The sequence below is a fragment of the Sciurus vulgaris genome, assembly GCF_902686455.1.
Source record: "Sciurus vulgaris genome assembly, chromosome: 2".
NCBI lineage: Eukaryota > Metazoa > Chordata > Mammalia > Rodentia > Sciuridae > Sciurus > Sciurus vulgaris.
The window spans coordinates 181505104-181567063 of record NC_136462.1 but is presented as its reverse complement, the minus strand read 5'-3'; the positions used below and the strand labels follow the sequence as shown (position 1 = coordinate 181567063).

The following is a 61960-nucleotide window of genomic DNA, read 5'->3' as shown; positions in this document are numbered from 1 at the left end:
AGCTCCCCATGCGAGTTTCTGTTCTCACAGAGCAGATAAAGCAAGTGCAGTCAGTACTGCACAGGGTGGAGCCCTAGCTTTAGGTCTTCTGCTTTCCTGCCATCCTCATCAGAACTCATCCCTGTGTGGAAAGTGCCCCTCGTGTGCCTGCCTGCCCCCCACCATCTGCAGCTATCAAAGTCTGATCCCTCTCCAGATTAAAGTCTCTAACCCATCCTTCTAAGGTCAAACTGTACATGCCCTGGGACTCTGGGCCTTGCTGGGGCAAAGATGCCTACCGTATTTTCCTCCCAACCCTTCTGCATGTTCACCACCCTCTGAAACAATCTTTTACACTGTAACCATTTAATGCACAACACCAAGCCAGGCATTATGGCCCATTCCTGTAACCCCAGCCATTTGGGAGCCACTTGGGAGGCAAGAATATAACAGCAACTTAGTGAGACCCTGTCTTCAAATAATAAAAGGGCTAAGGATGCAGCTCAATGGTAGAGCACTTGCTTAGCCTGTGTCAGGCCCTGGGTTCAATTTCCAGTACTGCAAAACAAACCAACAAACAAAAAAATGAATTCATCCCAGAGGAGGAGTGGAAGACTGGAGCCTGACTCCCTACCAGACCAAGAGCATCGCTGGAATTGAGGGTGCTGGAAATGTGGCCATCTGGAACATGTCTTGGGGTAGACAGACCCTGGTGCACCAGAGCACTTGTTATGGTAACCTGTAGACCTTCTTAGGATTTCAGGTCTTCTGGCTCAGAATCTCAGGGTAGGTGGAACCTGGGGGACATGATTTGAACATTTCCTGCCATTCTTGGAGGACAGGGTGAGGGCTCCTACTCCAGATCCTTGAATGGAGGGACTCAGAGCCAAGGATGAGGGTGGGGCAGGGAGCTGTGAGCACCACGATTATGGGAGGGCAATTATGCGAGCAAAGAGAGGCCTAAATGGGGGACAATGAGTGTCGATGTCCTTGCAGTTCACTGTGACACTCTGTTCAGCCCTTATCTGGGGTCTGTGTGCATGTGGGCCAAGGCATGCACTATCCATGGTGGTGTACTTGGGATTATGGGCCAGTGTTTAAATTAGTGTCTGGAAAAAAATAAAACAAATAAATTACTGTTTGGGCCAGATAACATGAATGGGTTTGATCAAGATGTGTGGCTGTATGTCAGCCTGTAGTCTATGTAGTTGCTCAGTTGTCAGTGTATCTGCTTATGTGTTCAGGTCTTTATCTGGGTGTCTTTGAGTCATACATCCACCAGGGAGTGTGTGTGTGTGTGTGTGTGTGTGTGTCCTTGAGCAAGCCCAGCCTCTCTGGACTGTAACCCAACCTCCCTATGTCCTTGGAAGGTCAGGACTGGAGACTTGCTAGGAGCCTGGTGGGATGGAGTGGCATTGCCAGGGAGAGGAGGGAGGCAGCAGCATGCATTAAGGGCCTGGCCCTGCTGCTTCCTTGGGCAGGCGAGTCCCAACAGCGGGCAGACAGGTGGGGCTGACCTGACAGGTTCCAGAGGCCAGGGGCAACGGGGCGGAGCGTGGCTCTGACTTAGTATGGAAACAGGCTGGGGGGCCCCCACCACATACAGGGCGGGCAGGCAAGAGGCGGTTCTGCCAGTATCTTCTTCCTGCTGCAGCCAACCTAGGTGCAGGCCATGGAGCCTGGTGGTGGGTGAGGCAGCCAGGTGGGCAGGCATGTTGGGAGGCCTAGGACCTGGAGGGACCCAGGGCATGGCGGGATCCCTGCGGGGCCGGGTGGAGGAGCTGAAGCGGCCGTGGTGGCGGGAGAGCTCACCCCTGGTACTGCAGCACAGTGAAGCAGCCCGGCTGGCAGCTGACGCCCTCTTGGAGCGGGGTGAGGCTGCCTACCTACGGGTCATCTCTGAAGAGCGGGAACTGCCCTTCCTGAGTGCCCTGGACATGGACTATATGACCAACCATGTGCGTGGGGGTCCTGAGTTCAGCGAGACTCAGGGGCCGGAGGCCTCAGGACCCGACCGCCTCAGCATGCTCTCTGAAGTCACCTCTGGCACCTACTTCCCCATGGCCTCTGACATAGACCCCCCAGACCTGGACCTGGGCTGGCCCGAGGTTCCACAGGCCACGGGCTTCAGCCCCACCCAGGCTGTGGTCCACTTCCAGAGAGACAAGGCCAAGAACATCAAGGACTTGCTTCGGTTCCTCTTCAGCCAGGCCCGCACGGTAAGGGCCACATCTCTTCATTCATTTCACGAATCTGGAAGCTAAGGACCAAAGAGGGAAGGGACCAGGAAGACCCCACATAGCAATTTAGGGGCAGGATTGGGACTAGATCTTTTGACTATTAGATCCCAAACTACCAGAAGGTAGGCACGTGTTTTATTTCTTTTGGTAGCCCTTTGGCACTCAAGAACTTTATGGATAAGCACAAAACAGGGCATGGTCCTCTGGGATACCCATCCACCCTGAAAATGCATCAGGTTGTGTGTATTGCAGGGAGGGGTTCTTATGGCATTTTTCTTGGGAAGGGAGGCTAGGGCCTTCACCAGATTCTCAGAAAGTTTCATGATCCCCCAACTAAAAGCCCAATCTCAAAGAACATCTGAGACACCCACTTGACTTACAAAGGAAATAGATTAAGGCCAGGGAAGGGCTGGGACTTGCCCAGGGAGGTTGTCAGGCTAAGGGAAAGAGAAGGGGTCTCTGACTCAGGCCCTTGTCTCCAGCTGCACCTCACCATCCTGTGCTGTTTCCAGCTGGGCCTGAAGCAGGGGATGGGGCACTGGGTGTGGACCTCAGCATGCACCTGGGGGCTGAGCAGTCAGCTCAGCACCAAGGTGGAGCAAGAAGTGGAGGCTGCTGGGCTCAGAGGAAAGAGAATAGGAGAGCAGGTGGGGGTGGTCATGCTTGGTAGGTCTCTGGCCACCCAGCAGCACAGCTTTACTCCTGCATCCCTGGCCTGTTCTCAGGAGATAGAGAATGGACACAACAATGCCTGGCAGGATTTGAGGTAGGGTTAGACTCCCGCTGCAGAGGTCAGAAGTCAAGATGCCAGGCTCTACCGGTACCTCCACAGCCTTACTGGCAAGCCTGTCAGTGCCCCAGGCATGGGAGGGCCAGCCTGATTGGCATCAGGAATGGGGTTATTAGTGAGGCTGTTGTCATCAACATACCCCTTTGATCTTTCCTGCCTGTCCTTGTTCCCTACTCTTGGTCAGGCCTGTGATGTGTGTGGACTAGGGCAACCCCAGTGCTTTGCCTGCTCACCCCCGTTTAAACCCTTCCATTCTGGGCTAGAAGCCAGGCCTGTCACTGTCTTCCAGAGTGACCTTGGGAAGTACTTCCTTTACCCAAGGACCAATGTCCTCATTTGTTAAGAAGGCAGCAGTAAAGGCACATTTATTGAGCTTCTGTTGTGTGTCCATCATTTTCACATTTAATTCCCCATAATTCAGAGATGCAGCTATCATTATCTCCCTTTAGCAGACAAGGAAGCTGAGGCTTTTGGAGGTGAAGTGATTCACCCAAAGCTCTATCTCTAGAAAGTGACAAAGTTCAGGTTTTTATACATTATGTCAGCTCTAGACTCACAGTACTGGGCTCTTTACTTCCTGCTTCTTGCCCAGTCCTATACCTCCTGTCTCTTAGCCCTGCCCAGGAGAGGAAAGTCTCACAGTAAATACATGCAAAGGGAAGAAGGCATTGGAGGACTTGGGAGTGCCAGAGAGGTTTCAGGGGCATCTCTGAGGCAGCCCTATATACACGAGAGGGGCAAAAGCCCCACCCTCAGCTAGGCAGAAAACCATTCCACTTGGCACGAGTAGAAATAGGAGAAGCTGTGAGTATAAGGTGTTACATAAGACCTTTGCAGCTTCACAGAGAAACTGAGGCGGGTTTGGCAAAGGGCACTGGGGGGACCAGCAACTGGCTTGCAAGTCTTAGACTGCCGCAGGGCCGGAGCTAGTCGGAAGTGTGTGGGGAACTAGGCTGGGAAACAGGGATTGGGTTCTGCTTCTGACTCCTGCCCTCTCTGGGTTAGGGGTAGAGTGGAACTTTGTACTAATATAGTTGATCCACAAACACCTTTGAGTATCTGATGACAGATAAACACTCCGTCCACAGAAAAAAAAGCACACAAAGACCTTCAAACAACCAAGGTTCAAGATAGTCACCAAATCTCCTTGTTCCCAAGTTAAGAACCCCACATTGGGGATTGCTGAAAGCCCTTTCTAATCAGATATTCTCATAGGCTCTGGTGGCCTCTGGGTTTCCATATCATTCTTCCTTCCTGGGAACAGGGCTAGCCTGGATGTAGGATGTAGGCAGTGCCCTGGGCAGGGATGAACTTCTCTTTCTTCTCCTAGGTGATAGCTGTGGTGATGGACATATTCACTGATATGGAACTTCTGTGTGACCTCATGGAGGTCTCTAGCCGGCGTGGTGTCCCTGTTTACTTGCTCCTGGCCCAGGAGCACCTGAGGCACTTCCTGGAGATGTGCTACAAGATGGACCTCAATGGGGGGCACCTGCCGGTCAGTGTGAGCCAAGGACAGCAGTCAGGGGAGGGGGTGGGGAGTCAGGAGGGTAGAAGAGCCAGTTGGTGGTCAGTGAGCACTAGGGGAATCAGTGGAAGTGGAGAACTGGGTTACCTTAGCTGTTTGAGGTCAGACACCTTGGGGCATAGATATGGCTTGAGTTCTACTCTCTTAAGGTCACCTTCTACCCTTGACCCAGAAAATGCGTGTGCGGAGTACCTGTGGGGACACATACTGCAGCAAGGCAGGCCGTCGCTTCACGGGGCAGGCCCTGGAGAAGTTTGTCATCATCGACTGTGAGCAGGTGGTGGTGGGCAGCTACAGGTGAGCAAGTGAAGAGGGGAGGGGCCCAAGGCTGTGCCATGGGCTGGAGAGGATACCTCAGATGACTGCTCTGAACTTTTCTCCTTCCATGCATGCACCCATCCATCCCTTTAGACTCATACTGAGCACCCACTGTGTGCTAGGCACCCTGTAAGATGCAGGCCTGTGTGGGAGACAGCTGTTGAGGAGTCTATCCTAAGGGAAGGATTACTTTAATGCCCTTGTAATAGAAAACAACCACTGCAAGTGGGGGGGACTTCAGGGAAACTTGCCCCTGGTCCGTCCATTTTATAGATGGGGAAGTTGAGGCCCTGAGGTGGGCAGCCATGTGCCTAAGTCTTTCAGACTGGGTTAGGATGCACACAAATCTGGAGTCACAGCTCTGCCCCCTCACTGTGAGTCCTCATGGGGATGGAGTATTGGTCCATTTCCAGGCACACTCCTCTGATTATGACTGCTGCCAAGTCCTGGGTCCTGTACTTTGACAACTGACCCTGACCCTCTGCTCCCAGCTTCACCTGGCTCTGCAGTCAGGCCCACACCAGCATGGTGCTACAACTGAGGGGCCGCATCGTGGAAGACTTTGATCGGGAGTTCCGCTGCCTGTATGCTGAGTCACGGCCTGTGGAGGGCTTCTGCGGTGGTGAGGATCCACTGTCTCCCCGGGCACCCCATCCTCCCCCAGTGGCCCTGGCCTTTGGGCCTGGCATCCCAAGCCCCACCTGCTCCTCACCCACCAGCACCAGTCTCAGCAGCATCAAGCGCTCACCTCTCATGGGCCGTTCCTCCTACCTTGCTCTACCAGGAGGTGGTGGCTGTAGTGACACGGGCATGGGATCCTCATCCCCAAGTCTTGCCCGCCGTGAAGCCAACGGTCAACCCTCTCTGCATCGCCAGCTGTCAGACCCTAACCATGGCTGCCTTCCGGGGTCCTACAGGGTCAACCTGGGCAAGATGGGGGCAGCCCCATGGTCCCAATCTTCCCCTGCCCTCAACCACAGTAGCACTGGCCCCTTGACCCCGACAGTGGGGTCACAACTGCTCCCCTGTCCCCGCCCTCTCCTGCACTTCCCTCGAGGGGTCCGAGCCCTGTCCCGGCTCCCAGAAAATGGGCTCTCAGGATGCCTAGAACCCAACCCTCCACGAGGTCGCTGGGTGCCTGGCACAGCCCTGGAGACAGTGGAGGAGAAGAAGCCATCATTGAGTCAGAGCCATGACCAGCTGGACCTCCTTGTCCCCTTCCCTAAAGCCCGAGAAGCAGAAGGCCCTGACTCTAGGGTTACACCCAACTCAGCCTCCCTTCGGCCAGGAGAACAGGCCCCAGAGGACAGGAGGTTGTCCCTCAGCAAGAGCTATAGCCAGTTGGATCTTCTGGCCCAGACCCAGAGTGCTGAGGGGGCCTCTGAGTCGGGCTCCCTCAGACCTGGTGATGTAGCCTCAGAGGACAGGAAGCTATCCCTAAACCACAGCAGTGGCCAACTGGACCTTCTGGTACAGTACCCTAAGGCCCAAGGCTCCAGAGTACCCCCTGAAATCAACACCTCGGCCAGGCCTGGCAAGCAGGGTCTAGATGAGCGACAGCAGACCCTGGGTCACAGTCAGCTGGACCTTATCACCAAGTTTGGTCCATTCCGAAATGAGGGGCCTGGGCCCAACGTCCTCCCAGGACCAAGCTCTTCTTGCATGGTTGGAGTGGGCTCTGGGGATGAGAAGCGGCTGACTCTGGGCCACAGCAATCTGGACCTTATCACCAAATATCATCAACTGCAGGGTGCCAGGCAGGGACCTGAACCTGGCCTCCCTGGGGGCCCCATAGGTGGCCATCACAATAGTAGTAGTAATGACCTGTTTGGGGAAGAGAAACGGCTGACCCTGGGCCACAGCAAACTAGACCTCATCACTAAGTATAACAAGTCCAAGTTCAAGCTGCTCCGCAGTCGCTTTGAATCCTAGCTCTGCACCCAGCAGGGATAGATCCTTCTTCTATCCACTGAGTCTGGACTTGCTCAATCTCAAACCCTGGGCCAGAAAGCAAAGCCAGAGCTGATGGGGAGGGTAGGGCCAGGTCAGAAACTCTCTGGGCTCAAGATTCTAGCATGTACTTGTGCGTGTAAGCACACGCGCACACACGCGCGCACACACACACACACACACACACACACACACACACACACACACAAATGGAACCCAGGGTTGCTTACTGTTTGCCAGAGTGCTGGGCGCTTCATACCAATTATTCTTCTCGTCCTTCATCCTCACAACATCCTACAAGATGGACCCCTTGTTGTTATACAGTTATAGAATAATAGGTATTATTCCACCTTTTTATAAATGTGGGAGCTGAGGGCCAAATTTTGTAAGATTTATTTGGGGACAGGTCCAAGTAAATGGCAGAATAGGGTCCTTTACCAGATCTGATTCTCTGGGTCTAAAGATTCTATTTTCTTCTCATACGTGACATACAATTCACATGTCTCCATGCACACAAAACGCAAACACTACAGAGTTGCCTCAAATGCCCATACGATATACACAGCACACAGGGTACACACCCACAAACTGTACACCCATAGATGCATAAAGTAAGTACACATAGTCCATGTGATAAACCCACTCAGAACTTTAGTTGGGGGTACTCAATAAATGTCACCTGACTAAATGAATGGCTACACAAAAATATATGCATTCAGTGCACACTGTAGAACTCCTCAGGATCCCCAAACTATAAATATGCACACAACCCAAAACACAGATGCACACACACACACACACACACACACACACCCCAATTAGTATCTGCTTGCACCTAAGCTATATCCCCAGTCCTGTGTTGGACATGCCATAGGGCTGATGGATAAATCAGACTCGGATCCTGGGGGATAAGGATTAAATGCAGAAACCACTGGAGAACAAGACAGGGCTGAACTGAACAAAAGCATAATTAGCAATAGAGTGAAAGGACATGGAGTTTCTCAGAGCAGGTAGCCTTTGAGCCAGGCCTTGAAGGATGGGGAGGTTTGGGACAGAGAGGAATTCTTGGTAGAGTGAGCCAGGTGAAGAGAGGCCCAAGAGAGGACTGAGTTAGTGGGTCTGAGGTGAACTGGAAAGGACAAGTAGAGCATGTGGATACACAGACACATACACACACCATCTTGCTGAGTGTCTCTTGAAGTACAGGTTGTGACAGGTTGTAAGCATTTTTCCTGAGCTCACCACCTGCCTGGGACAGTGTATGTGATACAAATCAATAAAGACAGATATGGCTAGACCCAGCAGCAGCCTGGTGTATCCTGAGGAATGTCAAGCTATAGAACTGCAGGTTGGGGATGGGAAAGGGCACACCATTCAGGAGGCTTATGGGGGTGGCCCTGGAGGAAACCAGATGGACCCATGAAGTCTTGAGAGGGGTTCTAAGCCAAGCCTTCAAGGTAACTTTCTAAAAAATTCTGAAGCTTTTCTGGATTCTGCAAAATGCGAGCCAAGTTCATTCTGTCTATGAGAATAGGGCCCTTATCTGACCAGGAACAGGTGGCTGCTGAGTGACAGAGGACATGTGAGAGGCACTTTGCAGAAGCCAGTCAGCCCCCACATGGGTTGCCCACCCTGGACCTCTTCCCCTCTAACCTCTGCCTAAGATCCAGCTTCATCTATCCTCCCTTCTCTCCAATACCTCCTTCAGCCCGTTTTCTCTGCTTCTCTGGCCACGACTCCTTCTCTAGACTCTTTATCTTGGTCTCACTTCTCCCTACTGGATACCCTCTCCTGGGGGACTTCATCTACTCTAGGCTTAAGCCCCAAATCTCATTCATCAGTCTCTCACTCTCGCCTAAGCTCCGAATCCGGATTTCTGCCCGCATGGCCGAGCTAGATTCATCACCTTTCCCAAACCTGCCCTTCCTCCTCTGGCTTCATTTCAGCAAATACCCCCATCATCAGTCTATTGTCTGGGGTTGAGGAATTACCTCAGTGATACAGCGCTTGCCCAGCATGTGCGAGGCGCTGGGTTCAATTCTCAGTAATGCATACGAACGAAAAATGCCCAGACATCTCTGGCTCCTCCTCTCCTTCATGCCTCACACGCGAGCGGCCGCAGGTTTTGGTCGACAGTATTGCCTATAAAGCTCCAGAACGAACCAACGAATGAACGTGCTGGGGGCGGAGCCGCGGCCAGGTCAGCTTATTTGCAACCAGGGAGCCCGCCCAGAGGGTGGAGCTAGAGTGGCCGCATGCGTGGCGCGGGGCGCGGGGCTCGCCCGGAAATCTTCCTGAGCCGAGGCGGAAACGGAGAAGAGTTGTCGCGTGAAGGAGCTGCTTGTGGAGGTTGCTGTCGCTTGGTGAGCTGGTGTGAAGGGCGACCGCAAGGGTCAGCGCCGGACCCCGAGTCGGGAGAAGTAGGGGCTGGAGACCCTGGAGTGGTCCCCTGGGCGGGACCCGAGGTTTTGAGGGGGCCGAGAGGGGGCGGGGTCGCGGCTGGGAGTGCCCGAGGCCGGAAGATCCGCCGGCCCTGAACTCTCCGGTTACGCAGCCCCCAGGCCTCCCTCATGGCGGTCCGAGCGTCCTTCGAGAACAACTGTGAGATCGGTTGCTTTGCCAAACTTACCAACACGTACTGCCTGGTGGCCATCGGAGGATCAGAGAACTTCTACAGGTGTGGCGGGAGCCCCGGGGCCAACGGCGGCGGCAGGGAGGGATACCGGGAGTTCCAGGCCCCCAGCCCGTGACAACCAAGTCCATGTCCCTACAGTGTGTTCGAGGGCGAGCTCGCCGATACCATCCCCGTGGTGCACGCGTCCATCGCCGGCTGCCGCATCATCGGGCGCATGTGTGTGGGTAAGGCAGGTGGAGGACGCCCAGGGAAAGAGTAGAGCCTCCAGACACCATTAGTCATTAATCATACCCCTCGAGAGGACCTGGAATGACCTAGGAATTTTCAGGCTTCGTTCATCATCTCCATATACTATGTAACCTCTCAGGCTGAGTGGGACCTGGTCTGAGTGTCAGCAGATCAAGGACAATAACCTGTGGCAAAGCCTTATCAAGAATAGTCATAACAAATAGCAGTAAGTGCTTTCACTCGTGTTCGAATTCCATCTTCACAACCACACTGGGAAGTAGGAAATATTGTCCTATTTGATGATGAAACTGAGGCTCAGAGAACCTGTTTGACACTAAGTTCCACACCTAGGGGTGGAGGAAGATTTGGATGTCATCTTTTCCCCACCACTGACGATGGGAACGTTGTTTTCTCTTTCTGAGCATCCATTTCTGCCTCTGTAAAATGACTAGTTAAGATTCTGGGTCATCTTATTCAGCTAAATCTTCAATTTTTTCACCACATCACTGAATGACATCCCTATTCCCGAATCTCTCAACACTGTGACTGTTGACTCTGGTTATCAGTTCTTTTTTTAAGCTGGCTCTGTATTCCATTTCTACCACTTCTTATGTCTCAGTTCTGCATATGTGGGTCATACAGTAGTCTGTTCCTTCTATTTCTTTACTTGTATTTTTATTTTTTAAAAATCTAAGTACTTTCTGATTCAGTTAAAACACCCTGATCTCAAAATAATAACAAGACACTGATTTTTAATCATGACAGTAGAACTTGAAGCAAATTTTGACATAACAAGAGAGAATTTAGCCCAGCCATTGATATTTTAATGATAGTAACTCAGAATTCTGAAATTTAAAGTTGTTGCCTTGCAGGGATAGGCAGAGGTTTAGCCATAGTTGTCAAAATGTAATCATTTTTGTTCATTCTTCTTGTCTTTTGGTACATTAGGATGTATTCCTCCATTCTAATAACAGTGACCATTTGGGCAGTTTTGGGCTTGGTCTGTTAGGAATAGACCAAGTGCTGCTATGTAAATCCGAACATATGTACATAATTCTATTGGATATTTAATACCTAAGAGAAGAATGGCAGAGTTACAGGTTACAATTATTCAGCTTAGTAGGTGATACCAGATAATTTTCTGAAGTGGTTGACCAATATATACTCCTGTCAGAGAATATGAGAATTTGAGTAAATTCCATACATCTTTGATAACACTTGGTGTTGATGGTCTTTTAAATGTTTTAGCCATTCTGGCAGGTGTGTAGTGTTAGCTGAAATTTTCTCCCCCTTGTGCTGCAGATCAAACCCAGGGGTACACTCATGCTAGGGGAGAGCTTCACCACTAAGTTACATCCCTAGTCCAGCAAAATGAACAACTCCTGCCAAGGACCTTTCCTACTAGTCCTGCTTCCTCCCATAGATGATGAAGTGGGCAGGGTTTGTTGGGATAGATACCTGGGCCATCTTGGGACTGCCCAAGGGTGATGTATAGATTATTGAGTTGGAGGGCTGGAGTCAGACTAAAATCATCAGGCTGAGCCCAGTTGTATCCTGAACCTTCAGGGCACAAGAAACATCTCTTGTATTCATGGTTCCTCTTTGCCCTACCCTTCATTTTGGGTCTTCCAGGGAACAGGCATGGGCTCCTGGTGCCGAACAACACTACAGATCAGGAGCTGCAACACATTCGCAACTGCCTCCCAGACTCAGTGCAGATCCGTCGGGTAGAGGAGCGGCTCTCAGCTCTTGGCAATGTTACTACCTGCAATGACTATGTGGCCTTGGTCCACCCAGACCTGGACAGGGTAAGTCAGCTTGGCTCAAGAATCATAAGACCAGCCTAGTCTCTGGATAGCCACTGTTCTTGCCCCACTGGCAGGAATTAGGGGTATCACTTATGTTATCTCCTTATATCTGGGCTCTCAAATTTCAGGCACTCATAGGAATAGTGACAGTTCATCCATGGTGTGCTCAATTTCAGAAGCTTTGGCAGGCATTAATCCTTCAGGATCACAAGATTGGCCCATCCAGTACAGTGACCTGAGTCAGGATAAATGATTGACAGTTGAACTTGACTGTGGTTTAGAGGAAAAGGGTCACATGGAGACTGACTTCAGCAGTTCAGGGCATTCATAGGTATAAAGTGCTCCTAAGCTAGACTCTGCTTTAAGTTTAAGCAGAGTTTAAGTCCTCTTTTCTCTGAGTGAGGCTTCCATACACAGCTATGTAGCAGAGAAATGAGGGAGTCAGAGAACTGAGTTCAGAGTAGTTTTGTCTTGGAGAGCCCCTGGTTCTTGAGCCTGAAGTTCTGGGCCCTAACCACAGTACCTTTGGACAATAGGAAACAGAAGAAATCTTGGCTGATGTGCTCAAGGTGGAAGTCTTCAGACAGACAGTAGCTGACCAGGTGCTAGTAGGAAGCTACTGTGTCTTCAGCAATCAAGGAGGGCTGGTGCATCCTAAGACTTCAATTGAAGACCAGGATGAACTGTCTTCTCTTCTTCAGGTCCCCCTTGTGGTAAGCATTCCTGCTCTCTGACCTCTGTCTCCTGCTGAGGCAGACCCCTCCCAGTATTTGGGAATCTGAGTCATTACCTGCCCTAGTTTGGGATTGGGGCTGTGGCCTAGGGGAGTGTGGTCTTTGGGGAACATCCTCATTAGGGAAGGGAGAAACTTTGGCTGTTGGTACCATGACCCAAACCAAGCCCATCCCATGGCAGGCAGGCACTGTGAACCGAGGCAGTGAGGTGATAGCTGCCGGGATGGTGGTGAACGACTGGTGTGCCTTCTGTGGCCTGGACACAACCAGTACGGAGCTGTCGGTAGTGGAGAGTGTCTTCAAACTGAATGAAGCCCAGCCTAGCACCATTGCCACCAGCATGCGGGATTCCCTCATTGACAGGTATTTGGGGCCAGGGCAGGATCTTACTTTACCTTTTGAGGGAAGGAGAAAAAGATGCCATTTAGAGTTGGAGCCTTATTGTGATTGTACTAGTAGGTTCTCCTCAAGTGAGTATATCTGCACACTGCTGAGTAGTCACAGAATATGGGATACAACTAGTAAACATTTCTTGAACACTCAGCTTTTGAAGAGTCCTCATTTTTGAAGACTTAATTCTGTAGGCAGACCTGTGGTCCATCTTATTTGATTACTGACCATGTTTGTTTGTTTTTTTTAATTGACATGGAGATCAAACTAAGGGGTACTTAACCACTGGACCATATCCCCATCCCTTTTTTGTATTCTGTTTAGATACAGAGTCTCACTGAGTTGCTTAGTGCCTCACTAAATTGCTGAGGCTGGCTTTGAACTTGCAATCTTCCTGTCTCAGCCTCCCGAGCTGTGGGATTACAGGTGTGCACCACCGTGTACAGCTCATGTTTTTAAATTTTTTTTCCCCCAGTTCGTATTTGCCTGTGTGTCAGTATCTTCAGCCAGTAGCCCAAACCTGAGACAGAAAAGAGCTGTTGGCTAGGGGGAAGGTGGGAAGGCTATTCTAAATTTCTGAAGAGACTCCAGATTCCTGAGGGGTGGTGATTAGGGCTGAATAGTGCATCAAAATTCCAATATGGAGTTTTGTGAGTTTAAAAAAAAAAAAAAAAAAATTGGGAGCCCTAACTCTATAGAGATAGAAAACTTAATCCCTTTGGGATCTCTATAGAAACCCCAAAGTAGAGTATGTGCCAAGTAACTGACCCACTACTTTCCATGGGTAAAATTTCCCTTCATTCTCCTTCTTTAATTGGTTTGCAGATGTTCATTGATCCCTAAGGAAAAGGCTTCCTTGGGGATAGCTAGGCAGTTTAGTTCTACATTCTGCCTCTGAGGGGCTCACAGTGTAACGGGAAAAAAAGATATTGTGACCACAGGTAACTTTTAGCTATCTTCACAGGGGAAATAAAAAGTGCTGTAATTGTCCTCAGAAGTTGACTTGGGTATCTCTGATGAAAAACTTTTGGGGATCATGATGGTTTCATAAAGGACAGATTATTTATCCTGGTTTCAAGGAGTGAGTTGGTATTTGAATGTGCAGGGATGAGTGGGGAACCTCAGAATTTCGACACAGATGGGAAATTACAGAGAATGTGAAGGAAAGAGGTAGTATTCTCAGAGTGCTGAGGACTTTGAACACCCATGTCACCATCAGGAAATTTTGACTGCCAGTCTGCAGTTTTGAGCTTTTGTGTGCTGGAGTAGGGCATAGTTCTGGGTTTTTTGTTTGTTGTTTGGTTTTTTGTTTGTTTTTTAAAATAAGCTACCCTGGTTGATTTTGATGGGGGTACTTTGGGAACCATACTAACTTGGCTGTAAGGATAGGTGAGCAACTGAAAGGTTTTTTGTTGTTGTTGTTGTTTGTTTTTTTTTTTTTCTCTGGTGCTGGGGATCAAACCCAAGACCCTCTTGTGTGTTAAGCAAGCATTCTGCCACTGAGCTGTATCCCCGGTCTGAAAAGTTCTTATGCAACAACTTTTTATATGCAGACAATAGTGATGTGACAATGAGTAAAATATATCTCCTGTCCTTTTGGAACATAGAATCTTGTAAGGAAGATGTGCTTATACAATTAATCATTTATTTAAAGAACAAAAGTCCTTTTAGCAACCTAAGAACAGAAAAGGAATTTCTATAACATTATAATTGATACCTACCAAAAAAAAACACTACAGCCAATGTTGCATTTAACAGTAAAACTTTAGAAGCTTCCATTAAAGTCATGCAAAATTGCTACATTGGTCAGTGTTCTGGTAATCCTTGCCTGTGCAGTTAGATAATATAAAGAAATGGGTATTAGAAAGATAATATAAAGAATGGGTATTAGAAAGGAAGAGAGATCACTTAGATCACTAAAGTTTTGGGACACATTTTGTTTGAGGTGCCCATGATATCTTATGGAGATACCAGGTAGGCAATTAGAAATACATACTTCAGTTTTAAAATCATATAATGATTATCATCTTCAGTAAGAATGTTTGACTCCCAAACCTTACAGAGCAGAACTGTTTTCCAGCCTAGTATTGGTGACTTTTTGTATTTACTTAGTGCTGATAAGGCAGAGTTCTAGAAAAGGAGGCCAAAGTTCTGGTCCTAACCCTACCACTGGGGAACCTGTGATCTGGGCACATCCTTTCCTCTAAACTGAGCCCCCTTGCTTCCTTCTCTAATATTCTGAAACTCTGGTTTATCATCAACAGCTGAATAAATTGTTGAGAAACTTGGCCCACTTGAGTGGGGAACGGATTACTTTTATTCTTTAATAAACTAGATTAAGACATGGAATGCAGTTGAACTGGGTGGACCAGGTGGTTCTCTGAGAGTGACTCTTCAAGGCTGAGCTAGAACAAAAATCCAGGAGTCGGGGTGAGGTGTGCCCTGTGAAAAGGCTATTGACAGTGTTCCTCCTTCTCTCCACAGCCTTACCTGAGTCATCTTTCCATGCTGTTCCATGGGCTTCTGCCTCTGGACTTTGGCTCCCTCTCACACCTCAACTAGTCTGTACTGGATGCTGGCAGGGTGTGGCAGGGAGCTCACTGGGACTGAGTGGATGAGCACCCAGCTCCTTCATCTGTGCCATCTCCTGAATCTATTGTTACTCCAAAAACCTGCCATGTCATTGCTGGTTGTCAATCCTGGTGGCTTCTCGATGAGGGTTCTGCTGTCCTGTGCCACCCCATTAAAGGAAGTTGCCTCTGGTCTGTCTTGTGTTTGTGTGTGTGTGTGTGTGTGTGTGTGTGTGTGTGTTGGAGTTGGAACCCAGTACCTGGTGCATGCTAGGGAAGCACTATTCACTGAGTCCCTAGCTCTCTGACCATTCTGAATGTGCTATCTGGGGTGACCTCAGTCTCTGTGCCTCTTTCCCAATTGTTCCAGGATCCTGGGAAGGGTGGATGGGATGGACACCCCCACACAGCCCTCACCATCATCAGGATGGGAGGCTTTATTCAGAGCAAGAGAAATCTCCCCTCCAGTTCATGTATTTTTCACCCAACTTATGCCTCTGTCTAATCTGGTGAGAAGCTGTTCCACCTTTCTCAGGCCAATGTGAGGACCCTCTGAAGGTTCTCGGGCATCCAGCCACAGGGCATTATTGCTCTCTGATTTAAAATTCTTGGAGGTGACCCCTCAGGTACTTGGAGCTCAAGTGGGGTGGGCAGCACTGTCAGTTCCCAGAGCATGTGGGGCGGGGCCTCGGTGCTGGAGCGGGATTGGCTGGGTGCGTTCGTTGGGTTCCGCCCCTGGGTGCAAATCTCATTTCCGCTCTGTTGACCGGCGGGAGGGTGAGGTTGGTGCGCAGTGACGTCAGTCGTGGCTCCTCCCGAGGCCAGCGTTGGGATCCGGCTCCCTGAGGTGAGGGTGGGGCGGGAGGGATTGTGGGAGTGGGGCTGCTGACCCAGGACCTGAAGGGTTTCTTGTCCTGTAGATGATGGGCACTCAACTGAGCGGCGGCCAGGGTGGCCCGGAGCCGGCGCAGTCCCAGCCCGCGGTGCCAGAAGGCCCGGAACGGCCGCAGCCGCAGCCCGAGCCCCAGCCCCAGCCGGAGCCCGAGCCCGGCCCGTGGGGCCCGTTGGAAGACGTGCGCTTCCTCATAGCCTGCACCTCATGGTACTGAGGGCAACCTCCATCCTAGCCCTGCTCAATCTGGCCCTCCCTGCCGCCCCACCCCGTGTCTCAATACTCCTGCCCAGGCAGACGGGCAGGGAATCCAGAGGTTCCGGGACTAGAGGAAGTCTCTGCATCTACAGCATCGCCTCGAGGGCACCCGCTCGCCCTAACCCCGAACAACTCCTCCAGCCTACACCCAATCCCAGCTCAGACCTTCGTGCTCATTCCTGTCTCCTCCAGCATCCTGAGGCAGCCTTCCCTGAACAAGAACCAGAACTGGGCCAGGCCTCCTAGTAAGACCCTGAGGATTCTGACCTTCCAGCATGTCTGTCCCGTATTACTAGAACTGAGCTTGTGCCTGTGCCTGGGTCATGGCATCATTTGCTTCACTTCAGAGAAGTCCTTGCCATAGTGACCCTTCCCATACTTCCCAGCCTCTGAGACAGAGGACAACTGATAGTGATCTGGCAGATGATGTATGGGGTAGCTACACTGCATTTCGAAGAACTCTCTTCTCTCCGAAGCTTCTTAAGGCCATTCAAACCCTGATGTTTGTTCCCACACCCCAGGGAAATGACACACTCTGTATTTCTGTTTTATTTATAAATGATTTAAAAAACATTATACAAAGGCTGATCAGTTTAAAATGTGACCGACACTGAAATGCTGTGATATTCCCCCAGGCTGAGGAGAAGCTGGGTTCTGGGGCCACCAGCACTTTGCCCCTCTGTCTGACTGCCCTGTCCTGGGGTGATGGACACACAGATGACCACAGGCAGGAGAATCTGAGATTGGAAGCCTCTAGGCTGAGCCCTCTCTGGGCCTGGCCTCACTTCTGCAGCCTGGGCTGCATCCCCTGCTCTTTTACAGCTGGCCTCATAGTACCAGGAGCCAGCAAGGAGCCTGGGGGGGTGGGGAGCATGGCTAGAGCTTTCAAGAAGTGAGAGCACCAACCTGAGGAGTGGAGAGGGACTGGGTGGGGGATGGGTAGGAAGAGATGGATAGAGGAGACACATATCTCAGACCCTAGAGGGGTCCACAGATGGGGGACACAAGACCCAGCCAGCTCATTGGATGGCCTGGTCAAGTAACAACCTCTCTGTGCTTCTTCTGAGGGCATGATGAGAGTTACCCTTGGCCTCCCAGGGCCTATGACTGTTTCATGTGAGTGGACAGGTGTGAGCTAATAAAGTGCTTTGCAAAGTATAAAACACTGTACAAACCTATGAATCACTAATATCTCTGCAGTTGTTCCCCGCCTGCCCCAGGGAGCCTGCCCTTGGCCAAAATGAGAAAAAACAGGATGATGATGACTGGGGACACAGTGGACCCACATAGGTTCCTCTGGGACAAGAGATTTTACTCAAGACACTTCCCAGGGCAGCAGGAGTCCCTGTCAGTGCTACAGGGTAGGCCAACCCAAAGCCCAGAGGGTGCAGGGTGGGGGGCAAGGCCCATGCAGGCTCAGAGGGCATTAGTGGCATTTTAGACCCTGCTGGTACCCTGAAGACTGCCTAACACCTCTTTTGGGCTTTGGCAGAGAGCCACTGAACCCATTGGTCTTGCCTAGGGTTCCTCAGTGACAAGCAGGGCTGCCTCTGCCGGATTGTAGCAAGGCTAGCTGAGCCTGGAAACTCCTGCCAGATAAGAAGGGTGGGTCTAAGAAGGTCAGAAAGAGAGGCCCCTAGGCTTGGGGCTGCTACCATTTGGGGGTGCCCTTTCCCTAAGAGCAATGCAAAAAATGAGCCCATTGAGCTGGGTTTCCAGGGCCAAGTTCAAGGCCTAAACACTGCTTCTGGACTGTAAGTCTGAGTTGCCTTAATATAGCTGGGGGTATGGGCGCTGAGTGCTTCAGAAGGCTGCCTGGGGCCCCTTCCTCCAAGGCCATGACAGCAGTGACCCTGAAACCATCTCTGTTTCACCTGACTTGTCAGGCTGAGCCTCCCGGCCACAAGCAACAGGCTGGAGCAGGGCTGGGGACAAGGTTAATGGAAGGGGGAGTGGAGGATATAACAAACTCAAGTCTGCCTCCAGAAATGGGATCAGCTCCTGCCCCAGCTCTTGAGCCTCATGAGCAGGATCACAGCTAGTGTTGGGATGCTAGAGTGGCCTTAACAGCACCTTGGTCCTTATCACCTGGGGGAGGGCCACCAAGCTGGCTTCATCACCAAGACAGTCACTTCTAATTCACCTAAAGCCTCAAGCAGCCTTTGCAAAATGGGACTTTAAACAATAGTGACAGGACATTTAAATATTCACGACGTGACAGCTGGGTCCTTGTCAGACCCAGCTGGGCCACAGCCCTGCCTGCAGCATGTGACCCTAAACCTAGGTCTCAGAGGAGACCTGACAAATACAGCAGGTTTCCTGAGGGATCTGCTGTTTGCCAGCAGGGGAAACCCAGGCTTGTTGCCCACTGTGTTGGCAGCAGGGGTCCTATAGCCTTCGAGGACAGTGGGCTGGGTATCGGGGGACATCTGACCAGCAGGTGTTGGCAGAAGAGGACTGGGATTAGTGGCAGCTCCCAGACAGGGGATGAGAGCTAGTGCTGGCTTCCCATGGAGGGTACTGGGTCCCAGACAGGACAGCTGTGGTGCCTCAGGGACACCACAGGATGCAGTGACCACAGGGGTTCTTCTGGCATGGTCCCTGCCTCCTGATGGAGCCTGGTCTGTTCCCTTGAGTAACAACTAGTTTACCCAGGACAGAAGGCTGACAGCGGGGCACCAGATACCCATCCTGGGACATAACCCCCATCACTCCCCTCCCCCATGCTCAGCCTAGGCCAATGCACTCACCACTTCAGCTGTATGACCCTGGCCTAGGACCTGCTGGCCCCCTGGGCAGTGTTCAGAACCGCCCCTTAGACCCTGGTGAGTAAGGGCCTGGCTGGCCAGACTGAGTGGATAGAGAGGGCTCTGGGCTGCTTCACACCCACTCCTGGACTGGCCGCTTATAGTAGGTGACAGGCTGAGGGCCTGCTTTGTTCTTGAACTGGAAGATGGTATAGACCAGCACCAGGATGCAGAGGGACAGGATGCAGGGGATGACCACAGCCACAGCATTCACAGAGCCTGGCATATCATTGATGGTCACCATGATGTCCACATCATCCTGAGGCAGCCGCCGCTCCTTACGCCGCTCCACCTCCTTCTGGTTACAGCCCATCCAGTCACGCAGAATGTTGCGCGGGTAGCCTGGCTCCACGCTGAGTTTCTGGTTGTCAAACTTCCAGTAGTCCCGGCCCTTGTAGAAGTAGGTGTAATCTGTAGAAATAGGGCCCAACATCACTACTCCCAGACACTTCCCAGTACCTGCTCTGGGTCAGAGTGAGGACACAGGGTACTATGGCAGTGTGCATGAGGGGAGCTCTGAGGGAGGGGTGGCATGTTAGGTGGAGGGAGCAGCCTGGCAGAATCTTGGAGGTGATGGGGTGCAGTGGTTGGCTGGATTGTAGAATAAACAATGCATCTGCAGAAAGGGGCACCCAGGAGTTGGAGCAACCCTCCTGTGAGCTCAATGGTATTGAGAAACAACAGAAGGACTTCAAGTAGAACTGGGACGTGGCTCAGTAGCCCAGAGAGGAGCATTCTCAGCTTAGGAACACAGCTCTTTCACACTCCTGACAAGGGTCAGATCAAGTCCTCAACTTAAGGCTCCCACCGTACTGTCTCCATAGCTCTACGGCCTCAGGCCAGCTTCTGCCTGAGCCATGGGAGATGGAGCAAGATTTCTTTTGCTGACAGTAGGCAATACCTTCCACAATTAAGGGGCTTTTTAATTTTTAACTTAGTACTCATTACTTTTCAACAGATGCACAGTCTTTGGGACCCTTCTAGGGGAAAGGCTGAAAGGAAAGGAGGTGGGCAGCCTGGGCAGCTCTGCTAATCGCTCCCCAGGCAGCCATCTAGAGGCTCTAGCAACCGCCTTGCTAGCCCAGCAACTCCACAGACAGCAAAGCAACTGGCACAGACTCTCCTCATTGGCTGGCTCCCCATCTTGGCTGAGGCTTCATTGGTCAAGATCCTTGATGTCACCTGTCTCTGAGGCTCCCCCAAAAGGAGATCATGTGTGTAAAGCATCCAGTACACAAGACAGCCAGCAAATAGCAACTCTGCCCCTGTGGTCAATGGCTTTCTAAGCTGTGAAGCATCCTCAGACAGCCCTTCTTGACAATGGTCCCTAATGTGCTGTCCTATGCCTAGTTACTCTCTCACAGCATTTATTTCTCTCTAGCTTTTGTTTCCACCTTAATTGTTTTCTGCCACTGGATGAGGAGCTATGAAAGTCTTGTTCACTGCTATATCCCCAACCACACAAGCTGGCTTTCTATTGTGGAGTGAATGAATAAATTCTGTCATTCTGAACAAACTAAAACACACCAAGATGATGATGATGATAGCAGTTAAATTTATATAGTACACACAATGTGGTAGGTATTCTGCTAAATTCTCTGTGTAATGTATTTAATCCTCACAAAGCCATTACCGAAGAGTAAGTGCCATTATTATCCCTATTTTGCAGATGAGATAGAGAAAAATTATTTGCCGACACATAGAAGGTAAAGGGGGTGGTGTATGAATCTAACCAACCTGGCTCAAGTCTCAACCCCCCCTTGTACTAGGGACTGAACCCAGGGCCACTTTAGCACTGAGCTGCATTCCCAGTACGGTCTTGAACTTGTGATCCTCCTGCCTCAGCCTCCTGAGTTGCGCCACCGTGCCCCGCTAGTTATCATCAGATAACTATGGATGCCCACTCTGCACCTGGCAAAACTTGGCCCTTCCTTCTGAGAAGCTTCTTGTTTGATGGGGAGACAGGCTGTGAGCACCTGATTATAGCCATGGTGACTGGTTGTCAGCCTGACCTTCAGGAAAAGCTTGGGAAATGTCTCATAAATTGAAAAATTACTCCTCTTTCTAGCTTCCTGTCCTCAAGCCCTGTGAAAAAGTTCTTTTGAACCACCCCATATGTCATTGCTTTTCAGATCTGACCACCAGAAGAGCCCCTATAGAAACTTGAGGACCACTGAGAAGTGCTGTCTGAAGAAAACCTCCCAACTGTGACTCACCCTGCAGGCGAAAACACATGCTCTGGTACCTGGTAAGCAAGTTAATTTACCATGAGTCACAGAGGGCAATTATCTGCTAAGGGTAGCATTTCTCAAACCTGGGGACCCTAAGAATATGTCCAGGGCCTCCAGGAGAACCACATAAAATCAGCCCTCCGCCCCTGCCTGGCCCTGGCCCTTACGTACACCCTTCCTTGCTGATGAAGGCCCCTTGGGGAGCCTGAGGGATGCCCTTCCACACGGTGATGGGCTTGGGATAGCCAGGGTCTGTGGCCCGCCGCTCCTCGCTGTAACGCCAGTACCGCTCGCCTTTGAAAAAGTAGGTCTTGCCCACGGGTTCCCACCGCAAAGCTGTGTCGATGCCTTCACGGGGCAGGCAGCTGCCCAGCTCTCCCAGGCTGTGAGGGTACCCAGGTTCCACCGTCACTTCCTTAAACACCCAGTATTTGTCACCTGTGGGCAAGAGGAGTTCAGGATCAGTCTTCCCTAGCCACTCGATGCCAGAGGTTGTGGCTAGTGCCACTTGCTCATGTTCTGCTCATAGAGCCACAGTGTCAATTCCTTTGGTTCTTTGGCCCCAAGAGAGCTTGGGGGCAGGAAGTCAGAAGGGCAAAAAGTTGTCCCAGGTCCCATAGCACAGGCTACGTTACCTTTGAAGAAGACAAATCTCCCATCGGCTCTTTCATAGGCTGCATCTATGCGGGCAGGTAGGCCCTTCCAGAACTGCTCGATCTGCATGGGGTAACCCTCCTGTACCCGGTTATTGCGCAGGCGCCAAAACCAGCGGTCCTGGGGGAACAGAGGAGTAAGGGACATGGCAGTTCCTGCCTCTGAATCAATGATCTCAGCCCTGGGACTCAGGTCCAACAACGCAACACCATCTCCTGGCCCAAGCCTCACAACCCTCCACGGAGTCTGTCCACCTGCTGCTGCCAACCCTCAGAGGAAAACAGGATGCTCATGTACCTCTTCATTTAAACTTCCTGATGGCTCTTGCTGCTCCAAGGGACCATGAGACAAACAGCAGACAAGCCTGGTATTAGTGAGGAGGGTATGAAAAAGTTGGAAAGAAGTGCTGGGGCCTGTAGTGACCACAAGAGGGCATTAGAGAGTCACTGACAACACCCAGGCCAGGTCTCAGGCTGGTGGGAAACCCAGCATTGGTCAATAGGGGTGTTTAAATCCAAATATGAACATTTTGTTAGGGAGGATTTTTTTTTTTAAAGAAAAAACAAGTACAGAAGGAATATAATTTGTAAAAGATGGTACAAAATCCAGTATTTTTCAAGGTATTTTACAGAGCATTTCCAGTTGCAGTTTTCAAAACATATTTTGACTTCCACAACGTTAAGTCAATCTGAGATATAAAAGCAGCCTTGAAGAAGGCTGAGTGACATGCCTAGAGTCATTCAGTAAGAGGTAGAACACAGAATGAACCACATTGCCTGATTCTTGCTCAGTGCTTGAAACTTTCTGGGTAGACTTCCAGAAAGTGTGGAGAACATTCTACCCAGATCCCCTTGGGTGGTTGGGAGTACCAACAGCAGGCAGTTTTCAACTACCAGTCACTCTGGGGTTGGCCTCAGCTTCAGAGAGCCTCCCCGAGGTCATACCCTTTCTCTCCAAATGACTTAATGAGGTAGAGGGTATAAAGTTCTGAGCACTTTGGATCCAACATGGGATGACTCCAATGGGCCATTCTGGCTCCAGAGCTCCCTGTGGGAGTGGTCAAGTCTGCAACATGCTTATGTTGCTGCTTGACTTGCTGCTTTGTCCTGTCCTCCTCCCTGTTCTTCCTGCCCAGATGTTGATCTTGAAATTATTTCCTGATCAGGATCCTTCATTCCATAAACTCCATCTCAGAGTCTGCTCTGCTGAGGACCCAGCCTGCCACACACCAAGCAGGCTAATGTACAGTCAGACCTTGGCTAAAGTGGCAGGCAAAGGACAGTTGACAAGATGTAGTCTGACCAGTCCCAGTCTCTCAGGCCCTGGGAGGACCTGCAATCAGGCTGGGTGTGGTGGCTTACTCCTGTAATTCCAGCAACTTTGAGGCTGAGGCAGGAGGATTGAAATTTCAAGGCCAGCCTCTGCAACTTAGTGAGGCCCTGTCTCAAAATTTAAAAAATAAAAATAAAAAGGGCTGGGGATGTAGCTCAGTGGTAGAGTGCCCCTGAGTTCAATCCCCAGTAGTGCAAACAAACCAAGAAACAAACAACAAGAACTTGCAGTCAGGTTCAGTCACTGCTGGCCCAGCCCCACTCCAAGCCAGCCATTTGCATAGCCTATCACTCATTTGATCCTCATATACTCTTTGTTAGAGTTATGATGCACCACCCGGGCTTCAGATGAACAACTGAGGCTCAGAGAAGGGAGGTGACTTGCTTAAGGTCATAGACTAGAAACCATCTCCAGCATTTTCCCTAGCATTAACCCCTGGAAAGGTACCAAATCACCAATCTTTTCCCCTCACCTCTTGGAAACAAGTTGATTCACCCTGCAGCACCAGAAAGAGACCCTGGGTCCTGGACACTGGGCTAGCTCCTGTCCAGGCCCCTTAGCAGCTTATTCCCAAGTGGGAGTGTTGGGAGAAGGAATGGGAGAGGACCACCTGGGTGGTGCTGGTCCATGGGTCCTACCTTAAACACAAACATCTCTCCACGGAAGAGGGCCACTGTATTGAAATTGCCATCACAGATGTTGGGTTTGGTGCCTGGAGTGGATGGTCGGTCTCCAAGAGGCGGCCTCGGAGGCCTTGGCTGGCGTTCATGCTTTCTTTCAGACGGTGAGTGGATTCTGCGCACTGGGAGCGTGGGGAGGGGCCTTGTGGGCTCCAGAGGCTCAGCTGGGGGTCCTAGAGAGAAGGGCTGCATCTCAGAGAGGGATCCCCCTGTTCCCTGCCTCCCTTATTTAACTTTGAGGAAATACATGAAAATAGCCACTAGATGGAGACATCATCTTTCCAACCCCAAATCTGGCATTGTCTTTCCCCCCCTCTTTTGTAGCAGACTTTTGCTCTTGTTACAAGAATGAACTTGTCCTTCTTTAGGATGTCCTTTTTCTCTGCTCCCCTTCACATATGCAGGCCCCACTTTCTCACCCACTTCCATTCCTTTCATTCCTTCAGTGGGGTGCCCCGCTCCACTTGCCAAGATCACCAATGATCTTCAGATTGCTGAATCCAGTGGTTATTGACTCAAACTTTGGTTGGCATATGAATCATGCAGGGATCTTGATCAAATGCAGATTATGACTCAAAGGACCTAGGATGGGTCCTGAAATTCTGCCTGTTTTTGAGGTCTCAGGTGATACTGATGTTGCTGGTCTGAAGCCCACATGTGGAGTAGCAAGATCCTGAAAACACTTGCCTGAGAACACTTTCCTCCTTTCCCAGGGCTTTGCACCCTCTTGGTTTTCCTGCTACCCCATGAGCTGTTCCCTCTCAGCCTCTTTTGGGGTCGTTAGGTGTCCTGGGGTTTCTCCTATTCTCTCTCGACATTTTCTTTCATCTCTGCTCTCTCAACTTGGACTACAGATGAGGATCACCTGGGGAGCTTTTAAAACTTTAGCTACTTAGGAAGCACCCCAAACCAAGTAACCCTCATCTCTGGGGTGAGGGCTGGGTGTCAGTGTTTTGTTGGAATCCTGAGGTGATTCTGTTGGGCAACCAAGCTGATAATCACTGCCCTAGGTGGCTCATCCAGGCTCAGGGGTTTAAAACTGTCAGCTAGGACATTTTGTGATGATGGAAAAAATATTCTCTGCCTGCACCGTCTCTAGCCACATGCACTAATTCTTAGTGACTAATTCTTAGTGTGGTTGAGGAACTGAAAATTCATTTAATTTTAATTAATATACATTTTAATTTCAATAGCCATTGTGGCTAGTGGTTATTATATTGGACTTATTAAAGATCCCAAGTCAGTGTCCCAGGACAGGTCTCTGGTTGCACACTAGTAAATCCCATTGCCCCACAATTACAAAAGCCAGAACCCTTGGTGCTGTCCTTGCTTCTCTCCTCCTTTCCCTCATCCCCACATCTGATCTGTCAGCAGATCCTGTCCATTCTATCTTTGAAACACCTTCTAGAGCTTGCCACCCACATCTGGCCCTCTGCTCCTTCACCTATTACAGTCCAGAGCTCTAGTGGGGGCACCTCCTCCAGAGGAAGTCCTGTTCCTGCACTCCATTGCCTGGGGGCTGTGCTCTGTTGACAAGCATTTGCTCCCATCTTGTCTTCCCATCTCAGTTAACTTGACCAGAATAAGAATTTCATATGCCAGAGTGACCTGAGCTGGAAGAGAGGCCTGGTGGAAGGCTTCTTAAGATCACAGCTCTGGTTATGATACTCATCACCCTATATCACTGTTTCTCAGGCAGATGTGCGACTCTCCTTGGCTGGAGGTGAGACCCAGGAGAGTACCTAGTCACCATCTGGTAGTGGGAAGGAATGGAGTATGGGTGAGAAGGGGCTGTGTAGAGGCAGGGAGGATCAAGAAGAGGAAATGGTTGGGCCACTCCTCACTTTTGTTCTTTCCTGTCACAGTTACGACCCTTTTCTAGGTTTCCCAAGTATGCCAAAGGGAACCTCTTAAAGGATGGCACGCGATTGGAGACACAGCAGTGATTCTGATGAATGGCAAAGCTCCCTACCCCATGCCTGCCTTCCCCATAGGCAGGCAGCCACAGACCAGCCCCACACAAAGAGCAGGGTCCTCTCTCTCCTGCCACACACCATAGATCTTCTGGATGCCTTGGAGATCATCCTGGGGCAGCTTGAAGTTATGCGTCTCCATGTACTGGTAGAAGGGTGCCATGATGGCGCTGGGGTCATTGGAGTGCTCCAGTCCCAGTGCGTGGCCCAGCTCATGCACAGCCACCAGGAAGAGGTCATTTCCTGTGGAGAGAATCATGGAAGGTGCCCAGGGCACCCACACAGGTATCAGTCAGTCAGCCTACCACTTAAGCACTGAGCATATGCCTTGTACCAGGCCCTCTGCTGGACACTGGGGATGTACAGAGAAATCAGGCACAATCCTTGCCTTCCAGACTTCATGATATAGAGGGTGAATCAGAATAAGAAACGACGTAAGCAAAACAGTGTTCCAGGTGCTTTAACAGATGTCGACAAGGGTCAAGGGGAATTCTGAGGAGGAAGGCGTCATTTAAACCTGGAGGAAGATGCTCAGGGAGTTTCATAAAGGTGAGTCTTGAAAGGTAGGAAGTTGGTCAGAAGAATAGATTCAGGGGAGGAAGTGGGTGGGTTGGCATTCCTGGCAGAGAGAATGATATGAGCCAAGTCCAGGGACAAGCAGTTTCATTCTACTTGGCTCTAGAACAAAGCATGAGGGGAGGGCCAGAGAGAGATGAGGTCAGCCAGGCTGACCAGCAGGGCTCTATATTGGCCTACAAAGGAATTTGGATCAGCTTCTTGGCCAGTGGGGGGTATGAGCAGGGGTGGAGGTGGGAGTGTGATGAAATCAGCCAGGCTGCAGTTGGAAGGAGGATTAGAGCACAATGAGACCTGAGGCAGGGGAACCAGGGGGATCAGTTCTGAAGCTGGTACCAGGGTCCAGGTGGAAGGTGAAAAGGGCCTGAGCCAAGGCAGCAGCAGTGGGGACAAGTAGAGAAAGTCCTGGGGGTGACCGGCTGGTGGTCAACTCCAAGAGTCTTCGGGAATAGGGCCCTAGGTCTGGGGCAATTCTCAGCAAAACTCCAGTCCTGGAAGAAACGAACAACTGACCAAGATCAGAGAGGATTCAAGTATGGGGAGAAACACAATCCAGCTGCTGAAAGTGGGACACAGTATCCTGGTGTGAAACTGAGGTGGCAGCATGACGTGGTGATGATGAGCATCCCCAGGGTGGAGAGATCACCTTCATTTCCAGCTCTCCTCCTACCAGCTTTGGGAACTTGGCCAGCAGGTCTACCTGCTGAGTCTCTGTGTCCTCACTTGTAAAGTGGCAGGATCAAACCTACCACATGGACTGAGCGAGGGGTGAATAAGACAACATGTGTACAGTTCATGGTACAAACCTGAGTGGTGTTGCTGTTGTTATGGTACATAAGACAGAAGCTCAGTTAGTGGAACCAGTTCATCAACCAGAAAGGAAGTGCAAGACTCCAGCAGCCAGATCCCTGACCTTCTGTATTAGTCTTAGGACAGAGTAAGGCCTGAATTTGGGGAGATTAAGTAACCTTGGGCAAGAAATGCCAGGATCAGGGGGCCATTCTGTTAACAGTCCTGGCTCTCATCTGCCCTATTGCAGACCCCTGCTTGCCTTGACCTCAGCCACTTGTATGTCCTGAGTCCTGCCTCTTATCTCCCAGCCCCAGGCATGTCTCAGCTCTTCTGGCCACCTCTAAGTTCAGGGAGGCTACCAGGTCCTGGGAAGTGGTCAGGAATCCTACTGCCCAGTCTGGCCCCAGAACCCCTGCCTAAGTTGCCCCTATCCCAGCTCAGCCAGTTCCTATGAGGATCAGATGGGGGTGGGAATTGTTTACTCTTCTGGCTAAGGCCTTGGGAAAAGAGAAGAATCCCTGGGGCAGACCCAGGCCATGGGAAGCATGAGCCTGCCACTCCCCTGGCACCACCAGTGTCTTCAGCAAAGCTGATTTTGAGCAACAGAGAGGAAGGGGGTAGGCAAGATCAGCACAAGGTTGGCCAAAAGCCTGGGGCTGGCCTTCTGCTGGGAAGGGCAGGCTGACAGGAGAAGGCCAGGCCGCCCCCAGCTCCTTCCTTAGGTCCTGGTCCCTCTGGCAGCAGGGAGGCATGAGCTCATCTTTGAGCTCCATCCCAAACAGAGGCGGCTGCTAGAGCCAGCGGAAGGCAGCTCTGCTTCCTGGGGTCCAGTACTGGCTCTGCTCCTGGCCTGTTCTTCACCCTGGGACAAGCTGTTCATGGCCTGTCTCCTGACCAGGCTTCTCCCTGGGGGCCATCCATGGGGATCTTAGCAGGGAGCAGGGCTCCAAGCATATGGGCAGACTCTCAGCCTCTGTCCTCTGCCTGATCCTGGGTCTGCAGAGAAGAGGAGGAACCTCTTGAAAGAAGGGGACTGCAGATTTTTGCTAGGGATCAAGAGGAAGAGAAAAGCTGGGGAACCAGAACCTTTCTGCACAAAAATCCAAGAGAGCTCTAGAGAGAAAAGGGAAGGAGAGGGGCAGGAGGACTCCTTGAATCTGTGAACAAAGTAAAGGTAGGAGATGAGGTCTGTTATGGAGAAGACTCTGGGCAGGGGGCTCTTTAGGGTCTTCATTCCCCAAGAGATTGGGAGGCAGGAAGCAGAGTGGTCAGAAGTGCAGTCTCTGGCAGCCAGAGAGCCTGGCTCTGAATCTCAGTTCTGCCATGTCCTAGCAGTGTGACATTTTAAAATCTCTTCCCGTGTTAAATGAAGGGGATAATGGTACCATCTTCCTAAGAACGGGGTGAAGATAATGAGGCGATGTATGTAAAACACTCATACTGGTTCCTGGCACAGAAGTATCACTATTAATTAGGAGAGTTGTGCTGAGCTGTATGTTAGGATCGGCATCCTCAATAGCAAGTGCTCCCCAAAGTCCCTGAGTCTCCCAGAATGTCCCTGACAGTCTGATGGCTACTTGTACACTTCCTTTCCTTAGGACTTCCCTGTTTGGTGATTCCTGTCTTATTGACCCTCCCAAACCCCAAAGGAATCCCCTTCACCTCTATTTTCTTGCCAGTGCTGTTCCCTGCACCTGGAATACCCTCTTCCCTTCAAAGATCAGCTTAGTGCCTATCTTCCAGGAAGTCTGCCTGGAGTTCCCAGCTGGCTGTGAACTCCTCCATACTCTGGCAGCATTCTCTCTGAAGCATCTTTAGGCGTTGGCTGCTCTCCAGCCTGCATTAATTATCCCACTAGTGCACACTCTCACTGCCCCAGGAGTACGAGCTCCATGGGGGCAAGCTCTGAGCTTGACAGCCAAGGTGACAGCGCCCAGGAAGGATCAGTGCCAAAATTTCAGTATTTTTCTAGGAGTGATCCTTGGGCTACCTGCAGCAGAACCCCCTGGGTGGGGCAGGGGGTATTAAAGATGCAGAGTCCCAAATTCACACCTGACTCTGCCACTTACGACTGGAGAATTTCTAAACCCCTCAGCAGAACTTCACTTTTCTCATCTGTAAAATGAAGGTTATAATCTCTGCTGCCCTGCCTCCACCCACTCCCCACTGTGGGGAAAAAGCTAGTGACCTAAGTGTGGAAGGGTGGTACAGCTCTATCCTGTGAAGTAGGGTTTGGTTATGATGGCTCTTTCTTTCTTGTCACCTTCCCCAATGCAGGAGCAGCACAGGGCTGGGTTCCCTCTCCAGCATAGCTTAGTGAGTGTCTGCTGACTTCACTGGTTGACTCATTTGAAAGAAATGAGGACACAGTAAAGTTTTTGGAACTAGCACCAGAAGCAGGCTTAAAGGTGTTATGATTAGCTTGCCCCTTTGCAGACTCCAATGAGGCAGGGAATTAGAACGAGCATCACAATTCAGTGGTCCTTTAGGGAGCCTTTAAACACCCTGGGACAGGGGGATCTTGACAGTACAGCCATGTGTGATGTGTGAATCTTGAGTGAATCCTGATTCGAGTAAACAACTGTAAAAGACATCTTTGAGGTAATTTTGGAAAGTGAATACATTACTGGATTTAATTTTGTTGGGTTTGATAATGATTTTGTGATTATGTTAAAAGTAAGTCTCTGTTAGAGGCATATACTAAAATATATACAGGTGAAATGATATTACACCTGGGATTTTCTTTAAAACACATCAGTCAAAAAATAAAAGTGGAGGGGGGTTGATGAAATAGAGAGATACAGTGTTGATCATTGAAGCAGGTGATGGGTACCTGGGGATCATAATCATTCTTCCTCCTTTTGTGAGTTTGAAATATCCCATAATGAAATTTTAGAAAAAAAAAAAAGAAGAAAACCAATAATTAGAAAGTTCCCAGGAGACCCTATTCCCCACCCTCCCTTGCTGAGTCTATGTGAAACTTCATCCAGGTGCTCTCATTCCAAAACCTATCTTGGGGCAATGCTCGCCAGCTCACCAGCCAGGGGTCTATTGCTGTGTTATGATCTGTATCTAGTTCATGCCTGGATTTCTAGAGCAAAGTCCTGATTTTTGTCCAAAGAAGACATTAGCTGTTCTTGGAATGAGGTGATAGTGCCTGATAGTGCCCATCCAGGCACTATCAGGTTCTAGGACCTTCTCACACATACCATTAATTCTTGGGGTTTGGGGCTTCAGGTCTGGGCCCAATAAGTAGTCCAAAAGCAGGGAGTGAGTATGGGGGTGCAACCCCAGAATTGGGCAGAAGGGAAGGCAAAGGAGTAGGAAATAACTTCCCAGCATCTCCTTTAGACAACAACCCTTTGAAAATTCATTTGTCTCTATCAGGGCTATAACTAAAACCTTATCAGCTAACAGTGCCTGGCAAATGAAAGGGCCTCAAAATGTTATTTCTCTTCTCCTCATGTCTTATCAGTTAGCACAGATAGGCATTTGTTGACACCAGTCCAAAAATAAGAACAAGATGAAAAATAGGTACACAGAAAGCCAGGAAACTTGTCCAGGACACGGAGAGAGATACCAGGGCAGAGGAAACAGAGCTTCATAGGAAAGAGGACAAAAATCTCAAGAGAAAAGAGGACGAAGAGAGATTTAACAGTTTCATAACCCTGTTTAGGCTGAGCTTTGGTTAAACAGTCTACTGAACCAATTTCTGACAGATCACCTGAGTTGCCAACCTCTGACCCATGCAGTAACTTGGAATGTTCTCAAGGGGGCAGTCCCCACCTATGGCATGGCCTCTGAGAAAATGAGCCTTGAAGAATCTACTTGCAGCCCGAAGTAGCACCAGGGGCAGAAAACAATGCTCTCTGTTTCCCAAACCTGCTTGAGTTTTAGAATCAGGATCTCCAGAGGAAGGGTCTAGAATCCATGTTTCTTTCTTTTTTTAGAATCCATGTTTCTAACAAGATCCTCAGTTGGTTCTTATGACTGGTTAGGGAACTATAGGGATGAATATGATATCTCTCAAAGTAGCAGAACACTTGCATCAGAAGCACTAGGGGAATTAACTGATCGGGCTATGTGCAGACTATGGACCCAGAGAATCAGAATAGGATAGAAACCTGGAGCTTAGAATTCTTAAAAGTGGTCTCTAGGTAATTCTGGTGTGCCCTGCAGTTTGAGGTCCATGAATGCTTAGCATGGTGGCTAAAAGCATGGGCTCCAGAGTGGTAATGCTCAGGTTCAAAGCCTTATTTCAACGCTCTCCAACTAGAGGAGCTTAATGCTTCTCTATGCCTCAGTTTACCTATTTGTAAAATGGGGATGATAATATCTACCTATTTTGTGATGTGTGGAAAATACTTGGCATGGGACTTAAAATGTTAACATTGATTGTTATGTACTATAATTTAAAGGGCGAACCATCTCTCTTTCTTCCAGACTTCCACTGGTATCTCTGACTCAGCCTTCAGTAGGGTCTGACTTATGGCAATGTTACTGTTTCTCTGGACATAAGTCTCTTGACTTCAGGGGAAGACACCATGTCTAATTTTTTTTTTTTTTTTAACATTCATATCCTCCTGGATCTTTGCTGGACTTTGTGTCATGTCACATTAGAGTAAGAGATCGCCTACTGAAGCTCTTGCTTTACACATAAGAATTCTAAAGGTGAATTGTTTGTCCCTATAACATCACTGGGCAGTTAAACTAGGGTTTGAGCCTCAATGCTTCCACCTACCAGTTATGCTATTTGAGCCCTGAATCTTCATCTTAAAATTGGGTATAAAAATGTATCCTTGCTTATGTACTAAGCAAGTGCCTTGTGAGTAAATATGGATGAGGAACTCTTTGTCCACCTACAGGGTATTTTTACTGTTACTGCACAATATTGATTCCAGCTCAATGAATATTCATTGAATCATAGTGGTGCAGGGCAAATTATCCAAGGATCTAGAGTAATTATGGTGCCTGTTAGAGTAACTATGGGGCCAGAACTCGCCATTTTCATCATTAGTGCCTTTTTATCTCTCTCTTCAGCTTCTGATACATCGTTTTATCTTACTCATGACCTAACCCTGCCTCAGCCCAATTAGACCATCTCCTAAGCAATCTGACCAATCTCTGTGGTCCTGGTCGTAGTAGGTTGAATATTATCAGAGATCACAATTCCCACCCTCCTGGGTTCTTCATTCTTGCACAGGAAGCTCTAGAAAGCAGGACTTTCATCTATGGTGGCCACTGAGTTCTTCTTTGGAGCTTCTTTCTCTGACAACCAAGCAAACCCCATCCCCCTCATGGTCTTACCATCATGGTTGGCATTTCCTAGCGTCCACGGCTCATCTGAATCAAAGTGAGTGTCTCCTCCAATCCCAGGGCCAGGGAAGTAGGCGTGGGCCAGGAATCCCCCTTCCCCATCAAATGGGGAGCTATCACCATGGAAACCAGAAGCAAAGAAGATCATGATGTCTGCCTCCTTCCGGTCACTTTTGATCTCATGGTATGGCACCTCTTCAAAGGTCAGTGGGGTCACTTTCTGCCACACATCAAAAGCCTGGCGAATAGCTTTCCGTGTGTCTAGTTCACCCACCTTTGGGGTATAGTTGTGAATGCTGGCAAGAGAGGGGAGCATGATTAGGGGGCAACAGAAATTCAGAGACTAGGAGAGCTAAAAGAGACATCAGAAGCAATATGGCCCGTAATCACTGATCAGCTAGAATTCTGATAACTGCCCCAGGGGTCAAAGAAAGGCCTCAGTAGGTAAAACTCTGAATACCCACCACATGCGTCAGTCAGAATAGCTTTGCTTTAATCAGTGTTTTCATTTTTTCTCTGACAAAGTTTGTGTTGAATAAAGGATTTCACTCCAATTTGTAGAAAAAAATAGGTTGGTTGATAGCATTTTCTAAAGTTTAAATTTTCCTCCCAATATATAACATAGCTACATTTATAAAAGTTATAAAAATATTTCAACAGTAGAGAAGAGTTTAAGAGAAAAGTCTCTCTAAAAAAATCCTGGGCACCAACTACAGCTTGTCTACCTAGAAGCTGCTATAGGGCGGTATCTAATTTAATCCATTATAGATTTAGCTATTTAAGGTTACTCTATCCATATTGCATGATTCTCCTCAAAGGAACATCACTACTTATGAATACTCTGCCTCATGAAAGCCTGGGGCACCAATTATCATACCTTTTCCATAAGTAAGTAAAGAGGCCCAGAGAGGTAGGGTAATAGAAGTTAAGGTCAGAGTTGGGTTAGAACAACTTCTTTCTCTTGATCCACTGACCTCTTCAGGAGACCCAAGAGTCTAGCCACTTCCTAACCCAGATTCTTCTTAAATTTCTTTTTCTTATCGGATTTCTGGAAAAAGTCCTATTCTCAACAGCTTGTCGGTGGGAGAGCCCTTAGTTTGACTTTAAGGATTGCTGTCTTAGGTCCTGCCCCCTGCACCCAGGGAATCCACCTGATATGGATTCAGAGCTGTGAGGGGTGCACTGAGAGCCCATCCGAGCCTGCCCTGTACCTTGTCCCAGTCCCTCTTGAATTCTGGTGTCTGAGTTTGCTGTGATGAGCTCTGTCATCCTGGCTGTCAGGCCATATCCTGCTCTGCCTCGACCCTCCCAGACAGTCAAGGAATGACACTGTTGTGATTCAGATTCTTGTTTTTTATATTCCTTAGGAAACAATTGGGATTCTGGTTTGGGAATCTTGGGTGAAGACTATCAGACTGATTTGGGCTGGGGAAAGGCTCTTGATCAGAGGAAGTGGAGTTTCCTCACAGGGAGAATGAGTTCTGCCGAGGGTCCTCATGACAGCTGAAAGTTATTGAACGAGCCACGCCCCACTTTCTGCAACTAAATACTACAGGTGTCTGAACAGAACACAATTAATGAGCCCCCAAAGGACCAGATAGATTTGAAAACATAAAGTGGGAGTCAGCATCCTCTAGAAGCCACAAGGAAGAAAAAGTCACAGACTCTCAACATTTGGTCCTAATGCCCGTGCACTTGGCCCTTGTCCTGACTCCTTACACATAATGTGTAAGCTTCTGATATTCAGACAGGAAAAAGAGTGGGCATGGCTCCATAGCCAGGGATGAAGAGGGACTCAAAGCACCTGTAGGTGATGTGTTTTTGTCTCCACTTCTGTCCAGTCAGGGCATAGCGCTTGTTTCTCCGTCTTCGGCTTAAGTGGGGGTGATCAGGGACACCGCATCGGGGTTTCTTCATCCACCTGAGCAGAGAGAGAGGACACACACACAAATGTACTGTGGTCACTGTACTCATTTTTTTTCCCCCCAGTGCTGGGGATTGAACCCAGGGCTTTGTGCTTGCAAGGCAAGCACTCTACCAACTGAGCTATGTCCCCATCCCATGGTCACTGTACTCCTGAGGAAGGTACTGCATAGTCCCCAGTCCCACCCTGAAAGGCAGTGTGCATCCTTATTCTCAGGGGTCCTGGCTCAGAATAGCCCCCAATAGGAATTTGATTTATTGATCCATTCATTTACATTAAAATATGAAGAAAAATTGCTGAATAAGAGAGAACTAGCTTGATAAGTTCTGGCTCCACCCCTAATCTAGGACCCAGGCAAGTGACGGGATCAATATGAACTTGTTTTCTCACCTGCAACTTGAGAATTATAATTCTTGCTATTCATAGGTTGCAGAGAGTTTCAAAGGGAGGAGTATATGTGAAAATTCTCCCTAAATACAATTAGATCACACAGTACTCCATTGGATAAACCACCAATGACTTCCCCAAACACCTAGAACGAAATCCAAACTCACCTGGCCAACAGGCCTGGCTAGATCTAGCCCTGCCTACCTGTCCAACAGCTCATTATCCTTCGCCCCTCATATACTGTGCTCCTTCCTGCTGTTCCTTGAACATGCTAAGCCTGTTCCCACTCCATGGTCTTTGCATTTGCTATTTCCTCTACTTGTAACACTTCCTCTTCATTAGGCCTCTGCCCTTCAGAGAGGACTTCCTTGCCCCTCTTATCTGAAATAGACTTCCCATCCCACCCTACACCTGATCTTGCTTAATTTTTCTTCATAGAATTCATCACTCCCTGAAATTATACATTTGCATTCTTGTTTATTCTTTTTCTCTCCCATCAGATTCTGAGCTCCAGGAGGATGGGAACATTACCTGGATCCTCAGGGCTGGCACAGTGCCTGACAGAGGGGCTGAGTAATGGTTTGTTAACTGACTGACTGACTGAATGAATGAATCAGAACTCTCCACCAGGAGGATGGCAATCCACTAAACTACACTTCAGCATTGCTGGAAGGAAAAACAGTCTGACCTCATTTGCAGCTGTTAAAAGCAATTGCCATTGGCAATGTGAAGGAAAAAAAAAAAAAAAAAAACAGGCTATTTTGATCAAATATTAAAAGATCCTTGATGGAATTAGCCAGGTCTTACTCATCTTTGTGTGCTTTACATTGCTTAGGGAGTGACCCATTTCCATAACCAATGATAATAGACATAATGATAGTAATACCATGCCTTGGCCTAGACATTTATAATTTTCACAGTATTAATATTCTTTGAGAATTTTTTTTCCTGAGACAGTCATCTCACTATGTTGCCCAGGCTGACCTCAAACCATGCCAGACCTTCTTTAAGAATTTTTTTCCCTGTTCTGGGGACTGAACCCAGGGGCTGTCTACCACTGAGCTGTATCCCCAGACCTTTTTATTTTATTTTATTTCAAATTTTGAGAGAGGGCCTTGCTAAATTTCCCAGGCTCATTTGAACTTGAAATCCTCCTGCCTTGGCTTCCCAAGCAGCTGGTATTACAGCGTGAACCACTCACTGTACCTGTCTTGGAATTTTTGATTCTTAAAACAATCCCATGAGGCAATGAGAAATTATTATCCCCATTTTACAGGCAAAGATACACAGATAAATCAAGTGACTTGTAAAACATAGAAAACAATGAGGCAGGACTGGAACTTAGCTGAATGAATAAGCTATTAATTAATGCAATTTAACAAACAAAGGCTGGAATTTTTATTTCTTTTTCTCTTACAGCCTAGCACAAGGTTGAGATAGATAAACTATGCTGTTGACAGAATGAATGAGTGAATGAATAAACGTATGACATTTCCCAAGGTAGACATTCAAAAAGAGTACTTAAAATTGCTAATCTAGCTTCCTTTAACTAACAATCCCTGGGAAGAGAACCAAGAGCCACCTCTGCTACTGAAAGCCTGGGCCAGACTGGAAAGACCCTAGGGAAAGAAACAGGCCCAGAGAGAGGCAGCAATTGCCCAAGGTCACAGAGCTGGAGCTGAAACTCAGGTCTCTAACTTCTACCTCAAACATCCATCCCACTCTGGTCTGGATGGTGAGCAGCCTCTTCCTTCACAAGCTTCCAGAACACTGTTCCCTGCCTTCCTTCAAAGAGGTACAGGAAGAACTGCAAGTGGGAAATGCTATCCTCTTCCCTCAGATACTTCCCTCTGCCTCCCCCTTTCCCTGTCCACCTGCTACTCACTGAACCTTGTCCAACAGACCTGGGGTGTTCTGGAACATAGCAAAATCTAAGGCCAGGTGGTGCCTCAGCAGAGATACCAGTACTCCTGGCCCAGGATGCACTGCCATGAGGCCTGTGCAAAGCCCTCAAAATAACCTCCACTTGGGAAGGCAGTCATGTTCTCTAACCAGCTCACTCATGAGGCCACAGGGCCAAAGGAGTCCACACATGACATCATAGGAGTTTTCAAACATACTATCTCAGAACTACACAGTCTCACAATCAGAACATCCTAGGAGTAGTGTTTGAACAGAATTTTAGGATCATAAAATCTCAGACTCACCAAGTTTTTAAAGCTTAGAAGTTTAGAATAATGGAATCTAGAATTTGAGAGCCATAATCCAATGTTCCCCTTTGCAAATGAACATGCTGAGATCAGAGAGATGATTCTGTCACAGAGTGACTTTCCAAAGGGATGAACTGATCCTTGATCCACAATTGGGTGCATTGCCTATTCTGATCCCTACTAATTCTTCTGCCATCTACTTCCACCTAAGCTTGGGCTCCATCCCTTACCACCACGTTTGGAACTTCACTCCAGTTCTTTCAAATGGAGTGAATGACTCATTGTCTTCTGTACTTTTTCCCCCCAGTACTGGAAATTGAACCCAGGGGCACTTTACTACTGAACCAGATTTCCAGATCTTTTTATTTTTTATTTTAGAAACAGGGTCTTGCTAAATAGGAGAAGCTGGTCTCAAGCTTGTGATCCTCCTGCCTCCGCTTTCCAAGTTTCTGGAATAACAGGCATGCACCACCACACTGGGAATGAATTGGTCTTCTTAAACAGCTTGCGTAGCTTTCATAGATATTTCTTTTAAAAAAATGGAATCATATTCAACCCTCTCACATCTGAAACAAACAAAACTTCATTCCTCTCTGGCTACCACCCATTTTTTCCTTCCCTTTATTCTTGGGCTTCTCAAAAGTTTCCCCTCTAGTTGTCATTTCTGTTCCTCACCTTCTCCCCAATGCCATCTGACTTTGTCTCCACCATTCTGCTGATTTTATTGATAACTTCTTTGTTATTAAACCCAGCAGATGCCTTTCAGTCACTGTCCTGTTGGACCTGTAGCAGCTAACCCTGCTGATGGCACCCTCTTCACTGCTATACCATCATGCCACTAAGGGCTTCCCCACCTCTCCAGCTATCCATCCCCACATCTCTTCTTTCTTCTCTTTGTGCTTTCCCCAAGTAATGGCAACCATCCTCATGGCTTGATTGATTTGTTACCACCTCCTAAGTGTCTCCCTGAGACTCTGTCCCCTAGAACAGATGTGGCCAGATGATTTTGCTTTTCACTATAAACATTGAACCTCTGGAGGGCAGGATGCCAGGGCATAGTGTGTGGCACACATAGGTGTTCAGCACATGTTTGATAAATGGGAAAAGTGGAACAAGAGTTGTTAACCCATTATCATCCAAGAGTTCTCTGTATCAATTGAGACAGGTACATCTCAGGGAAGTCCAGTAGAACCATGAGTTACTGAAACCAGAGGAGATTTAAGAGACCTTCTATAACCCAACCCTTCATAGTACTGACAAGGAAACCCAGACCCAGAGGGGTCAAGCAACTTGTCTCCAAGGCCACACAGCAAGTTAATGGCAGAGCTGAGACTTCCATTCCAGCATATCCCCAGCTCACACAGGAAAGGGCACTCTGGGTTATTCCCTCCTAGGATGGCACTGCAGGAGTAAAAGATAAGAAGGCAGGATGGGAATGGTGTGTGCAAAAGGCCGTGACAAACGTGAACCCAAATGTAAGTCCAGAAAGTTCAAAGGCACAGTGTCCTACACAAGTCTTACTCGATTGTTGTCTGATCCAACACACCGGTGACTGGGATCCCGTAAAACTGCTGCATAGTGGAGACTGCTGACTGTAAGGCCTTCCCTGAGTGCAACGCAGATGCCCGTGAATCATAGGGAAGCAGATAGCCATATGACTTTAACCAGTTCTGAAAGACATGTGAAAGAAAAGGATGCATTATGCTGGAGAAGGCTCCGTTCTACCTGGGTAAGTTTTGCCCTTAAAACTAGGGATCATTTTACCCAAGCCACTTGTGGACTCATGCTTCTATTTCTTCTTCCTTCTCCCTCCTATCCTGGAGATAATGTCAAATTAATCTCCAGAAAACACAGCTTTTGTTGGCTAACTCCCCTGCTGTCAACTTTTCATTAAATCTCTACTGGCTACAGAACAAATTTGCATTCAGAGCTTTCCCCTGCCCTGCCTCTTACTTCAATGATTCAGTACTTTCCACTGATAAAAGACTAACACGCAGGAGCACAAGTTCATTTTCTGAAGTAGAGCAGTCTGAGGAAATTTGCACACTAGAAACTCTTCCTTTCTCAAGTCAGAGTCTGATGAAGAATCACGGTAGCATATCTATTTATTGGCAGGAAATTGTATAAATTTTTATTGCTAAACCACCTCCCCCCTAAAGCAAGCTATTATAAATAAATATAAATAAATAAAACAAAGTCTTCTTTAGTTTAAGTATAAATAAATAATAGATGCATAGAAAAAAAAACTATTATGTAAGAGAATTTCTTGGTTTTAGAAACTATACACTGAAGCATTTAAGCTTACATAAGGGTGCATGATGTCTACAACTTGTTCTTAAATGTGTTCAGAAATAAATACATAAATATATTTAGAGAGAGAGAGGTAGATAAAACGAATATAGTAAAATATTAACAGTTGGGGAATCGGGTGAAAGATATTTAGGAATTCTTTTCCCATTCTTGAAAACTTTTCCGAAAGTCTGAAATGATATCAATGATATTTCTTATTTTTATTTTTGCAGTGCCAGGGATTGAACACAGGGCCTTGCATATGCTAAGCACACCCCTATTATTAAGCTACAATCCAAACCCCCCTCAAAAGAAGAAAAAAAGAAAGAAAAAGATTCAGAAGGCAGGAACAGAGGAGGAAAAGAGAAAGTACTAGAGATTGAAATGAATGAAACTATGTCATATGCATTTATGAATTTATCAGAATGAACCCCATTATTATGAATAGCTATAATGCACTAAAAATAAAAAATAGCTGTGAATATCCTTTAGTTATCATAGGGGACTGGGGTGCAGCTCAGTGGTAGAGTAGTTGCATATCATGTGTGAGGTTATGGGTCTGAACTGCATTACTGCAAAAATTTTTTTAAAGTTTTTCAATGGTAGAGTATCACAGAACTTGTGTCTTTTGTTCTTTTTTTTTTCTGTTTTCCAAGTTTTATGCACGAAGTCATATTTTTTAAAAGGAGAAAAACTTTCAGAGGGCAAGAGAATCTGAAAGTAGTTAGGGTGAAAAGGCTCAAGTGAGCAATGAGTCTGAAAGGAGTCTGAAAATGATTATTCCCATCGAAAAGATCAAGGTGGGGCTGGGGTTGTGGCTCAGCATTAGAGCACTAGACTAGCATCTGTGAGGCATTGGGTTCCATCCTCAGCACCGCATAAAAAAATAAACAAATGAAATGAAGGTACTGTGTCCATTTATGACTAAAAATATTTTTTAAAAAAATCAGGGGGTGAAAACCCGAAGAAATGGGAGTATTGGGAAATATCTGTGGCATCCTTCAGAAAACGGGGAAAATATCCATTTTTACAGAATCCACGAGCATTTTCAGGAGCATTCCTAAAGCTGGACTTGCAGCCAGAAAACCCTATTCTCTGCCCATCCTCAGAGAAACAGCCTGATACCAAGTGAGCGAATGAAGGGAAAAGCGCCCTGGGGAATGGCATCGTTCCCTTCCTATCTATAGCTTTTGTTTCTTGTTTCTATACGAACAAGCTTATTGTGGATGTGTCTTATATTATAAGTCAAATCAAATTATTTTTGGAAGAAGGCATACCGAAAACTAGAAATAAGTTATTCTTTATTTCACCAGAGATGACTCTAACATCTTCACTGCCTTGTGATAAAATTCATCTGACTGATTAAAAACAAAATTGTCAGAATAATAAAGTCAGAGTGACAACCTGACTTCTCTCACATTTAGTATCCTAACATGTTTTTCATTCTGAATGATGACAATACTTCTTGCATTTCACCAAACACTGATTCTTTTTTTATGTCTTTGTACATGTTTTTTCTCTCTGCCTAGTATTTTTAATTTGGTCAGATTTTAATGTTCAGCTCATAAATTACTACCTCTGAAGGCTTCCAGGGCTAAGTTATTTTTCCTCTCCTCTGTGCTACCCAAATAGATTTTATGGACTTATAATATTAGACTCCAATCATTACATATCAATCTCCACCAGACTGTGACTAAGTTCCTCAAGGGAGGGGTCCATGTCTTATTCATCTCTATATATCCAGTGCCCAGGTCAGTGCTCAGCACACAGTAGCTGCTTATTATATCTATTCAACAAACATTATTGAGCATTTACTACCTGCTAGGCACTGTAAAAGTTTCCTTGGATACAATGATGAATAAGAGAACTCACAGACTGACAAATAAACCATATATATAGTGCTACAAAGCAAGTGTGTACAGGGTTCTATGGAACTAAAGAGAGGAGTGTCTTGTAGGGACAGAGGGGCAAGGAAAGCTCAGGGAGGTCTTCCAGGTGGAGATGAGATTTGAGCTAAGTTTTTACAGCATGTGCAACTCCTTGGAGGTGGAGGAGAGTGTGGCATTCTGAGCAGTATTTAAAAAGGCTAGGACTTTGGGGTGGTGGTGGCAATGAGTGAAGAGGTTGTAAGGGAGGACATGTCAAGAGATGACAAATAATTATCTGTTCACAGAGTGGACATATTACAGAGAATTGCTTATGACTTGAGTACGGCCCAGGACCAGCCAAAAAACTCAAATGAAATATCAAACAAACAAACAAACAAAATGGAAGTAGCAGGGAAACTGACAGGTTATCTGTCCATTCACGCGCATTCTCCAACTTCCATTCCTAGATTAAGTCATGTTACCAAAGCATTAAATTCTTGCACCATATTCTCTCTGCCCATCACAACTCAGAATGTCACATCATGTTCCCTTTTCTATGTAAACTTTAAGAACTTTCAGAATGAAGAAATAGGGTAGTGCAGTTGGAAAGACACACAGTCCTGAGATGCAATCCTGACTTCCCCTTTCCTGGCTGTGGCCCTGGGCAAACTGAACTCCAATATCCTTATTTGGAAAACAACTCCTTCCCAGGGTTGTTAAGATGAAATGAATGAATGTACCTGATACCTAATATATCTGACATGTATTTGTTATCCCTTCAGATGGTGTTTCTGTTATCTTTTGTAAATTTAAGTGGAAAATATGGTTTTGATTCCTTCTTTTCTTTTGAAATCTAGTCATCCTGCCCTGGATATCCACATTTGCTCTGGACCAAGACTCCTTGTGGGTCAAATGGAGGTTAGTACATCTATTATGGTCAAGACGGTTTTCTGTTGGGCAACTAATGGACATCACTATGTCTCACAAAGACCTGGAGCATTGCAGAGTGTCTGGTACTTGGTGGCTAAAATGACAGTTAAATTATATATTCCTTACCCTGTCTCTTCTTTTTTAGAATCAAACTTTAGCTTGAGGAAAATGTCTTCCCCAGAGACATTCTGGAAACTAAGGCATAAGAAAAGGAATACTAGTTAACCCAGTGGATTTTCCTTTTGGCTTTTCTGCCAGGAAAATTTTGGTCAAATTTATAGCTCAAAATTTATAGCTTAAATGTTGAGCATGGTGATGCTTGGAAGTAATGATTACTTTTTTCATCCTTCAGACCACCAAGTTATGTTTTCTCCTTGAAAATCAAGGCAAATATCTGAGCCAGGACCAAACACTGGAATGGCTCAGATACACAGTGGGCATGGGGCAGGACCACTGCCTTCTTTGGATTCTTTTGTCCTCCCAGAGTTACTGGGGACAATCTTTAGAGCTCAGAGCAGACCTCTTAACAGGGGAAATGGGAGAGGGAAGGGCTGGTCAAATGACAGCATCTAAGCCAGGGAATAGGCATTGACAGACCTGGTGGAGGGTGAGGAGAGAGAGAGAGAGAGAGAGAGAGAGAGAGAGATAGAGAGAGAGTGTTTATTAGAAGGGTAGGAAGCCAAGAAATATGATCAGGGACCAGACAATTCTCTGCTTACCTGTTTCTGCCACTCACTTGCTCCGTGTCCTAGGCAATCCTCTGACTTTTTTGGGCAGAAGCCCCTGAGGTTAAAGCAAGTGTTCTACACCCTATTTATACCAATTACCAAATATTCCTTGCCCTTTCACACTTCCATATTCTTCCTGCTACCTAAAAGCCAATCCCATCTGCCTCTCTTTTTGGTACTAGGGATTTAACCCGAGGGTGTTTTACCACTGAGCTATATCCCCAGCCCTTTTAATTAATTAATTTATCTTTTATTTTGAGAAAGGGTCTTGCTAAGTTGCTGAGGCTGGCCTCAAACTTGTGATTCTCCTGTCTCAGCCTCCCAAGTTGCTGGGATTACAGGGATGTGCCACCAAACACAATTCTCTTTACACGTTAGCAAATTCCTCCTTGTCCTTCGAGGCCTAGCTCAAGTGTTACCTCCTTTGTTAAACCCTCCTTAATTCTCCCTCACAGAGGTAGTGAGTAACCCTCCCTAGTCCTGAAGTGCTTTTGTACATACTACTTTAAACACAACTACTACATGTATCATATTTGTTCATTGATATGTCTGTTTTCTCCCACTAGATTAAGTTACTGGAAAACACAGAATGTGTCATAAATTTTTTTTGTATTTGCTACAGCATTTAGCACAGTGTCTGGCACAATAAATAATCACTGAATTCATGAATGAATAAATGAATGAATGAACAGTTGGTGTGCGAGGCACTGTTGGGTACCAAGGAAGGATTTCATTTTGGGAAGACTTAATGAGTAATGCACATGAAAGCACCACACATAATTCCTCATATCTATTGGAGGTTGAAAAATCATTTGCTGAGATTCAATCTATTGTGATTTGACTTCCTTGGTGATGATGCAATAGGCTCCATTGTCCCATTTAAAAAAGATAAAAATCTACTAAAGGAGGAAAGTCTCATTCAGTTTCAAACAGAATGACCTACTGTTCATCTTTTTACACCTGGATCTATTAATCAATCACCAGCTCCTCAAGTCTAACCTTGACAGCTCAGTTAACCAACTTTAAGATGTCTGTCACCCTCAAAGTGCTGAAAGAGGTGTAAACCCAGAGGAAAGTGAGAAGAATCTCAGAGTGCAAGCAGGGACCAAAATAGCTGAGCTGAAGAGGATGTGGAGATCGTAGGCAAAACACTGATTGGCCCGCTGGCCTGAAGGCGGGATTTTGGTCACTTAGAAGCCAAAGCTAAGACATTCAGAAGTAGTGGCAGGGAAAGGGGAAAGCGGAGAATAACAAGGAGAAGAAAAAAATGAAATGTGGACAGAAGAGGGAAGAGAGCGGCAGACAGCAGAGGCGGTGGTGAGATTAGAAGTGGCAGTGGGGGAGGCAAGAAGCAGATCCCTCGCAGTGCTGAGGAGCACACTTGGATAACAGAGATGCCTGGGCGGCGGGGCGGAGAGGATGTGGATCAGTTAATGCAGGTGGTCCCCAGGAGCGTTCAGAGCACAACCTGGGCGACTAGAGATACAGAGTGGGGAGAATGCTCGCGATCAGATGTTTGATCAAATATGAAGTGGTTGGGTGGTATTAGCAGAAAGGCCAGAGGTGAAGTCTGTTAAGAAGGACCAGGCAATATATATATATATATTTTTTTTTTCTTTTCTTTTTTTTTTTTTTTTTTTTGGTGCTGGGGATCGAACCCAGGGCTTTGGGCTTGCAAGGCAAGCACTCTACCGACTGAGCTATCTCCCCAGTCCAGGAAGAAGTATAAAAGGCCTTGAGCAAAGAATTTGGGCAACCAAGATCATAATGTAGGGTGATAATGTGAGAAACAGGAATAAGGAACCAGCATTAACACACACAAGAGTTTCAGGTTCTACTCTAGAGGTTTATCTGTAGCAGACAGTGACAAATGGAACTTGACTAAGAGAGTGGCCAGGAAAGCAAGGAAACCAGGAACCACGTTCTGCAAAGACAGATGAGGGATGTTTAGGCTGGAAGAGGGAGGACTGCATGAAAAAGAACATGAACATGAAGGAGGTCTATCTGTTCTGCTGGTACAGAGAGCAAAACTCAGAACAGAATGAGAAACTGCAGGACATAGACCTTGACTGATTACAAGAAACAACTCTTTAGAAGTCAGAGATGTTCTAATTATATGAACAACAATAATAGTTACGATTATTAGAGTGAGCACTGTGTACTTTGCATTGTTCTAGGCACATAAGAATGCAACAACCCCAGGAGCTAGAAATGATGATGCCCAATTTGCAGATGAGGAAACTGAGGTTTAGACAAATTAAGTGATTACCCAGAGCCACAAAACTCATCAGTGGCAGAATTGAGTCATTCCACACTGTCAGACTACTGGGCAGGAAGCCCATTCCCATCCTGGGACTTCTTATTTTCTCATTCATAAAGTGAAAAATCATATCTCAGATCACAGTGATCCCAATACCCTTGTGCACAACACCATCTCCTATCCAGTTATCCAAATCCAGAAGCTTCATAAGACCCATGACTCCTCCCTCTCCTTCACTACTCATATTCAGTGTTTTATCAAAGAACTGTTGGCTCCACCTCCTAAACATATAATCTGCTTATTTCTGTCCATTGATTCATTCAATAAATATTTCTTGAGGACCTGCTATGTGCCAGTCACTGTGTGCTAGGGCTATAATAGCAAAAAAATGTTCTAATTACTTGCTAGGTGCATTTAGTGGAAGAATCATGTGATAACAAGTTCTATGAAGAATAAAGAGATAGTGATGGGAAGCTATTTTATAGAAGGTGGTCAAAGATGGTTTCTTTGACATTTAAGAAAGGGGAGAGGGAGTGGGCTGTGCAGCTACTAGGAAAAGAGTGTTCCAGGAAGAGGGAATAGTAACTGTAAATACCCTCCAAGGGAATTCAAGGGCATCAGAGGCTTTTCATCTCTTTTGTCAAGAGCCTTAGAGATTTGGCCCCTGACTCCCTGCGACCTCTCTTACCATTCTCCACTGAATGTCCTGTGGTCCAGTGTATTCTAGTTCTTCCAGACCCTTACGTAGCTTGTTCCTTCTGGCTAGATCACTCTCCCTCTGTCTTTCTCTGAGGAAGCCTGCCTTGACCCCTTAAATCTACATCAATAGTTCTCCCCCATCCCTTGTCTGCCCCCCATCCTTCTTCTCAAGACAGTTCTTATCACACTGTATTGTAACCACATGGGAATTACTTGTCTCCTCTTGACTGTAAATGCATGAGGGCAGGAATCATAGCCTGCCCCCGTCCTCGTTGTAATGCCAGGATCTAGCACAGACCCTGGCAGAGCCATGAAGAAATGGACACATTATGTTCATTATCACCCATAAATTCCTAAGGCAGGAAGTACATTATTCATTTAGAAAAGTCCTCTATTAACCTTGGCCCAATGTCCAGACCCTGCCCTCTGTGCCTCAGCTCTACTGTCATCTCTAGGTCCCTCACCTGTCCATCTCCTTGGCCAATCCTCACTTTGGCAAATGGCCCATTAGCAGCTTCAACTCCAACATTAAGCTATTGTGTTGCTATATACTGGCATGAAGGGTGGCTCAAGAGCATCCTTTTCCCATCCATTGCTTTATTAGCTTAGTCCTTACTATTGGGTTTTGGTCTCAGTTTCTTTATCTGGTGCTCAAGTCTAAAACTGAGATTGCTATGACACTAATCTGTTTCTCAGGGTCTCAAATTCCCTGCCTAGTTCTCCAGAGAATGAGACAGAATTTCATGTGCATCTGGGAACTGGAGGGGGTCTTGTATGAAAAGTCAGATCACTTGAGACCAAGATTCTACCACATATCAAAGATTGCCTAACCTTTCCAGTGGAGTTCCCTGGGGCAAATGACTTAACTTCTCTCAACATCATGTTCCTCATCTGTTAAGCAGGATGATGAAGCAGTGTTGTCAGGATTCAGTAAAAGGAGGCACTGTGGTAGGTAAAGTAATGGCCCTTCAAAGACGTTCACATCCTAATCCCCCAAACCTGTGAATATGTTACTTTACATGGCAAAAGAAACTTTACAAATGTGATTAAGATCTTTAGATGGGGAGATTATCCCAGATTATCCAGGTAGGTCTAATGGAATCACGTCTTTATAAGAGGGAGGCAGAGGGTCAGAGAAAGAGAAGGAGAAGTGATAACAGGAGGAGAGATTGGAGCAATGCCACTGATGGAAGAGAGTCCCAAGCCAAAGAATGTAGATGACCTCTAGAAACCTCTAGAAGAGGCAAGGAAAGGATTCTCCCATGAACCTCCAGAAGCAACACAGTCCTGCCAACACCTTGCTTTTAGTCCTTTAACAATCATTTGGATTTATGGTCTTTAGAAATGTAAAATAAATTTGCGTTGCTTTTGTTGTCCATAGTGTTGGGGATGGCCTTGTGTATGCTAGGCAAATGCTCTACATTTAGCTACCTCCCTAAATGTGGGGTTTTGTTGTTGTTATTTTGTTTTGTTGTTTTAAGACACCAAATTTGGGGGCTGGGGTTGTGGCCAGTGGTCGAGCGCTTGCCTAGCATATGTTAGGCACTGGGTTCCATCCTCAGCACCACATACAAATAAAATAAAGGTATGTGTCCACCTACAAAAAATATTTTTTTAAAAAGATACTAAATTTGAGGTATTTGTACAACAATAGGAAACTAAACAGGCACATAAAACATTTAGCTGATTCTGGCACATAGAAATGTTCTTGTTCCTACAGTCCTCACAATAGATTATCACCTTTGGTTATTGCTTCTAAACCAAATCACTGGTCTCTTTGGGACTCCTTAGAAATTGGCACGTTCCTGGGTTCTTCCAACTGCCGTCTCACTAAAACCCTGCTTTCTCCTCTACCCCTCCAACCAAGGTCCCAGGTTTGCTACTGAGCCCAACCTGAGTCATGACTACTTTCAAAAATTTCATCTTGAAGGCATAACCATTCGGGGATCTAGGAAATGCACTGGTCAATAATACTTAGAGATCATGTAATTTAACATGCTTATTTTGCAGAAGAGAAAAATAAAGCTCAGGAAGGGGAAATGACTTGTTCAAAATTGCAGAACAAGTTGGCAGAGGAGCCAGAAATGGAGCCCAGCGTCCCTGCCTCCCAGAGAGGGCTCTTTCTGTCATGCTACACCTCCTCCTGTATTAGCTCTGGTTTGCTTCCAAATGCTATTTCTCTCTCTCTCTCTCTCTCTCTCTCTCTCTCTCTCTCTCTCTCTCTCTCTTTCTCTCTCATTCTCTCTCTCTCTTTTTTTTCTTCTTCTTCTTCACTTCCAGCCAGTCTAAAAAGAGCCCTCAGGATCGCCCACAATGCCCAGCTTAGCTTCTTGACAAATACCTTAATGGCGCAGCATTGCCTGTTGGCTGCCATCGGCTCTTGAGTGGGTGGTAAGTGCACTAGCGGGAATTCCCTGGCGCTCCGCACAATGTCCTTGGCCCACTACCAGGAGGCCACCACAAGCCAGACAATCACTATGCCTGGGGAGGTGGTGCATTTGGGGTTTTGGGTCAGCAATGAGATGTCCGAGCTTTCCAATTTTGGGGAGGCCTCTGCCCAAGGCCAGGAGTGTGGCTGTGCTCTCATTCACTCTGAGAAATCTTCCTTCTAAAAGTCTTCCTTGCCTTTTCCAATACCCTCCTGTCCCTTGGGCTTGACTTAGTGATGAATTAAGAAATGGGAAGAAGAAAGACAAAGACCAGCAATCAGGCCTCAGTCCCTCCCCATCCCCACCGCAGCTCCAATACAGGAATTGAACCCAAGGGTGCTCCAGCACTGAGCTACATCCCCAGTCCTATTTTTTATTTTGAGATGGGGTCTTCATTAGTTGCCCAAGCTGGTCTCCAACTTGGGATCCTTTTGTTTCAGTCTTCTGAGTCACTGTGATTACAGGCTTGCACCACTGTACCCAATTAGGCCTGCTTCCTTTTTTTTTTTTTTTTTTTTTTTGGCGGTGCTGGGGATCGAACCCAGGGCCTCATGCTTGCAAGGCAAGCACTCTACCGACCGAGCTATCTCCCAGCCCAGGCCTCAGTTTCTGAACTGTAATAAGAAAGCTGACTAGATAACCTCTAATTAATTACTTAAATTTATTTTAGTTTAGGTGGATTGAGTATGAAGATGATCTTCTAATTCCTCACTGTTAGTTGCAAAATCCAGTTCATTAGCACACCCTCAAACAAGCTTCAAGTCCTTTTTTGCCCACCCCAAGTTCCCCATATTTGGTCTGTAACATCTACTGTGTTGCCTGAACACGTCCTTCATGCTGTATTTCTGTGCCTTTATTCCTCTCTCTCTGTAGGATACCTTTCTCACATGTATCCTGGCCTAATCCTGATGAACTATTAGATACCTTCAAGTGTACTTCAAATGCCGCTTCATGGATGGGGCTCTCTGTCCCAGGTTAAATGAACTTTGTGCTTCCAGTGGCATTCTCACATGCCTCCTTTATGGCACATTTCATATTACATTGTAAATAATGCTTTATATGCCCATCGTCTCCATTGAATTCTTCCTCTTGGAGCTGACAGCCTCGTGGGGAGGATGGGTATGAAAATATTAAGCATTTCATTGCAACTGTGATAAGTGGAATGAAACAAAAGGACAAGTTTCTATGAAGGTATGACAGGAGATATAGGATGTGATCTCAGGGGTGGCCTCCCTGAGGATGTGACATCTCAGCTGAGACCTGTGAATGAATAGAAGAGGCTAAGTGAAAGTCAAAGAATGAGCATTTTAGGAAAGATCATCTTGTTGAATTCCTGAAAAGGAAGGAGCCTGCATATTATAAAAAGAGAAATAAGGCCAGGGTGACTAGAGTCTAGTGACCAGTGGGGAGAGTGGGTGGAATAAAAGGAAGTCAGAGACTGGGAAGGACTGTCCTGGGGTGCCTCATAGGCCGTATGTAACAACCTGGTGAGTGCTAGCTTCAAGGGCACCTGTAACACTGTTCTTTCTATTTTAATGTGCATTTGAATTCCACAATAAAAATTACTAGACTACTACTATAGCTGGTACTTTAGCCTTTGTCCTAAATGTCATTTTAAGCAAGATAAAGGTGAGGGTAACATCAGATTTTGGTGTGTTTTAAATTTTTGTTATGGTTGAAGATTTCAAGCATTCAGAAAGACATAAAAATGATAAAACAAACACCAGATAATCAACAGCCAGCTTTGTCAGATATTAGTTTTTATGATATTGGCTTTCAATATAACCAACCCCTGTGTAGACTTGTTTTTAAAAGGTCCTTCTGGTTCCTGCATAAAGAGGGATTAGAGGTGTGCAAGAGAGCTGATCAGGTGGGAAGTTCCTGAAGTCCACATGACAGGTGACATAAGTTTAGTCTAAGAGGGAGGCAGTGGATATGGAGAGAAATGAACATAGTAAAGATCCACTCAGCAGCTAGAATTGCTGGGATTTGGCGGTGGCTGTGAAGCACGGGAGGAGAGAAGGAGGTGGAAGACAATTCCTGTTTTGGGGGTGCCTAAATGTGGCACTGAATTGAATATTTAAATCATTGCTCACGAAAGTTTAATAATGTCTTGCTTTTCTCTACTTACTTTGTTATAACAACATGTACAATCTTTGGGAAAATGTTTTATACACACACACACACAGATATACACATACATATATTTACATATACAGATGATTCACTATTATCCTCTATATCCCTAAAGCCTAAATCAATATTACCTTTTTTTTTTTCTTTGTTTTTTGTTTTGGTAGTGCTGGGGATTGAACTAGGGTCTCACACCTGCCAAGCAAGCACTCTACCACTATGCTACATCCCCAACACCTTTTTTATTTATTTTTTAACAGGGATCAACAAGTTGCTGAGGCTGGCCTCAAATTTGTGATCCTCCTGCCTCAGGCTTATGAGTAGCTGGGATTGCAGAAGTATACCACTACACCTGGCTCAAAGTTGCCTTTTAAAGCAAAAGCATGCTGTACTGATGAAGTAGAATTAGTGAAAAACTTGAATGAATATATCTTGAAGCCCAAAGAAACCAAATGATTGATTCCAAAACCTTTCAGCAAGGACTGGGGATGTAGCTCAGTGGTAGAGTACTTGCCTAGCATGCATGATGCCCTGGGTTGATCCCCAACACCACAAAATAAGCAAAACTTCTCAAGGAGGAGAGTCAGAGGCATAATTCACACCTTCATCCACATACCATTCCCTCCAATGGGTACTCAGGCCTCAGTTGTGCTAAGAAAGCCTAAAACACACAGAGCAGGAGTGAATCTAGCCCCCACCCCCAAACACACACAACATGATTCTGAGCAGGTCACTTCTCTGCTCAGAAACCTTTAATGACTCCCCTCAGCCTTTGGACAAAAGCCAATTTTACAATCTGCTCTCAGTCTCCCTTTCCAGCCTCTTCTCCTACACACTCTTACTGGAAAAGGCAAGCAAGTCGATGCTCCAGGCACATCCAGTTATCTACTGTTTCCTAAACATGCCATGAGCTTGTGTGAGCCCTGGTTCATGTTTTCCCTTTTGTTTGGACTACTTGCTCACCATTCTCCATCTTTCTCCTCCCTCAATGGTTCATCTCAGATGCTACCTCCTTCCTGAAGCATTCTGACTAACCCAGCCTCAGCTGGAGAATCTCACCCCTCCCTTTTTCCCTTCACCTTATTTATACCACTAGCATGCATACATTTATTCTTCAAAAAAGCTTACTGACTCTTGTGTGCCAAGCACTATTCAGAGAAGTTGGTAGGGGATACAAACAATAAAATTAATTTAAAAATACTTATCTCACATCTTGAAGGTGTCAGGCATAGAGGAGACAATGGATACAGACTTCCAACTTTTTAGAGTTCAAATGATGCCATATTATAAGGCTAAGCATTTCCTAAGATTAGTCTCTGTGTACAATTATATTTCTTTCAAGAACTGGAAAAGTGGAAAAGACTGGCCAAAAGGCCATGCCAAGAATCCAGGACTGGACAGTTTGGTATAGAGGGGAAAGTAGTGAGCCCACAGACAGAAAGTAGAGCTTCTGTCTTCACTTTACTGCTTATTAGCCACATGTGGGTCCCTGGACAAGCTGATGGGAAAGGCACATCATCTCTCCATCTGTTTACTCACCTATAAGATGAGGACAGATTATTGTCACAAACACACACACACAAGCATCTGGGAAGTACAGAGCACTTTATAGACACAAAGGGCTATTAAAGTAATGGGAAAACCCATAATAAGAAAAAATGAATTAAAAGCTCAGCAGACTAGGTTCAGCTTATGTAAAATGAACTTCCAAACAAAAATTTTTTCACAGATATAATGGGGGCTGTGATCACACTAAAAGTATTTTTGGGCTTCGGAATATGCTAGTGCTTCCTAGTAGGCCTGCTGCACCCCCTAATTAGACTTTACCTCCTTGGCTACAGGTGCAAACCAAAGAATATTCTACATTTTCCCAGAGCAAATAATTCAAAACCACTCTCAATGGCTGGACTCCATTATGCCCTGAGTCTTGGAGCCTCACTCTGCTACTCATGTGGCCAGGATTCTTTCTGCCTGTTCTGACCCTCCATAGTATCGGACTGGAACCTAGGAAAGCCAAACAAACACACACACAAGCAACAACAAAATTAGAGGGGCAGTCTTCCCAGCTAATAATAAGAAAAGGGATGATTTAAATATGTCAAAGACAGAAAACCAATTGAGAGAATTGGTCGGACCCCACAATGTATAAAATACAAAAGAAACACTCGAGAAAACACACTGAATTGCATTTTTTTTTTGTCTTGGTAATGAAAGATTCAAGTTATGAAATCAACAAAGACAGTGAAAATTTCTTTTAGTTTAGAAGTCAGGAGACCAAGGAAAAGTTCAGGTTCCAATCACTTACTATCAAGGTTTGTGCCCTTAGGTGCCTCATTTAAGGCAATTCAAGAAGCATCTATTAAATGGTACTATGTGCTCACTTGGTGATCTCTAAGGAATGGCTACTTCTCAAATCCTCTCTATTGCATCTCACTATCATTAAATGACATCCCATCTAAAGAGTTATGAAAGAGCTCAAGGGTGAAACTGTGGAATTACTGACCTCTATTTCCACCAAAGGAAGGTCAAGAAACAAGTCTCATCCTAGGAAGGGTTTTAGAAGGGACCTCAAGACCTTCATGCCCATGAATACATATTCCAGATCCATGAAACTTGTGGACATAAAGACTACAGAGTAGGATCACTGAATGTTCACTGAATGTTTAGTGGGGAGCCTTGAGGGTTGGGGATTTTGTTAGATACACCAACAAAAAGTGTTTTTTGTTGGGAAATGCCTTGCCTAAGAACCATAATTCCTCCTTCCCAAATAATGTTTAAGTATTTAAAAAATCAAACAACGTGATGACTGGGGCTGTCTCAAAGAGTACCCTGAGAAGAAATAAAGAAATGATGCCTAGAGGAGGGAGGGAGATTTTCCTGAAAAGGCAGGGCATGAGCTGGAACTTTTAAGGTTTGTTGGGTGGGAGTGCCACAGTGAACAACACATGACCATGTCCAGAGAAACATGGGTAGCTCCTCTTAGGATAAAGAAGAGACAAGCTTACCTGGAGTAAGGATGCATATCAATATGCAGTGGGAAAGATAGCCTGCTAATGGGGAGGTAGGGTGGAGTCAGACTCCAGGGGCCTTAAAGACAGAGTAAGCAACTTTATCTGCTGGCTGAAAAGCAACAATATTTCTATAAGGTTTCAATTATGTGACCTGCTAGTCTTCAAGGAAGGGATAATTAGGCACAAATTGTTGAAAGAAGCAGTGGATACAATGAGTGTCTTTCAGAAAGTTTTGGACAATATATTAGACATTTTAAATGGAATGGGATGAAAAGAAGGGTAGTGTTTTCATCAATGGCTTGAGAACTCAGATATAGGAAACAACAGATGGAAATAAATGGCCACTTCTCTAAGTGGAAGAGTGCAGGTGGTCCCGAGAGACCATGCTGGGACCCGTCTGATTTAAAATTTTTATAAGTGATCCAGAAGAAGTAGAGCCAAGTGAAAATTTCAGGACTGCAGATCATATTAAGCCCTTTCAGGTAGGGAAATGCTATGTCAAAGGAAAGGGGAGGGAGGAAAAGAGAGTGAGTGGGCTGCAAAATGGCAACTGAACATCAATGTGGGGAAATGTAAGGCAATGCACTCTGATAAAAATAATCCACATACACGGTGTCATGTTCCAGGCTATCAGCTTTGACCCAGGAAAGGGATCAGGGAGCTATCACACAATGTCTCCTAAAGGCAGTGACCTAATATGTTAAGGTCAGGGCAGAGATGGGCAGGACAAACCTAGAAACCAAAAAATAAATTGTCCTTTCTGTAGGTAAAACAATAGGGTCCCATTATGGTCAGCTTGAAAATTAGGGCCCCAAAATGTCCAAGAAGGGAAACTAAAATGACCCAGAGGATGAAGGTGTCTATTCTGGGGGGTGGTCCGTCATAATGGGGAAACTTAAGTTTGAAAATGAAAAGGCTAAGAAAGGTGGAATAATCAAAACTTGTAAAATTGGTAAGGATAAGTACTAAGTAAACATAACCTTCTCTCCAAATCCTGACATATTTAAATGAATTGCCTCCTCCTAATGCTTGAAATACCATGAGAATAAAAAGGTTTCTGAGTTGAGATCAACCAACCCCATCTCTTTGTGTGACAGATGGTAGAATTCAAGCCTAGAGAGGGCAGGGAAATGGCTCAAGGTCACAGAAATCACTAGGGGCCAAGGTCAGATTAGAGTGGAGGCCTCCTAAATCCTGGGTCAATGTCTTTCTCTTCACCCTGTGCGTTCAGGGAGTACAAGGGAGCCTTACTTTTTCTATGTTAACTCATTTTTGATGTATGATAAAGCTAAATACACAAACAAGCTAGGGAAACTTTTCACTAAAACTCACCCAGGAATTATAAGATCTTTGGAAGCTGACTATCAAGTGGGGCTAAAGATTCTTCTATACTCTTTCTTTCCTGTTTTTTTTTTTTTTTTTCTTTTTAGAATCTGAAGAAATCTAGGGATGCTCTCCTAGAATACCCGCACATAGAAACACAAATTTGCACAGAATTTCAGGGAATATATGCTTTTGGGTTCCATGCCCAATTTATTGCTGTTTCAGCAGATTCTTCTGAACAAGCAGACTGCCTGCTTCAACACATACTCTCTCTCTCTCTCTCTCTCTCTCTCTCTCTCTCTCTCTCTCTGGGGATAATTCAGACAATCACCGATTTCCCCCAGCAAAATTCCAATGCCTCAACCTTGTCTGTTAGGATTGCAGACCTCCAGGTTGGAAGAGATCAAAGAAATAACAGTTCAACTGTCCCCCCTGCCCATGTGATGCAGAATAATGTCATGGTTAAATATAAGAAGACCAGAGTCAGCCAACTCCACCACTCACTAGCTGTGTGACCTTGGGCAAATTACTTAAGCTCTCTGAGTCTATATTCTCAGCTGTAAAATGGGGATAATAATTGCAACTATCTCATAGAGTAGTTTGAGGGCTAAATGAGCTAATAAATATAAAACGGCACCAGTCTTGGCCCATAATGAGTGTTCAGTACATGCTAGCTGGCATTATTGTTATTATTATGCATGTATCCATGCAGGTATTATGCATGCATCCATCCAATCCCTCTCGGAGCTGCTGCTTGCACATGTCAGTGATGAGCAGCTCACCGCCTCCTAAGCTGGCTGAGCAGCTCCAATTGTTAAAAACTTCTTCCCATATTGAGCCGAAATTTGCCTTCTTGAAACCCCACCCCCACCCCTATTGGCCTCAGTTCTGTCCTGTGTGGCCACGCAGAGCAAGTCTCTCCTGCCTGCACCTGACAGCCCTTCAAATATAAAGACAGTGATCGAGTCCTTCTTCCGCCCTCCCCCCTCCCCCTTCTCCAGCTTGAACATCCTCGGTTTCTTCTCCCAACCCACAACAGACTGGCTGCGCTTACTATTTACTCCGAGGCGTTGTACGGCTTCCCTCACACATAGTCATGCAGGCCACACACCCCACCGCCACCAAAACAATTCCGACCCTCCCGCTCCGCCCCCGCCCGCTGCCCCTGTCCACGGTGCTGAACAACTCCCAGCCCGGGCGGCCCTCGGCGCGGCCCTCCCCAGCTCCCTCCTGGGCCGCGGGCCCGGACCCCAGGCGCTGACCCCGGCGGCCGGCGCGGCCCAGGCCCGGCCGGGCGACGCCCCCTGCCCTGCCCGAAGGCCCCGAGCCCGCGCCCCGGCCCGGCGCGCCAGCCCCACCTGCCCGGCGAAGGGCGCCTCCGCCTTGGCCGCCCGCGCCGCCGCCACCGCCGCCCGGTCCCTGGCCCCCGCCGCCGCCCGCGCGGCACCCGGGAGGCAGCAGAGCGCGGGCAGCAGCAGCAGCAGCCGCCCAGACGCCCGCCAGCAGCTCCAGCGCGGGGCCTGGCCGGGCGGCGGCGGCGGCCCCGGCGCGCCCCGGCTCCTCGGCATCCCGGCGGCGGGGCCCGGCCGCCCGGCTGCGATGGCGGCGGCGGCGGCGGCTCCGGCCGGGTCCTCCCGCTGCAGCCGCTGCGGAGCCGCCGAGTCACGGCGCCGCGGACACGCGCCCGGCCCGCCTGCCTTCGCCGCCGCCGCCGCCGCCTCGGCCGCCAGCGCGCCCCCGCCTCCGCGCGCCCCGCCCCGGCGGGGGGCGGCCGGGGGCGCGGGGGCAGCACCCGAGCCGGACCTGCCGCGAAGAGGCTCGGGGCAGCCCTGGGGCAGGGACGGAGCAGCGGCTCTGTGGGGGAGGTCGCCGAGGCTACCCGAACAGCTCTAGGGCCAGGGTCCAAAGCGGGGAACCGGAGGAGGGGGCCTGGGGGGCAGCCCGAGGGAGGGCGGAGAGGCTAAATAAATAACCCTGGAGACAGAACCACGGAATGGCCTGGGGAGGACAGCCGGGGTTGGGGGCTTGAGCCCGAGGCTACTCCTGGGGGAGAGAGTCTGGGGGACGGCCCTGGAGAAGAGGGGCGTCTGAGAGACAGCTTGGGGGAGGGGACTGAGGAGAGGCCCTGGGTAAGGGCTGGGTGGGAGGAGAAGGAGCTAAAAAATAGCCCTGGGTCTGACAGGGTGGCACTGGCGAAGGGGGTCTCAGGGGCTGCCGTAGGAGTGGTGGGTGATAAGCTAAGAGAACTGAGCAGTGTTTAATGGGGTGCGGTCCTGGGAAGCGTTAGGTGAAGTTTAGATGAGGCTCACTCCCTCACCCCCCGGAGAGAGAGCGATCACCCAGTTGGGAGGATCTTTCACACAAAACAAGTCATATTTATTGAGCACGTTCTATAAGTAGGGCTCTGGGCTACTTGGGATACTAAAAATCAAACAAAAAAGAGAGCCCATTCCCTGAAGTATAGAGCTTTATACCTTGGCAAGAAAACATTAAGTACCAAGAAAAACAGGACAGCAAACACCAAGTGTCAAAAGGATTCAGGCAATTACTTAGAAGCCAGGGAGGGTATGGGTCTTCAGGAAAGGTATTAGGGAGGTGGGACTCCAGCCCCGCTGCGAAGGAAAGGTTAAATCGAAGAAGGGGAGTGGAGAGGGAGAAGTTGAGGGTACAGAGAATGTGGCTGGGGTAGTAGTTTTCTCTGGAACGCAGACGGGGTACCTACAGGAAAGTGCTGCCAAGAGAGGGAAATAGTACAAGACAGTGAATATAGGATAATGAATCTAGATTGTATTTTGAAAGGGGTGGTGATTGAAGGTTTTGTTAAACAGGATGATGTGTGAAAAATAGTATTTTGTGGTTACCTGATAATTTGGGTATGGAAAGGGCACAGGCATTAGAGTCAGACCTATGTTCAAATCTTGGCTTGTTCCCCTTTTATAAAATGATGCCAATATTACTGTATAAGATTGCAGCAAGGATGACGTGCTTGGCACTTAATAGATATTCCATGTTAGTTCCCCTGTCAAGATACTGCATAATGACCAGAGGAGATAGACGAGTTGAGAGACTACTGTAATAGTCTCAGTATAAGGCAATAATTATCACAATAATAATTGATGCTTATTGAATAAGCATACATACCAGGCACTGGGCTAAGCATGTTACTGAATTATATCTCATTTTGTCCTTATAGATAAACCCAATGAAACAGGTGCTATTATTACTCCCAATGTAGGATAAGGAGTGTAAGGTTCTGAATAAGTTTGCTAAACTCACATGACTCATCAGTAGTAGAATTGCAGCAATCTGATCTCAGAACTAATTTTTCCCCCTAGGATGACAGAGGAGGAAGGTGACAATGGACATAAAAGAAGAAGGAAAGGAGTTTGGAGTAACAAGCAATTCATCCAGAAAAATGAATGGTGATACCTTCACAGAACTGGAGTCATCATGAGGAGCAACTAGCTTAGGGGAGGTGACAAGGACTTGCCGAGACTGAGGTGACCACAAGGTTGCTGAGATAGGTATGGGAATGAGTTCAGAAGAGAGTGGAAAATGGTTATTTTGGAGCCCTTCAGGTAAGTTGAGTTGGAGCTGAAAGAGAAGAGTAGAAAAGAGCAAAAGGAGCAAGATGCAATGCTGTGGACCTGTCATCCCAGTAAATTGGGAGGCTGTGGCAGGAGGATCACAAGTTCAAGGCCAGCGTAGGCAACTTAGCAAGACTCTGAGTCAAAGTAAACTAATAACTTTTAAAAGGGCTGGGCATGTTGCTCAGTGGTAGAGTGCTTGCCTAGCATACTTGAGTTCCTGGGTTCAATCCTGAACCCTGAGAAAAAAAAGGGATGGGGGGGTTGTGGAGAAGGGAAAGGAAAGAAAAAGAAAGAAAGACTAAGGGTCCCATATTAAGACATCTGAGAGAGAAGGAAAGCCCACAAAAGTCTAAAGGGTGGTCAAAAAGATTGAAGAAACTTAATTGTGGAGAATCATGGGAAAGGGGTGTAGAGTTCCCAAGAGAGAGGAGGAGTTGACAAACTCAGGAGATCTAAGAGATGGAAGGCTGGTAAACACCATCAAACAACTCTATGTGGGAGGGAGATAGAGAAAAAATAATTGTGATTACATAATAAGTTACGACAGAGATGGAGACAAAGTGTTATGGAAACCTTGAGGAAACAGCATCAAACTGCCCAAATTTGGAAAGTTCAGGAGGGGATATATTCCAGAGGGAGGAAACAGTATATTCAAGGGGAAAAGGGACCGACTAGGATGAGCTTCTAAGGGCAAGAACTGCCTTACTCACATATGCCTAACACCAAATGCTCATGAACTGCTAAAGTTCATGATAAGCAAGCTGCCAGGACGTGTGAGTGTAGATGTGGATGGCACTAGGCAACTGGTGATAGAAAAGGCTCATATGAGTAGGTGGATGCTTATCAATGAACTCCAGAGATAGGCCTTAGTAAGAGGTAGTCCAAAGATGATTGTGAAGTCTGTTCAGAAGTCAGAGGCATGAGCTGGGGTTGTGGCTCAGTGGTAGCATGCTTGCCTAGCATGTGTGAGGCCCTGGATTCCATCCTCAGCACCACATAAAAATAAAGGTATTGTGTCCACCTACAACTAAAAGATTTAAAAAAGAAAGAAAGGCCCTAAGCAACTTAGTGAGAACTGTCTCAAAATTAAAAAGAAAAAAAAAAAAGAAGAAGTCAGAGGCAATTTCAAAGGCTTTAGAATAATACCCTGCAAGTTACCAGAACTGACTTCTTGGCTTCCAATGACCATGACAAGCATGACATGAAACAGAAAAAAGCATTTGACTTAGAATCCAATACCTGGATTCAAGTACTGACCCTGTTACTAACTTCAGTGTGCCTTTGGGCAAGTCATTTAATCTCTTGGAGACTTGGTTTCCTCGTGTGCAAAATGAAAATGTTCCTTGTCTTCTCTACTTCATGGGTTTCTTTCTTTCTTTTCAGTATTGGGATTGAATCCAGGGGTGCTCTACCACTGCTACACACCCCAGGCCTTTTAATTTTTTTATTTATGAGACAGGATTTCTGTAAATTGCCCAGGCTGGCCTGAACTTGCCCTCCTTAGTCTCCCTAGTAGCTGGGACTACAGGTGTGCACCACCAGGCCCTGCTTCTCTAATTCATGGGAAGGACCACATGAATTCACTTTGTAAACAACATGGCCACCTCACCAGATGTCAGGAAAAACTTTGATACTGATAATCTTATCAAGACGTATCAGTGCCAGAACTCAGGGTAGGGAGACCAAAGTCCTCAATTCTACCTCCTGTCTTATTTCTTCACTCGACACATATTAATTACATATCTTTTGGGTGCAAGATACTGTGAGAGGGCCTGGGAATATAAAGAAGATTCAATTACAGTTACCCTGTATGAAGATAGTCAACTGGGGAGATGACCACTAATATAGATAACAAGAAGATAACACAATATGTACTATGAGAGAGAACAATAGGCTGTGAGAGCAAAGAGGCAAAAACAATGAACTATCTAGAGATGGCAGGAGATGAGTGGGACCATGACTCCTCAACAGAAATCTGCCATGTAAAGTGGAAGGGAAGTCTTCGTATAAAGGCACAGACATATGAATAACAAAACTGTTTTCATGACAATACCAAGACATTAGATTCCTTTTAAATTCTCATTTTCTCATGAGAATACTATGTAGTTTTCTAGAGGTTTCATGACTTACCACCACAGATTCAATACAGAAGCAGATATGCAAATACACTTGTCTTCTATTAAGCCAGACTTTAGTGCTGGGTATTTAACTTGATGGAGCATTTGCCAAGCATGCACGAGACCCTGAGTTCAATCCCCAGTACCACCAAAAAAGAAAAAAAACCCCAGACTTTAACAGATTTTTTAAAACGTTAGCTAGGCGCAGTGGCACACGCCTGTAATCCCAGCTGCTTAGGAGGCTAAGGCAGGAGGATCTGGAGTTCAAAGCCAGCCTCAGCAACAGTGATGCTCTAAGCAACACAGTGAGACCCTGTCTCTAAATAAAATATAAAAAAATAGGGCTGGGGATGTGGCTCAGTGGTACAGTGCCCCTGAGTTCAATCCCTAGTACCCTCCACACAAAAAGTAAAGCAAAACCATACTTCTTATTAAATATTTTCTTATTTTGGAAAATAGGGTTATTTTCATAAAATGTTATGTATGTTACACGTATATAATGTTATATATAATAGCACATTATTATTGTTATTTTCATTTCATTTATTTTTTGTGAGGGTGGGGATCAAACCTAGGGTCTTGCTCATGCTAGGCAAATGTGCTACTACTCAGCTACAATCCCAGCCCTATTTTGTTATTTTAAATGAATTAGTATGTACATGTTTTAAAATTCATAACTTTTTATTTCTACTGTGGTAATTTTCAATACTCTAACCCACATAACAAAAGCTCTTTGGGGTCCTCAATAATTTTTGAGAGTACAAAGGGGGTTCCAGGTGGGAGGGCATCACTGAAAGGTCTTAAATAGAAGGGCAACATGACAACATTTCACTTGCTTCAGTAAATTAGTTCAACAAATAAAAATTAAATACTCTATGTTGAACACTATTCAAAGTGCTGGGATAGAGCAGTAAACAATCAAATAAAACTCTCTGTTTTCCCACAAGTTACATTATAATGGGAATAACAGACAACAAACAAAACAAAATCATTTATATATAAATGGTGGTGCAGACAACAAACAAAACAAAATCATTTATATATAAATGGTGGTGCACTCCCAGCAACTTAGGAGGCCGGGGCAGGAGGATTGCAAGTTCAAGGCCAACCTCAGCAAATTAGTGAGGCCCTAAGCAATTTAGTGAGACCCTGTCTCAAAAAATAAAAAGGACTGGGGATGTACTTCAGTGGTAAAGGGCCCCTGGGTTCAATCCCCAGTACCAAACACACACACACACACACACACACACACACACACACACACAGTAATAACTGTTAAGAATAGCTGGGAACCAGGACATAAAATTCTAGAGGAGGTGTGTTTGTGGGAAATTTTCGATAAGGTGACTAGGGAAGACCTCAGCAAGGTGAGGTTGCTTTT

General features: G+C 46.9%; 4 protein-coding genes and 1 long non-coding RNA gene across 8 annotated transcripts; 4 read left to right on the top strand and 1 right to left on the bottom strand.

Annotated features, from left to right (window-relative positions):
* Positions 1-1586: 1586 nt before the first annotated feature.
* FAM83C (family with sequence similarity 83 member C) lies at positions 1587-8875 on the top strand. 2 transcript variants are annotated; one of them, XM_079128184.1, is made up of 4 exons: positions 1587-2198; positions 4340-4507; positions 4710-4834; positions 5347-8875. In XM_079128184.1, exons 1-4 carry the CDS (start codon positions 1692-1694, stop codon positions 6785-6787), a joined length of 2241 nt encoding a protein of 746 aa, XP_078984310.1. In that variant the 5' UTR covers positions 1587-1691; the 3' UTR covers positions 6788-8875. The 2 variants fall into 2 exon arrangements, with proteins under 2 accessions (XP_078984310.1, XP_078984311.1); XM_079128185.1 differs by lacking the exon at positions 4340-4507 and having other exon boundaries at positions 1607-2198.
* Positions 8876-9028: 153 nt separating this feature from the next.
* Positions 9029-15363, top strand: EIF6 (eukaryotic translation initiation factor 6). 2 transcript variants are annotated; one of them, XM_079128371.1, is made up of 7 exons: positions 9029-9168; positions 9360-9482; positions 9579-9664; positions 11301-11476; positions 12013-12189; positions 12392-12573; positions 15085-15363. In XM_079128371.1, exons 2-7 carry the CDS (start codon positions 9376-9378, stop codon positions 15092-15094), a joined length of 738 nt encoding a protein of 245 aa, XP_078984497.1. In that variant the 5' UTR covers positions 9029-9168; positions 9360-9375; the 3' UTR covers positions 15095-15363. The 2 variants fall into 2 exon arrangements, with proteins under 2 accessions (XP_078984497.1, XP_078984498.1); XM_079128372.1 differs by lacking the exon at positions 12392-12573.
* A 124-nt stretch (positions 15364-15487) lies between these two features.
* MMP24OS (MMP24 opposite strand) lies at positions 15488-16903 on the top strand. Of its 2 annotated transcripts, none has more exons than XM_079128419.1 (2): positions 15488-16017; positions 16091-16903. In XM_079128419.1, exon 2 carries the CDS (start codon positions 16091-16093, stop codon positions 16277-16279), a length of 189 nt encoding a protein of 62 aa, XP_078984545.1. In that variant the 5' UTR covers positions 15488-16017; the 3' UTR covers positions 16280-16903. The 2 variants fall into 2 exon arrangements, with proteins under 2 accessions (XP_078984545.1, XP_078984546.1); XM_079128420.1 differs by having other exon boundaries at positions 16074-16903.
* A 785-nt stretch (positions 16904-17688) lies between these two features.
* MMP24 (matrix metallopeptidase 24) lies at positions 17689-56533 on the bottom strand. Its single transcript, XM_079128213.1, has 9 exons — positions 56231-56533; positions 38724-38872; positions 34486-34602; positions 32673-32977; positions 26079-26240; positions 23983-24197; positions 21994-22132; positions 21530-21796; positions 17689-19538 (listed from the first exon to the last, which is right to left on the bottom strand). The coding sequence occupies exons 1-9, from the start codon at positions 56438-56440 to the stop codon at positions 19201-19203; spliced, it is 1902 nt and encodes a 633-aa protein (XP_078984339.1). The 5' UTR covers positions 56441-56533; the 3' UTR covers positions 17689-19200.
* LOC306654614 lies at positions 24000-35723 on the top strand. Its single transcript, XR_013761993.1, has 2 exons — positions 24000-24128; positions 35493-35723. It is a non-coding gene; the product is annotated as an uncharacterized lncRNA (long non-coding RNA).
* Positions 56534-61960: the final 5427 nt, after the last annotated feature.

Coding starts and splice junctions, on each gene's coding strand:
- EIF6 (XM_079128371.1), top strand. CDS start 9,376: ATGGCGGTCCGAGCGTCCTTCGAGAACAACTGTGAGATCGGTTGCTTT. Junction 9,665..11,300: donor CATCGGGCGCATGTGTGTGG/GTAAGGCAGGTG, acceptor TGGGTCTTCCAG/GGAACAGGCATGGGCTCCTG. Junction 11,477..12,012: donor TCCACCCAGACCTGGACAGG/GTAAGTCAGCTT, acceptor TTTGGACAATAG/GAAACAGAAGAAATCTTGGC.
- FAM83C (XM_079128184.1), top strand. CDS start 1,692: ATGTTGGGAGGCCTAGGACCTGGAGGGACCCAGGGCATGGCGGGATCC. Junction 2,199..4,339: donor TCTTCAGCCAGGCCCGCACG/GTAAGGGCCACA, acceptor TTCTTCTCCTAG/GTGATAGCTGTGGTGATGGA. Junction 4,835..5,346: donor GTGGTGGTGGGCAGCTACAG/GTGAGCAAGTGA, acceptor CTCTGCTCCCAG/CTTCACCTGGCTCTGCAGTC.
- MMP24OS (XM_079128419.1), top strand. CDS start 16,091: ATGATGGGCACTCAACTGAGCGGCGGCCAGGGTGGCCCGGAGCCGGCG.
- MMP24 (XM_079128213.1), bottom strand. CDS start 56,440: ATGCCGAGGAGCCGGGGCGCGCCGGGGCCGCCGCCGCCGCCCGGCCAG. Junction 26,241..32,672: donor AGGAAATGCCAACCATGATG/GTAAGACCATGA, acceptor TTCTCTCCACAG/GAAATGACCTCTTCCTGGTG. Junction 21,797..21,993: donor GAGATTTGTCTTCTTCAAAG/GTAACGTAGCCT, acceptor TCTTGCCCACAG/GTGACAAATACTGGGTGTTT.